The 62,903-nt window shown below is 33.6% G+C and overlaps 3 protein-coding genes across 3 annotated transcripts; all 3 read right to left on the reverse strand.

The window, feature by feature from the left end:
• Positions 1-9,757: 9,757 nt before the first annotated feature.
• On the reverse strand, positions 9,758-14,864 carry LOC128551848 (uncharacterized). Its single transcript, XM_053532770.1, has 4 exons — positions 14,335-14,864; positions 12,777-12,883; positions 10,967-11,516; positions 9,758-9,867 (listed from the first exon to the last, which is right to left on the reverse strand). The coding sequence occupies exons 1-4, from the start codon at positions 14,417-14,419 to the stop codon at positions 9,758-9,760; spliced, it is 852 nt and encodes a 283-aa protein (XP_053388745.1). The 5' UTR covers positions 14,420-14,864.
• Positions 14,865-15,022: 158 nt separating this feature from the next.
• On the reverse strand, positions 15,023-21,957 carry LOC128551849 (uncharacterized). The gene is made up of 3 exons (XM_053532771.1): positions 21,850-21,957; positions 15,711-15,962; positions 15,023-15,292 (listed from the first exon to the last, which is right to left on the reverse strand). Exons 2-3 carry the CDS (start codon positions 15,945-15,947, stop codon positions 15,092-15,094), a joined length of 438 nt encoding a protein of 145 aa, XP_053388746.1. The 5' UTR covers positions 15,948-15,962; positions 21,850-21,957; the 3' UTR covers positions 15,023-15,091.
• Positions 21,958-23,777: 1,820 nt separating this feature from the next.
• Positions 23,778-43,074, reverse strand: LOC128551850 (uncharacterized). The gene is made up of 4 exons (XM_053532772.1): positions 42,837-43,074; positions 33,001-33,135; positions 24,262-24,386; positions 23,778-24,044 (listed from the first exon to the last, which is right to left on the reverse strand). The coding sequence occupies exons 1-4, from the start codon at positions 43,072-43,074 to the stop codon at positions 23,778-23,780; spliced, it is 765 nt and encodes a 254-aa protein (XP_053388747.1).
• Between the last annotated feature and the right edge of the window lie 19,829 nt (positions 43,075-62,903).

Consider the following 62,903-nt stretch of genomic DNA (forward strand, 5'->3'; position numbering starts at 1 on the left):
ATTCTTATATAAGTGTAATTTTTTTATACGAGTGCGCCCGGGGCTAGGGGGCGTGAGAGGTGTTGCAACCAAATTTTTTTACCTCTCATGAACAGACCCCAATCAAACCGGGGTCTGGGTTTAAACCCTTTTTGGTTGCATTCCCTTTTTTTCCCAAAAAATTTTTTTTTACAATTTTTTTTAACAACTATTGGGAAAACAACAACCAAGGGTGGGTGTGTATTAAAAAATACGCAAAGCGCTTTTGGGGTATACTACAATTTGCTACATAAGGGTACAAACACACCTTTTTTGGGAAAAAACAAGGAAAAACTATTTCTGAAAAATAAAAATTAAAAAAAACCAAATTCTCCAAATTTTCATTTTTCGTAAAAATTTTTTTTCATAAAATCTTTTTAATTTCCCCCATGAATGGGGATATATTTTCATCAAAACGCTTAATTATCCTGTTCCCGTTTTCATAGCCGCGTGGGAAACCGCTAACTGATGTTATCATATTTAACATTTTGTTTCCCAAAATCTCGTCGGAGGTTTTTCACGCTGCCCAAATTTTTTTTATATAGGTTTTTTTTTACTTTCTTCACTATCGACCTTTTATTGTTTTTATTTAGTTTAATTTTTGGGGAAAAACAGTAAATTTTCTTGAGCGCCGAAAGGGTTTTTTTTTTTCCACATTTTTCATGTTTAACATCAGGTATGCACTCTTTTGGGGTTCATTGGTCTGTAACAAATGCCCCCTATTGGGGGACTATTTTGTGTTACCCTCAGGGGTTTTAACAGAGTAAGGGCCCTGTTGGGGTTTTTTCCAAATATACTTTAAAAAGGGCTCCCCAATTTTTTTTTTTGCTTCTTTAATTCGTGCCGAAAAATCCTAATTTTTAAAAAAGTGGTAAAAAACTTTGGGTGTCATACCCTAATTTCAACCCTTTCCTCTTTTTTCATGTTTTTTGACAATTTTTCCCCGAATTTACCTTGTGTTTGGGTTTGCCGGGGGAAATATTTTTTGGGGTTAACTGAGCAACGGGCCCCACTTACCAATTTGGGCGTTTGGGAAAAATGATTTTTACTGGGGGAAAAACCTATTTTTAAGTTTTTTTAAACCCCATATTTTTTTGTATTTTCCCCATCATTGGGGGCGGGGGCCCGAGCTTTTGGCCTTCGTGGGGAAAAGGGGCTTGAAAAATTTTTACGTACGCTTTTTCCGGGAAAACCATTCCCGGGGGCGGGGGTAAGGACCCTTTTGGGCTGGTGTGTAAAATCCTAGGGGTTTTTTTCAAAGTTTTCAAAAATCTGGAAAAGCTTTGAGGGCCCCTTATCAGATACTAAATTTTCCGGTATGGGAAAAACCTTTGCAATTTTGGGCCCTTAAAACCCCATTTTAAATCTAAAACCTTTTTCAGTTTAGGCAAACACTTTGGGCCTCCAAATTTTAAAAGTGAATAAGGGGCAGCGAAATAACAAAACGTCCCTTTTCCATTGAATTTAAAAAAGGTCGTGCCAACTACCTCCATGGTATTCCCCGGGGAAAAATTGGGGTTTTTGGAAAAGAACCCGGTTTTTTTCTGGTTTTGGGGTCTCTGTGTTGCAAAACCCCCTACGGGCAAATTTTAGAAAGAGATGTTTAATTTCAGGGTGATTCTAAGCAAAAAAAACTTTTTCACTTGCCTAAATTTGTTTTCTCTAACCCATATACTTGAAGAAGGGGGGGTTTTTACCCCCAAGCTCCCCTAGGGATTTGGGAAAACAATTTTGTGACCCTTTTATGATTACCCCCCCCTAAAGACTGTAAGGGTCATCCCTATAAATTTTCCCGGGAAATCAAGCAGGTTTTGACTTGCAGTAATTTCCACAGGGGCAACCTTTTAATTTAAAGACTTGCTTTTAGAGACAAAAATTTTTCGGCCCCCGTCAGTAATTTACCTTGGAAATTTTTTGCAAAATTTTCCCGGGCTTTTTTCGGTAACTTCTTTTGGGCCATATTTAAACCCGGAAATATTTCAGTTTTTGTCAGGGGTGATCGGGATCCTTGACCGGGAAACCGGGGCAAAAATATTGGTAAAAGGGAAACGGGGTTCCCCGCCCATAAGTGGGCATCATTTCATACTGTGGGGAAAGCTTAAGAGCAGGCCCCCGGGAACCCAACAGGGGCGCAAATAAGGGTTTCTTCTTTTTGCTATCAATGGAAGTAGTCTGCAAATTCTTTGACTTTTGTTCCAAAGACCCCCTGACGGAAATTTCTTCAAGGCCAAAAAACCAGGCCCAACACCCCTAACTCAATCATAGGGATAGTTCATTTTTGGTTGGGGGAAACTTTTACTGGCATAACCTATAGGTCACATTCTTTAAAAGGGTTGGGCCCCCCAATCCCCCGCCCTTTCTTGCCCTCGGTTTTTCAAAATCTAAGGGTTTGGCCGGGGCATAGAAAGCAAGGGAAAAGGGGCTTGCATTATAATTTTATTTATTGACATAAAACTTTCCCGTGTGATTCAACCCCCGAGGGTTTTCCCACATCTTTCGCCAATAATTCTCGTAAGGGCCCAAAATGACCTCAAAAAGACTAGATCATATTTGCGAGGGGGAAATGCCCCATGCCAAGTACCGTTTCGAGTTTTACCTATTTTTCCCGGGGAAAAGGGATTTCTCGAATTGCAGACCCCTTTTCAAATCTAGCTAAGACCTTTTTTTAGTTTTCACAGAAAGAAAAAAACTAATCTGGGAATGCCCACCTCCCCGCTTGTTTTGGATTTAAAGGGGTTACCTTGTTCTAAATGACCTTTGGACACTGCTCTAAAATTCCCCATCATGCCTTTCCTTTTTTTGCCCCAAAAACGGGAAAAATCATCTACATGGAGCAGACCCCCGGGGGAAACCCCCAAAAAAATTTTGTCTATTTTCTTTTTGGGAAAAAGATCCATGAAAAGGCAAAATCCCCCTTGGAATTTTCAGATATCTTTCCTTTCCCCAAAAATGGTATTTAAAGTAGTCAAAAGGCCCCCGTAACCTGTCCCGGGTGGGGGTCCAGTGTTTTGTCGGTTATAAGGACGTTTAAGGGTTTTTGATCAAACACCCCGGGTCAAGGGACTATTTGAAGGTTTACCTACTTTTTCTGTACTGTCACCAGAATTGACCCACTCAGTTTGGGCCAAATTTCTTTTGTAATGGGCCCCCCCCCCCCCCCCCCCCCCCCCCCCCCCCCCCCCAATTTTCCCCCACTTTTCTTCTCCTTTTTGTATTTATTTTCGTAATGCAAAAGGAAACCTACGTTGGGGGAGGGAAACCCCAGGTTTTTGCATCATGTTTTGATAAATTAAAAAAATTTCCCTGGAATTGGGGCCAATGCCCTTAAAACCCCGGGGGAAAATTTTTATTCCCGGGACGTTGGGTTTTTTTAAACGGGAAGATACAATTTTGGGAAATAACGGAATTGTGCGAGGTTTTTAAATAGGCTAAAAATTTTTTGGGCGTATGGAAACCAAACAAGGGGGGTGAATGGGGTCCCACTACATGAAAATTTTCCCTAAATTGGTCTTGGGGCAGAAGGGTTTATGGGGACATTCAGGGTAATGGAAAACCCAGGCCCCCTCTAAAGGGGTTTCCCTTTAAACCTGTGGACTTCGCTACAGAGGAAAAAGAGTGCGGGTTTTACACCTAATTTTTTTCAATGCAAAATGAGGTAAAAATTCACCCGGGCGCCAGTTCTATCTTGAAAAAATATTTTTTTCCCAAGAAGTCCCGTTTTAATAAACCACAAATGCCCGAAAATTTCCAAGTTGTTTCCCCAGCACTTTAAATTTTTAATGTAAATATTTCCCCAGATGAATTTATCAGCCCTCACTTCATTGAACCCTTTACTCCCCGCACACCCTTGCGCAGTAAAATTTCCCTTTTTTACGGTTTTGGCATTTGGGACTCCCCTTTGCCTTACACTGTTTTTTCCCCTTGGGTTGACCACCCGTTTTGGCACGATTTTTGGATGACATCGGGGTTGTTTCCCTTAATTTCCCCCGACCCCCCTTTTTCCTTTATACTCGTTTATTCGATTTCCCCTTTTTTTTGTGGAGTAGTTTTTTGGGACAAAGGTTTTTTTTGAAGACGATTTTGCCCGTTATTCATTTTCTCTTGTTTTCATATTTACCCGTTTGACTTTTGTCCCAAAATCTTTTGCCCAAGGGTTTCTTCCCCACCCACTGTCAAAAATTTTTTTCTAATTTTGGCGACTTTACACCCAAAACGATTCGATCTTAATCAAATTTTCCCTGTACGCCCCAACCCTAAGAACAGTCTTTGCCCAAGGGTTTTTCTTAAATCGTGTGTTTAATTTTTTCCCGGGTTTTTTCACCTTGCACTTCATTATTAAACTTTTAACCCGCAAATTCTGGGTTTTAAATTTTGGTTTTAAGTGGGTTTTTCAAATCGTCCCACGGGTTTTGCTTTTACTGATTTTTTTTGGGTCACTGTCCCAAAATTAAAGTTTTAAAATTTCTCTTTTTTTTTTGTCCCCAAACCATAGGAGCAAGTATGTTTTGTACTGGTTCATCTTTCCCCTTTTTAAAGGACCCTGGAATTTTCAATTCCGCTTGGGCCTCTAAAGTTTTTAACGTTTTCCCAAAAAATTTGGACTGGCCCCCGGCCATTGGGGGCCCAAAAAACCGGGTTTAAACCATTAAATTTTTTTCCGATTCAAATAATGCACAAGGGTTTTTAAAAATCCCCGACAAAGCGGATGTATTTTTAAAAACGTTTAATTTTTTGACACCATGTCTTATTGTTAAAAAATGACCAACACCCAAATTCCCCTTTCTATAAAAATATATTTATTAATGAGTGGCCTTAACAACTACTGAAGCAACACCCAAGCGGGGTGTTTTAAAAAATACGCTGCGCTGTGAGTAACTAATTATCACAAAAATGAACAGGAAATTTTAAAAGATGGTTTTTCATTTTTTCCATTTATTGTTGCTGGGCTCTTCGGGCCCCCGTGGCCCCCTTTTTTCCCTGAGTTTAATTCCCCTTCATTCTGTCAAAAATCTTTGTGGTTTTTTCATTTTTTCTTTCAATCTTACACCCAAAAACCAAACAAAATCCCCCATTTTTAAATTTTAGCAAACTTGGGGGTTGGGCCCAATTTTTTAAAAAGAGATATAAAAAACACTAAAATTTTGAAAAGTGGAAAATCAACAGGTAGCCCAACACGACGACAGGGAAAAAAAAAATATTGCAGGCAGGCTCCGGGTTCGGGTTTGGGCCTTTTTTAAAGGGCGGTAGGGAAATGCATGCACCGTCTACGCCCTCTGTCGCCCGGGTTTTAGCGGAAATCGACATTACAATTGCACATGTACAAAACTTAATTTAGAAAAAACCCCCAGATGTATTCTTACCCCACTTTTACGTTGTTCCCCAAGTCTCTCGAAACAAAATTAATGTAGATTTAAAAAATAAGGGAAATTTTTGTTGCATTTATTTGTAATAATCTGCCATTTTTTACGGACCCTTTTTGATCCCTTTTTCCCTTTAAAAAAAAACAATACTAAGTTTGCATTCGTAAAGAGGGTGTTTACGTAAAAATACTCCCCTTTGCTCTTTTTTCTTGCATCAAATGAAAAAAGGGGTTAAATCTTTGTTCGGATTTCACATAAATTTTTTTGACGTCAACAAAGAAAAATATAGAAAATTTTACCCAAAAGTTCCCCCAAGTAGGGGTGACAACATATTTTGAAGGGCAAAGTAGAAGGGGGCACCATATTTAATTACAAGTAACATCCGTTTAATTCCGTCGTGAGATTTATCCACAACGACCTGAAATGTACCGAAAAACCACCTGGGGGCAAACCCTCATTAGAGCCCCCACAGTAGTTTCCCGAATAATGCGCCCAAAACTAAAAGGGTATCATGGCCCTTGAAATTATAAAAAAAGTTTTTTCACTGATTTTGGGTTTGTCGTATTTTAAAAGCATTTTTACGATAACTGTTTTTTAGAATTGTGTAACCCCTTTAAGCCATGTTATAAACCGGAAAATCCCCTGGGGAGCTCAATGTTGAAAATGTAAAGGCCCAAAACCTGCACAAATTTTCCATTTTGATAGGAATCAAATGGCAGCTTTGGACGTGATAAAATCTTTATTTTTTTCTTTTTCCGAAAATTTTAAAAAAAAATTTTCATTTTAAAAATTTTTTATTTTTTTAGGGGGAAAGCATTCCGCGGCCGCCCAAAGCAGGTGAGCTTGCTTGCCCAAAAAAAATTTTTGTTAGGTTTGTCTAAGTAAAAAGGGAAAATTTTTACAAATTAATCTACACTCCCCCTTTTTATTATTTTTTATTAACTTCGTTGGTGATCATTTGGTTTAAAATTTCAAATTTAAAACTCAACCCTAGCTTAAAGATGGGGTTTTGGGCAGCATATTAACAGTAGGTTTAAGTCCTAGGGAAGGTTGCTATTTAAAATTAAAGGGTTTTTAAAAAAAATAGAAACCCTCAAATTTTATAAGGGAACCCATAAGTCAGCTACTGAAATCAGGGAATTTCACCTTTATTTTGCATCATTTTAAAAAAACACCAACTGTATCATTTTCAAAAAGTTTAGGCATAGGAAAAAGAGATCCCATATATTTCACCTTTACTAATCTTAACCCTCAAAAAAGGGCCCCCTCGTAAGCAAAAACCTCTCATAAAACAAAATTTTCCCCAAGCTGAAATTTACTATTTAAATTTAAAATCCCAAACATCAAAACCCCTACATAACAGTTGATATTTTCCCTCTCCAAAAAAGGGGTTTTCTTTAAAGAGCTTACACGGGAGTTTTAAAAAATAATAACCCCCGTACATTTTTGATTTTGATCGTGTCCATTTTTTGACATATACCCAAATACTTTACCCAGGTCTGGGCGAAAATAGGTCTTTTGGGTACAGCTTTTAACCAAAATCGGTCCAAATTTTTTTGTAGAGATTATTAGGACAGGCCAAATCGAGATCTGTCGGGATGAATTTAAGTGCAAGACACTGTGCTATGTTTTGACCCTTTTACAAATGGTATGAAAATTTCAATTGTCACAAACAACATATTATTCCTAGCGTACATTATTCTTAGGAAAAGTACTATTAGTAATTTTTGAAAATTTTGGCAAAATTACAAATAACGGGTTCATTATATTTCAAACCCTAAGATATGTTTTTCTCTTTGGAATTTTAAAGACAGGTATAACAAGGAAACATGATTCCATATATATAAAGTGCATATATATACAATGATTGTCATTCTTTCATACATGTATTACATTATTGTCTGTCATTATCAGCATGCATCGTTCAAAGTACTAATAAACTTGTTAAAAATAGGTTGTTTGATGTCGATATCCTTAGTGTTCTCAAGGCACCTGCTTGCAACAGGTAAATCAAAATATAGTGTTCTGGTCATATCTTTGATCTTCAAAATAAGTTGTATATATACAGTAGGCTAATAGGTTGTTTGATGTTGATATTCTTATTGTTCTCAAGGCACCTGCCTGCAACAAGTAAATCAAAATATAGTGTTCTAGTCATATCTTCGATCTTAAAAATAAGTTGTTTATACAGTTTTTTTTTCATATAAATCCATTAGGCTAAGAAGCCCATGAGGCATACAAGTACAAAATTTTATGGTGAACAGTAACAGCAAACACAAATATTGACTATGAATACATAGACACAAGAAAATTTAAATATCATAATTATATAGTTTTTTTTCCCAAGGATATGGTTCTATAAAGTTGAAAGCAATCTCTAGCTTTCATTGTCATTTTCATACATGTACGTATAACTATACATTTTACAACACATCAAATATCAAATAACATTCCAGTTGTGAAACGAAACAGAAAGGTGACTGGCTGGAATAGAACTGCATGTATTTACATCATGCAAGAATATATAGAAATACGATATGAGCAAAAATAAACAGTCAAAAAGTGCAAATTATCAGAATCATTATTTATATATACAGTAGGCTATCATACATATAACTTACAACAGTTAAACGACCTCAGTATACATATATATGTTCGGATGCACAACTTAAAGTATTACACTGGGTGATACATAATTTATGATGTACTACCAATGAGATCAAGAAGTACACATACCTAACAAAAAACCGTTTAAATGAACTGTTATAAAATAATCTTGCTATTCAAAAAACGTACCAGTTTTTCCGAAAATTACTTTTATACATTTACGTTTTAAAATTTGTAATCCCGGATAAAACTGCTTGTAAAAAGGACAAACTGTTATCTTCCTCAGATTTTCAGCATGTATGTATTCAGTTTCAAAGTACCTTTGTTAGCTTACTTGTTTATGGCACACTTATTATAAAACCAAAATTTATATATAGATTAATATAACATCTGAAATATGATTTTAAATGCTATTTTTTTTTTCAGACGGAAATGTATCTCCCAAGTGAAAACCATCAAAATATGAGGATAAAGAATGCAAGAGATCGCGCTTGTCTCTAATATTCTGAGTTTTTTTTAAAGTCTCCTTGTGCTTGGACCCAGCGTTTTTTTATAACTTCTGGTCCATGGGGATCATAGAGTCCATTATCCATATCTGTGTTTATAGTTATAGAGTTCCGCTTAATTAAGCCGATGCTAGGGGCCAAGACGAGGGTTGCACTTTCCATTACCTCTCATGACTCAATCAAAACGAATCTCCTATTATTATTAGGCTTGGTTGCACTTAATGTATGCAAAGGATCTTCATCTAGATTTTATTTTCTAACATGATTTTTAGCACATTGGCACACCAACATAAAGTAGCTTTATTTTTAAAGTCGCAAACATACAATGTAGGTCATACGAAGAAGACTCTAGATACCCAACCTTACATAATGTATCAGAACTACCGACCTTCCGGAAAAAAATCTATATGACTTCCTGGCTGATGACCCGCGTAGGGTTTGAACCCACGGCGGTAAATGGGAAATTATTGAAAGATATTAACATTAACTATCGTGTAATAAAGGCGTTGTGATGTGATTTAATGAGTTAAGGTTAGTCTGGTGAGCTTTCAATCATACCCACATAAGTTATTTGAAGACTATTCAGGGCAGACATCAGATATTCCTCCAAGCATTCTATCAAGTACAAGCTGATATCTTTCTGACACTACCAACATTAAATAAACCAGACAGAAATTCCTATCAAAAACAGTGCCCTTGATCAACGCAGCTAACGCAACGTCATTCACCACATGCTTAAAATAAGCAACTTGGTACAGAATTTCGTAAATTTGTAAAATACAGTATAAATGTAACCATTTTGTTTAAACGCGCTTTTACGATTTTGAAATCATGAATTCCCCGCTGAAAAAGGGATCAATTGATCTTATTTTTCCAAACTGAAGGCATGCAAAGATCTTAATGTCTGCTGCTCCGAGTAGATGGACTCTGCAAACACGCTTTAGATGCGTATATTTTACTCATTGAGCCATGTTTGCATTTTACTCTAGGAAAGTTATTTTTTTAAAAAAGATATGCTTTTAAAATTCCTAATATTAACAGTTTTGTCAATGAGTTAGGCCAATACTGATTCAAACGCCCATCAATGTAACTTATTCTGCAGCGCTTCATTGCTTTATTGAAGGGGACCCACTGGGTTCTTTATTTTTGGAATCGCCATTTCCAAAAACAAAAACAAATTGGTAATTTGCATGACAACATTCTTGTTTTATCTTTTTAGATTTGATGCTTTTTCTCAATATTCTCATTCTTGCAGTCAGTCCAAGCTCAGAAACCCCAAAAGCTGCCATCCGTCTCCAATACTTGTGCAATGGTACTAAGCTCCTTTTCGTTAAGCTCACGAGCACTGTCCAAGTGCATATCAGATGATACGTCAACTTGTATAAATAAAGGAAAGATAATTATTGTATCAATGATATTTAAACAAAACATTTATACATGTATTTTATCTCAAAATAACAGAACGAAATGCGTAATTATAGTGACTGTTGTTAAGTGATCATATTACAAAATAAACATACGAAAGATTTATAACTGACAATATTTGGTAAATAAGGTTCGTGAGAAACGTGATCATGTTTTGTAATCATCAGTGAACATGCAAATATATTTAAACAAGAAGTCCATGTCGGCTTTTCACCCCAAGTTCTTTACTGACTTTACTGGCCTTTTACAGAGCAACGACGGTTTGTCTTTCAACTGGCTTTACTGACTTGGTAGATATTTTAAAGAGGCAAACTCGACGGTACGTCGTATCACTTGACTTTACTGATTTAAGTAGTCCTTTGGATATATTTTTCTCCTATATAGTAGCATGAATCAAAATTTCTCTGCTTTATGCATGCGTATCAATTGTATAATTTGGCTCAATATGCAATAGTTTGCAAAACAAATCACTGTCTGGTGAATAATTGTTGAAGCTATTATGGGATCTGGGTAAGTTGTTAAGTGTACTAGTATTTATGTTTATATATTAAGATTATTACATTCAAGCCAGGGAGCATTGTGTCTGTTTTGTAGGTGATGCTACTTGACAATTATCTATTCATCAGCTGTATAAAATCCTGACAAATATTGTTGAGATATCACGTACTAGACAAGAAGATGAAAACACCACAGAAACTAGTAATGAATCTCCAGCCATTGAGGATAAGGACTGGAGAATTGAAGAATGTGTTTGTCTTTAAATCCTTAAAAACATTGTATAGATCCAGAACTGAGGACAATGCCAAAATCCAAAACAAACAAGAATAATGCATTGTGCACTGACAGTGTAGCTTTGTTTTACTAATAATTTACAATTGTAAATTGTGTTTAGGAAAATATATCACTATTTTCGTATAATATGAAAATAGTCATAATCTTAATAAAGGATATTTATTTTGAAAGAGATATGCGATTTAAAATGTAAAACATTACTTGACAATCTATACTAGACATAACAATTACGAAGGTTTACAAAACAAAAACACTTACAGGACCAGTATTTCGTAAGCTCTTCTGTCCGCAATACGTGTTGCGATGCTCTACATTTACATACAACCTCTTTCTTGTCAAAAATCTCATCTATTCCAAATGCATTCTCACTGGAGCGAGCTTCGGCATACTTACATCTCAGAAGTGGTTTTATATCACTTGAACATCTATATCTATCCTGGAGAAACTCCGTAACAAAGGCATTTACTTCTGAACATAAATCAGTGCTTGGCTCATCTTCTATGCTTAGTTTTGTTATCCATATCTGTATAACATTGTCAAAGAAATGCACATATAATGAATGATTATTTTCAAGGTCAAATACACCGAACCCACAGAATATCAGGCGCTTTCCGTTTATTTTTGACAGAGTCCATTTACTGATGCAGGCCGCCAGAAATTTGTTAAAAACAGCTGTAGGTAAGAATCCAGATGTCGTCGTAAAACACAATTTACTGGTTGATTTCTGATTTTCACAATCAAGGCATGACAGTTGATCCGCTGTTGGGCACGTTTTAAGAACGCATGGAGCAAAGTAGTAATCTGTCACCTAAAATATAACTTTTTCATATTACAACGTTTCTGTTTTAAGTTCTTCTTACGTCGAGAGTCTTACAACCTACTTATATGATACAAGTTAGCTATTAAATTGAAGATTCTTTGTCCTATTCAGTGTAACTTATTTAATGTGTTTATGAAAAGGAAATGATAAAAACGTTACAAACAATAAACGGCTTGATATAAGGGATTAAAAGTTATTTATATTCTGACGAGGGGCTTTCAATAAATAATGCAACTTCCGTAATATATTTAAAACATATTAAATAGAATATTAGCACTTGGAGATCAAATCCAAAAACAAAAACAAAAAATAAAAGAATTTCAGTTAAAGTGATTATGTAACAGTTGCCTTGCAGATGGTGTCTAAGTCCCATACATCCAAGATCTTGATAAATGCTTTCCCACAAGTAACTTAAATAATTAAATGATTATTAAAATACTGGCAATAAGCACAAAAATAAACCAAAGAAATTGCAATATCTTTAATGTGTTCGACACAGGTGACTTTCAGTGCACTGACCGCTTTGTTTGATAAGTATTTGTGCAAAGGAAAACATGGTAACAAGATTATGGCAAACACAGGGTGTTTGTAAAACTGCAATATCTTAATATCATTCTGCAACAATGAAATATACTTATGCAAGAATAGATTATTCAGAGATGTTACTAAGTAAATTAAATCAAATGTTTATGATTAACTAAAAAGTAATTGTTTTACAAAAACATGGCAACATATTATATATGCAACGGAAAGACATTAATCTTGTTCATTAATGATGATGTTTTATATACGAAGGGCTACAGTTATTCTAAAGCAATTCTTAAATAATACTATTTTAGCAATAACGTCATATATACTTTTAAAAAATATGTTATCTCAAAGTGGCAATAAATGATTTATCAGACTCTTAAGGGATTCCCATGGATTTCTTTAAATGTCACACAGCAATGCGACAAAGCAAGCTTGACAAAATTAATACTTATTAAGAAAGTGTTCCTGCAACGATATTAATGAATATGCATTAATCATAGTTGTATCTATCTAAGACCGTAAAGAATATATAGCAATTTTTCCATTATATATTGATGATCCTCGTAATTAAGAGCAAATTATAGTTATCGATTTTAAATTAAGCTATTTTAATTAATGTTTGTTAAACTGATTAAGAAATCAAATAAATGCATAATATTCTATATGACTGCAAGAGTTGACAGTGGACAATTGAATGAACTGCAGTTCAGTACTTACAGACTCTTCATGGGGTTTTGCAATTAATCCTAGCCTCTCCAGGTAGTTCAGTAACAAGTCTTTGTGCTCATAAAATATTGAATTATCCTCTTTATCCCAAACTGCATCTGAAATGGTATTCTAATAGAAGATGCTCTATAGAAATGTCGAAATTCTATATACTAACAATACCTATTTAGTTATTTATTGCTATAACTAGACCGACTATTTAAATGCGAGTAAATAAATTTTAGTTGAAGAGACCTCGTACAACTAGTAAAACAAGAGGGTCATGATAACCCAGGATCGCTCATCTGAGTAATATTAGCTACATGTTACAAATGTCAAACTGAGAATCTTAAGAAAGTAGGTCAATAGGTCACATTCATGGTCACTGTCATCCCATTTCAAGACTGTAACTTAAAAAACCCCACAGTATGTTAGTAGGTCAGTAGGTCAAGGTCACAGTCAAGTAACCCCTAATTATCATGGCTCATCAGGTTATTATAATGAAACTATATAAGAAATATGATCATATAATTTTTGAAGATTTTTGTTCCTATATAACTCATATGAAAATTAAGTGACCTTGGGGCGGGGCTTCAAATGGATCCTGGATCTTAGGAAAGGACCACTAGACAATGCCATATGTAAAATATCTAAGCTCTATGCCTCTCGGTTTCAGAGAAGAACATCGTTTTCTTATATAACTCTATGTAAATTAAAGGGGCCATGGGATGGGACCAATATTGGTCCTAGGATCATAACTTGAACAATCTTGGTGAAAGTCCACTAGACAATGCCACATACCAAATATCTAAGATCTAGATCTTCAGGTTTAAGAGATGAAGATTTTTTAATTTATTTTTAGTCATATAAGGAAAATAAGCCCGCGGCGTGGTGGCAATTTTTTAACGAAAGAGAATGGCTTAAGTAAATTTGGTAGAAGGTCATCTAGAGATCATTTCTACAAAATATATTCGAAATCTGGCTTAGAGTTTCTGAGAAAAAGATTTTTTAAGAGTTTCGTTTCGATTGCCATGACAACCATCGTTCTAAATGTTTTTTAATTCTTTGGGCAATTTTGAAAGAGAGCCACTGAAGTATCATTTCTGTGAAGTTTGGTGTAAATCTGCCCAGTGATTTTGAAGAAAAAGATTCTAATTAAATTGACAATATAGCCATTAAGGGGGAAAAAGCCCCGCCCGCTGGCGGCTATGTATTTTTTACCTAAATACAACGACTGACGCAAATTTACTAAAGGGCAACCTAGAGATCTTTCTACAAAATATTTTAGAATCCGGCTTACAGTTACTAAGAAGAAGATTTTTAAGGATTTTCGATAATCATGGCCACCAGAATTCTGAACGGATGTTAATTCTTTTAGTAGTTTTCAAAGGGGTTCACCAAAGGATCATTCCTGTGACGTTTGGTGTAAATCCGCCCAGTAGTTTTGAAGAAGAAGACATTTTTAAAATTTGTTTACGGACTCGCGTCGCACAACGCACGACGGAGGACGGACATCAAGCGGTCACAAAAGTCAACTTGAGCCTTTGGCTTAGGTTAGCTGAATACAAACCAATTAGCCCGTGGGTTAGGATGGCTGACTGGCCAAATTCGATCCATTTCTTGAATATTTCCGGCTTTTTTCTACAGCAGAACATCCTGGCAGTAATGAAGCTTTTAAAAGCATCTATCAACCACTGAGGTTCAAGGACAATGGTGTCGTTTAGCTTTTCATCTCTGTAATAAGCAAGGTTATGGGTCAATAAAACATTATATTTTGAAAAGTGACTCCATATTGCCCCAGCAACTGTAACGGATGTTGATACATGTACATAAAGTTAAAATTTGTCAACAGATACTGCACAATAAAGCTGTTGTGATGCAAATACGAACTTTAAACATCAGAAAGTTCCGAAAACTACTGTTCAGCAACTAGCAGTAAGTATATGCAGTATGTGCAGATACATATAATAATGTATTTCTACATACATAGGAAATTCGTTACAACAGAATATCTAAGAAGTGTCTGATCACGAGTTATTCATGATTTCACTTTGTTTTGTTTTTTTTTTGTTTTGGGTTTAACGCCGTTTTTCAACAGTATTTCAGTCATGTAACGGGATTTCACTTTGTATATGAGACAATATCATTCATATTATACATCATTTTAAAGATATCCAAATATGGTACATGTATTAATATTTTTTTAACTTCAAATAATATTCGTGATTAGTTTTCAATGTTTCGTAAAGATTATTTTGACTAGGTTTTTTCTTTATTTTGGCATCAACAAAGTCAAAATTTCAATTTTAATTGATATTGTTGATAGATCATAAAATTTCAAAAATGTTCTTTCCATGTCCCAAATTGAAAATTTTTAACGGCAAAATACATGGACAGATATTTAACCTGTAGTACAGTATATTTCCAGTTTCATGATGAAATCTCAAAAACAGTTCTAGTTCCTCCTCTGTTTCTAATGGAACAGGTAAACGGTCGTTCAGATCGCGGAATTCAGATTTTCGAAGAACCTAAAATCAAAAGTATATTTCAAATAACAAACAAGGATATACAAAGGCAATAACTTTCATTTGAATGTGTGAAACATTGTTCAATTTTATTAGCAACTATGACAGAAACAGAGTTGTCCTACATGGAAGCAGAGTCATGATGGAAATACTAAGAAATGATATGTTTAATAAAAGATTAAAAATATGTAGTAGTTTTCTTATTTTTGACCTATCACTCGGTTCTCCCTATCTTAAGATGGCGTATTCAAAAGGAACTCCATAGTTTATTGCATAGCACAGCGGAAAACTGCAGCTGGGAGTATTATCTGTGGTAACGGTATAAACCATTGGAAATAAGTTTGTCTACAGGTAATAAAATAAAATATTAGATCCCGTTGTTTACAGCAGATATTAAATGAAGTAAACTTGAGTATAATACCTTTTCCCCGTTGTCTTTTAAATTGTCAATACTGTTCTCAAGAGTTACCCATTTTGCGGGAATAAATTCTCCCCAGTAACTTTGCCTTGAAGCTACTTTAAAAATATGTTGTCGCAGCTTTTCAATATTTCTATCAACAATAGAATTGTCTATGGCAAAATCTTTGTCCGTGAGATGACAGTTTGTGGCTTTATCTACAAGCGATTTCCTCAGTGTGTAGAAGAATTCATCTATCATATCTTCTTTCTTTTCCTGTAGTTATGTATTTAATTTCCTGTACATGTTTTAATAATTTTTAATCAAATAATTTCGCATCGTTTACAGATATTTTTCATACTTTTACTCAATATTAGGAATGCCAGAGCTATTATATAAAACGAACTGCTTGATGGGTGTTCATCAGATGTGTGCATTAGGCATTTTAGATTTTGCGAATTGCTAAATTCGTACATTTGACGTCATAGGACCACTGAATCTAAAATGATAACAAAAAAAACAACACTTCTTCAAAAAGTACTTTTCGGATCATACTTAAGTTTTCACACTGTTTTGCTTCCCTACATCTAGAACCAACACGGATAAAAAAAACTGTAAATGATGCATTTTTTAAAACTTTAAACAACGAAAGAACATGCCTCACTCCTAATCCGATCACGTTCCAAAGTTACAGGACAGTGTTAATAAAAACTAATTCCGCCAAATTAATCTCTTATACCCGTAACATTAACAGTATGCATGGTATGTAAAACATAATCAGAGGGCCATGATGACCCTATACATTTCAACTGAGTTTAGTTGCTTGCTTGAACAGTTAAAAGTTTCTACTACATAGAAACAGTCATATATATTGTATGTGTGTGTTCTGAGGTAATGGGTTGAGGGAGGAAGGTGGGGTGGGTAGGAATAGAGGTAGGGTAGACATTGGGAGAATGATGTAATATCACAATATCAATCATGAAGATTTTTCAGTTTTTACTACATAAATAAGGGGATAAAACGACCACACCTTGAAGTGGACATTATTTTTTTTTTATGATACAGAATTATTTGTACAATCTTCGTAAAAGGGCATCAAAGAAACATCTGTGTGAAATTATTTTCAAAGCTGGCCAGAAGATTTCTAATAGTTCCACCATATACATATAGGGCAAAGTGATCATACCCAATGGAGGCCATGATATATTTTTGACAAATCAAAATAATTTGAATATTTTTGTAGACAGTCACACAAGGACCAGTTGTGTGATTTTTTTAGGAATTTGAACAATCTTGCCAGAAGGTAACACATCGACTATTAGTATGAAATTATTTCAAAATCAGTTTTATACAAGAAGATTTTTTAAGTTTTCACTATATACATTAGTGAAAAGTGACCACGACCCCGTGCATTTAACAAATTGAAATAGTTTTAACAAACTTGTTAGAAGATCAGACAATGACCATTTGTGTAAAATTATTTTGGACCTGCGGTTAAGGAGGAGGTGTTTTGTTTACTATTTTAGCCCTGGCGGCCCCTATGCGCAACCAAGCGGAACCGTTTGAACAAATTTGGAAGAAAACCAAGCGTGGAACATCCAGACCAAGTTTCATTAATTTCCAACAAATTATTTGAGAGAAGATGTTTTTTAAAGGAAAGTGCGGATGGACGCCGGACGCCGGACAGTGAACCATCTTAATAGCTTACCCTGAGCACAGGTGGGCTAAAACTGCTATAATAAATTTTATACAAGCAAGTGTAAAGAAGGACATATTACCTCTACAGAAAGCAGAGCATGAAGAGAAACACAAATGGTCTACAAAATCATTGCAACTGTTTGTGATATGAACCATATTTAGCTCGTCTGATTAAAAAAAATATCTACGAGGTACTGTCGTCACTGATCGTCGGCGTCGGTAAACATTTTTTTAAGTACACCTTTTCTCAAAAACTGAAAAGCTACAGCGTTACAACTTTGCATACTTGATTATCATCCTAAAGGAAATATGTAGGCCAAGACCCATAACTCTAACTTGCATTCTGTCAGAATCATGACCCTTTTTAAAAAAAAAAAATGAGTTTTGTGGTTAAAAAGTTTGTTTATGTCCACAATGAAACTTTGCACACCTGTTTATCATAATTAGGTGACTATATATTCATTCACAGAATCATAACTCTAACCTGCATTTTGTCAGAATAAATTCTCTGTTTGTACTTAGGAAATCTTAACTAAACTCTTTTCTTACATATTTTCCAACACTAACAGTGCTAGTGCGACGCAATCAATAGCCGCCATAGTTCAAAGATAGGCATCCTACTGATTCGATATGTCTTTTTATGATTTTATAATAATATAACAACAAAGGCATCGCCGTGCGGAGCATGTAACGCCGACAGCAATGCCCCTTACAAATTTGAAAATTTTAGAATCATAGATCAAAGCATTCTGATTATTATTAAGTGAAAACTGAATTCAAAACAAATGTATGAATGACCATCAGCATAACATAACAGGTCCATCTGATCACCTCATTTGACAGTGACCATGATAACCTCAACATCAGTAGGGGTCCATGGTGAATTTCTTTTAATGATCCTTAACTTTTGTCCCTCTGACTGCAAAAAAATCAATTATAGCATCACTCACTACCCGTTAGCAATGAACCTCCCAAATTGTGTGTTGTAAGTGAAATCATTATTTAAAATAGTTTTCAGAAACACTTTCGTACTAACAGTCAATGAGACCTTGACCATGATTACAATGATATCAAGAGGATCATTTAGTGTCAAATAGCAGTCTGCAAGGTTTGAGGATCAAAATTGTTTACAAAATATTGAAATAACGTTTCTCGTACAGTCACTGTAACATTTGATACTCTTACTTCAAAATCAATAGTGTTAAATGTACTGTTCTTGGGCAATGTGCCTGATAAGTAAATTGATCGTAGGCCAAGGCGTTCTAAAGATGTTAATCTGAAACACTTTGTGTACTAATAAGAACTGTGGCCACGACATCTGAGTCACTAACTCCAGCATAGACGATAGACAATGTCCATAAAAAATGTGATAATCAAGTTTGAGGATCATAGGTTAAAGTATTCTTAAGGTACCGAACGCAAATAAAATTTCTAACAGAAACTGACAGCGAACAAAACACCTGTATCATCAAAAACAATGTCACACTTGTCCTAAGGCGTATTAAAGGATTTGTATTGATTAACTACATAACATTTGTCACAAAACTACCCTTAGGCTAACTAACTAACCTAACCTTAAATAAAAAGTTGGCAATATTTTGCTCATTGCCTCCAATACAAGTTTTCAGGCCAGTATCAATATATTGGTCATTTAATGCGATCGAATATAATAAATCTATAATAAATCTACTCAAACAAACCGAGCCTTAAACATTTTCATTTATGTCGTATTGGGCGACCTTGGGTTTTCCACTTCTGCAATTTTCTGATTGGTTTAGAAACTCGGTCAATGCCAAGATAAGTTGATCGCAGAAACAAGAGGACCATGAGGTCCTGAATCGCTCACCTGCCCCCACATGAACTGAGTATGACGTCGTTTTTTTCTATTATTTGACATAGTGACCTAGTTTTTGAGCTCATGTGACCTACTTCTGAACTTGACCTAGATATCATCAATTTAAAAATTCTGACGAATTTTCATGAAGATCCATTGAAACATATGGCCTCTAGAGAGGTCACAAGGTTTTTCTATTATTTGACCTAATGACCTAGTTTTTGAAGGCATGTGACCCAGTTTTGTATTTGACCTAGTTTTTGAGCTCATGTGACCTACTTCTAAACTTGACCTAGATATCATCAAGATAAAAATTCTGACCAATTTTCATGAAGATCCATTGAAAAATATGGCCTCTAGAGAGGTGAAAAGGTCTTTCTATGTTGAGACCTAGTGACCTAGTTTTTGATCGCAGTTGACCCGGTTTCAAACTTGACCTAGATATCATCAAGATGAACATTCAGACTAACTTTCATACAGATCCCATGAAAACTATGGCATCTAGAGTGGTCACAAGTTTTTCTATTATTTGACCTACTGACCTAATTTTTGACCGCATGTGACCCAGTTTCAAACTTGACTTAGATATTATCAAGATGAACATTCTGACCAATTTTCAAATTTTCATGCAGATCCCATGTAAATTATACGGCCTCTACAGAGGTCACAAGGTTTTTCTATTATTTGACTTATTGACCTAGTTTTTGATCGCACGTGACCTAGTTTCAAACTTGATCTACATATCATCAAGATGAACATTCTGACCAATTTGCATACAGATCCCATGAAAAATATGACCTCCAGAGAGGTCACAAGGTTTTTCTATTATTTGACCTAATGACCTAGTTTATGACCACACGTGGCCCAGTTTCAAACTTGACCTAGATATCATCAATGTAAACATTCTGACCAATTTTCATGAAGATCCCATGAAAAATATGGCCTCTAGGGAGGTCACAAGAATTTTCTATTTTTAGACCAACTGACCTAGTTTTATATCGCAGTTGACCCGATTTCGAACATGACCTAGATATCATCAAGATGAACATTCTGACCAATTTTCATGCAGATCCCATGAAAAATGTGAACTCTACAGATGTCACAATGTTTTTCTATTATTTGACCTACTGACCTAGTTTTGGATCGGACGTGACTCAGTTTCAAAGTTATCCTAAATATCATCAAGATGAACATTCTGACCAGTTTTCATGCAGATCCCATGAAAAATATGACCTCTAGAGAGGTCACAAGGATTTTCTATTATTTGACCTACTGACCTAGTTTTTGACACAGTTGACCCGGTTTCAAATATCACCTATATATTATCAAGATAAACATTCTGATCAATTTTCATGCAGATCCCATGAAAAATATGGCCTCTAGGGAGGTCACAAGAATTTTCTATTTTTAGACCTACTGACCTAGTTTTGGACCGCAGTTGACCTAATTTCCAACATGACCTAGATATCATCAAGATGAACATTCTGCCAAATTTTCATGCAGATCCCATGAAAAATGTGAACTCTACAGATTTCACAAAGTTTTTTCTATTATTTGACCTACTGACCTAGTTTTGGATCGGACGTGTCCCAGTTTCAAATTTATCCTAAATATCATCAAGATGAACATTCTGACCAATTTTCATGCAGATCCCATGAAAATATGACCTCTAGAGAGGTCATAAGGATTTTCTATTATTTGACCTACTGACCTAGTTTTTGATCACAGTTGACCCGGTTTCAAATATCACCTAGATATCATCAAGATGAACATTCTGACCAATTTTCATGCAGATCAAATGAGAAATACGGCCTCTACAGAGGTCACAAGGATTTTCTACTATTTGACCTACTGACCTAGTTTTTGACGGCACGTGACCCAGTTTCAAACTTGACCTAGATATCATCAAGATAAATATTCGAACTAACTTTCATGAAGATCTTTTGAAAAATATGGCCTCTAGAGAGGTCACAAGGTTTTTCTATTTTTAGACCTAGTGACCTAGTTTTTGATGGCACGTGACCCAGTTTCAAACTTGACCTAGATATCATCAAGGTAAATATTATGACCAACTTCCATAAAGATCCCATTAAAAATGTGACCTCTAGAGTTGTCACAAGCAAAAGTTTACGGACGCACGCACGCACGGAAGGACGACGGACGACGGACGCAGCGCGATCTCAAAAGCTCACCTTGTCACTTTGTGACAGGTGAGCTAAAACAGACGCTGTCTTGATTGTTTTCAAACTTTGTCAACACATTAGAAACAATAGTAATATTATTTTATCATGTTTACATCTGATAAATCATTTTGCACACTATAACATACAGTAACTGGATTATCACAAGATACGTGTACATTGTCTTTGACCTAAAACTTGGAAGGCCTGTCGATAAATTCACATTATACTGACCGTCGTATTTAGTAAATAGGCATTCAGTTTTTGACTCAAGTGACGTTTCACATTGCCTATCAGCCTCGAACAATATGACACTACTCGGCCAAGAAACAAAGCCAATATGAAATTAATTACCTAATTATTAAACATTGTAGTATAGTATAATCAAAATGAGTGTCATATAACTTACTATTTTCAGTGCAGTTTCATTTATGATGTACACAGTTCTCACCTGATTTAATTTGTCAGCAAATGTACCTACAAGCAGGACTGGTGGACCCTGATCATCTGGAGAACTACAATACTCGTGTATGGATTTTAACCAAAACTCAACGAATTCTGAAATCGATACATTTGGTATGTATTGAAATTGAATTGATTGACTAATTATAATGATTGGCCTTGAATCGATTGACTTATTATAATGATTGGCCTTGAATCGATTGACTTATTATAACGGTTTGCCCGAATGTTTTAAGTGTCTTTAATGATATATTTTCTATAATTATTCATTAACCGACTTGTCGATCGAGAATAATGTGCCTTTTAGAATAAATCGACTTATTATGGTATATGATGTGTCAGTGTGGCAAAATTTAGTGGTAAACATAATGACAAGTCCGAAGATCAACAGACCAAAAGTCTGACATAGAAGCTTAGTCCAAGTAGACCTTAAATACTGCCTCTCCTGTCAGACACAGTCGTAGAGAAAAACGTCCGAAAGTAAAAAGAATCGATTTGTTTCAAATAAGTTGCGGCGAAACCTCTTTTATCAAACTTTTTTATCATTTTACGAAGCTTATGAATAACAACCCAATAAACGCCATTTTGCGATTTACTTTTTCACAGGTCTTAATTAAAGGCACTCGCTACAGTTTTTCCGGACGGGTCGATATTAACCCCAACACCGTGCCAATTTGATTTTGTCGTAGCTCACAGCAGACTTGGTGCGGTCTTCTGCGCATGCCCGGAATTGATTATCTAATGTCGCGTACGGCAAAAATTCGCAAATTATTGCATGTTCGCATGCATTTAATGTACAAAATGTATAATATACTGACTAAAGGTAAGAGTAAGTATCACCATGGTTAGAAAAATATACATATTTAAGGTACTTTTAGTTCAAATTGCTTCAATCTGACATATACTGGAGTCTGTAATTTATACCAGCGCCCAAACTCTTCATTGAGTCACAGCTGTTTCTAATCCCGTACCGTACCCGTACCGTACATTCGTAAACTATAGATTTTGTTAAAAAGGGCGGAAACTTTCATCGTTCTATGCCATCAAAATGCTTCAGAAACACCTTAAAATCCGCTTATTAAGAAATCTTCCGTTGGATAATTTTATATATATATTTCTAAGTCATTTGCTCAAACACTGAATGAGTATTTCGTACTTACCTGCATTGTATAAATGCCCGCCACACCCCACCTCGTTGTAATACGGTGACCTATCAATTTTGTTTTTGTTTTAGATTAGGTAGACATAACCAAAGGTATGTGCAGAGTTTGATTAAATTCTATTACTTGAAACTCGATAAAATAGCAGAAGTACCAACTTAAAATTGACAAAAATATGCAAAAATAGCCATTGGGTCTGCTGAACAAGTATTCCTTTCTTTACAAAATCATGTTCTTTTGATTTCTCTGATCATGTTTCAAAAAGATATATTGTTTTCCGTTATAAAAATGCTTAGATAATCAAATTTATGCTAATTATTGCACTTATCTGAAATATATTTTAGGATTACAGAAAGTTTGAAAAATGTTTAAAATAGCACCATATCTAGGGGCAAATTAAATTGAAACAAAGCTGGTGACCTAGTATTTTTATTTCATTTTTCAGGTCATTATAACATGATCTTTTAATGCAAAACATTTCATCAAAATCTATTATTGAGAAAAAAATTACGAAACTGTAGCGAGTGTCCTTTAATCATGAAACCAGTTTAGTTTAATCGTATTTTATTGCATATAATTTTCATTTCTACATATATACATAACATACAGATAAAATCATATATTGAAATGAAAAGAACAGGAAATGGGTTGGACTTAAAGTTATGCTAATATTTTAAACAGTTCTCCCTACAAAGTAATCATGGAACCAAGTTCGATTTACGATAACTAGATGTAGTAACATAATTATTTTCTCAGTTTATAACTGAATGTGTTTCAAAAGCAATTCACCTGATATTTTCCAGTTTTTCGTCCCATCACAATCCGGGAAGCAGTCGTCATCTTGAACTATATCCTCCATGAGTTTGGACATATCAGTGACCAGCAAGTACACACAGCGTCTGGACAAAAACACCTGGTGTGTTGAATAGAACGCATACTGTCCTGCAAAGTCCCAAACCGAGAGATCTGCTGTGTTTGTGTCTCTTTCGTCTGTAGATAGCTGAGACTGTTCTTTTATCAAATCCTAAACAATATTTGAGAACTAGATATACAGATATAATTTTGTTATTAACAATCTGTTGCTAAAAGTATATATTTCGGTCCAACGAAATGTTACTGTTTAGAATATAGAAAAGAGTGCTAGATGAATAATATGATTAAGGAATGACAATCTTTGCTAATTATTTCTTAAGTATAAACATTGTATCACAATTTATAGTAAGGATCTTAGTATTATTTACCAAAAGCTGATTTCGAATATAATCTTCTGCCTGGTTCACAGTAGAACTAATAGGTATTTTAGAGACTTTTGGAGCGTCCCAACTGTCTGTCTCTAGAAGATTACGATTATGTATAGACTTCAGACCTGACAGAACAAGAACAAAAATATTCCTGTATAGTATTTTAATTTGTTAACTGTGAATCTGATTAATCCATGGTGTATGGTCTGAGTATAATTTCCGACCAGTAAGTATGCCTAGAATTTTCTCGGTCAACTTCTGGAGCGACCCAACTCTCTGTCTCTAGAATTTATACACATATTGATCAGTTTTATAAATTATGGTAGCTATTTGTGCAATTTCATTAATTTTGCCTTCCTGTTTCAGAGACACAACGACAAAAGTCATTTAGACACACCGCTAAACGTCGTAACAACGCCACGCCAAATGCAGCTCGCAAAATGTCGCTCAACAAAAGTACTTTTAGCACCCCTGCAAACTTCTTCCGAGCAAACGTCAATCCGCTTGTCTTCGCCCCGCAAACGTCGTTAAGGATGTTAGATACGTTTCAGGCCAATTTTTTCTACAATTAAGAATTGTTTCATACTTTGCATGTTTGAAGATCTTTAGGCCATTTTCTACACACACACTCAAGACAAAATTGAAATTTGAAAAACGTGGACAAATTGGGGGTTCATTTTAAAACACAAACTATCTTTATCAGTTGTAAAATAATTGTATTTCTAACAATTCAGTTTGAATATGCTATGAAGTCAGCATGAAATCTTAATGATTTCACATAATACTGTGACTCATTTTAACAAGGCAATAATTACCCCACCCACTTTTTTCCAATGACACCAGTACTTGTATCAGTCTAAAGATGACATAACTTTATTTCTATAATTAAGAATTTTGAAATACTTTTTGTATTTATTCTGTCTCAAAATTGCTTCAACCTAAGGGATAAAATTGGGGGTCACCGAACATATAAGAGAGATATTCTGTATTTCATCATGAAAGAACCAACATTTTAGAATATTGGGATTGGCTGGCAAATAAGCTTTAACAACAAATATTTTCTTGAAAAAAAAAACAAACAAAAAACGCCTAAACAATATAAAAAACATAATTTTAAATAACAAAATAGTTCCAAACCATTTACATCAACATTTCATCATAAAAAAACCCAGATGTAATATTACCCCACCCACTTTTTTAAAGTTAAGTATGAATTATATAGCATTGTTAACACTCCAACATGAATATTACTACAACAATCTTCACCAAAGTAAAAAACAATATGCATGGCTACATAATCTGGAATGTGTTGCATTGTTGGGATGATCCGACCAGTATATTTACAGTAATGTGCCCCTGATATAGTAAAAAATAGCAATGTTTACCCATTTTTTACAACTGTATCATTTTTATTTAAAGAAATCTTGAATAAACTTATAGACAATGTGTACGGCCATACGGTCTTGAAAGAGCTACATTTCAGGCATTTTCAGACTAGTAAGTCCAGAGTTATCTGTCCCTGTTATATAAAAAGTTGCAATATTTGACAATTTTAACGCTCTAGTTTGAACATTTTCAAAACAATTTTGATCAGATTAAATGGCAATGTATATGAGCACAAGGTCTTGGAATAACTCGATTTTGGGTATGACAAGACCAGCTTGTCCGGAATTATGTGCTCCTGATATATCACAAAAGCTGTCTGTTACCAATACACTTGAAGGGGTTTACGAGATACAGAGCGGACACAAAATTGAAGGTTCGAACTTTTGACTTTAAGTTGCGACCTTGACCTTGAACTGACATGGCTGACTCATGTATTCTGCATCGTCTTGATGAGGTGATCATTTGAACCAAGTTTCATGAAAATCCTTCAACATGTTCAAGGGGTTTAGGAGATACAGAGTGGACACAAAATGTTACGGAAGGACGGCAGATGGAAGGACGGAAGGATGGACAGAGTCCATTCCTATAACCCCCTCCACTTGTTTCGGGGGATTTATAAACACCACGACAATAACCAGGAAATGACCTTCAATTCAGCACCTATAAAATTTCATGTTGTGAAACAAGTCCCAGTACCGTACCGTATAATCATTTTCTAACAGATGGTAAATCACCTTAAATATTTCTAACGGGTAGTGAACCATTCCAAGTAATCTTAAATATTTCTAATTGTCACTCAAAAATATTCTGGTATGTAGGACTCTCAACGAAAATTATCTTATATCATATATGATAATAAATCACCTTAATGTTGTGTTGAGCTACCTTAAATGATTCTTCCGATACTACGATACTGAATTAAACCAACAGGCTACTTCTAATCAGGCCATAAAAATAAATAAAGTGTGCAGTAGACTAAATACCTATCAAAGCATCTTTCAAGTTCAGAACTGACTAGTACTGAAGTAAATAAATTTCTTTTTAATTCACTGCACAAGATATAATATTTGAAACTTTCTATTAATTGACTATTTGGGAAAAGTACCTTGGACCTTTCACCAATGAAATTTGCCAAAATTCTCTAATATAAAGCAAAGAAAACCCGTAATTTGTTCAGGATAATATTAAACAGTAATGTTCAAATCAAATAAAAGTACATGAATTTATATACTGGGTATACCATATTAATGTAAAAGTACACAATCAGGTTTTCTGAAAATCTATTAATAGAACAGTTTTACTTTATGCTAAAATTAGTTAACTACTGGACCAATGAAAAATCAATACTACCTTGTAATGAGGATGTGGAAAATTGCTGGAATCGCAAAATGTGTACTGTAACTAATAAATGGGGATCCAGAAACTGAATCAAAAAAAAAAAAAAAAAAAGAAAATAGGACGTCTAAAAATAAATACCACTGACTGAGAAGAGTATCGAAGTACTGGCTTGTTGAATATACCTTTTAATTGTTAAATATATTGTTTTTAAAAGAAATATTTATTTTGATGACAATTTCAAAAGATTTAAGAGATAAAATTTGGTTTCAAAAGAGATAGATATAAGATACATCCAAAGAACTACAAAATACATTATAGCTAATTGATACAACATGCAGAATCCTTCACCAATTAGTTTAATTTTGTTAAAATCATTTTTACCAATTTAATGTGACTTGTGAATTTTCTTTCTATCTTTTACAATAGCACATCATCTTGGCTGATTGTGATTCTTTTTTTTTTTATTTGTACTTTGTTGAAATCACTCAAAAAGCCTAACTGATTACTGAACTACTAAACAGTTGTAAAGAACATCCAATTTTGAAAAAAAATTGATTGATTTAAATACACATTAATTTTACATTCACTCAAAACCTGTATGATATAATGAACACAATTCTCTCAGATCACTAGCTGTTTCCTGAAGGAATCACTGTGTAAAATCAAAATAAGTGTAGACCAGTCTGTAAATACTGTCTCTTCTGTCAATGGTAAAGCTGTTTCCAAACGTTTCCATACACTAAAAGTTTTCATTTTACTAGTATCACGGGGGAGGAAGTGTTACACGAAGGATGGAGTTCTTCTGATAACCTGTCATGTTTTCTTCTGATAACTGTTACGGAGTTCCTGGAAAACGTTACAGAGTTCTTCTGATGTCTGAATGACGAGCCAAGGACTCGGTGGATAAAATGGTAATTATTTATCTTTAAATAGAGAGAATGGGATGTAAAACTAAAGTTTGATGGTCAAGGTTGCCTGATGTCTTGTGCTATTTCGTCAGAAAATACTGTTTAGTCTAATAATCAGCGCCACGTCTTTGAAATGAAGACATTTTGAGTAAAATATCGAAATCGTTTGCTTATTCTTTCATATTATTCTTCTTATTCACGTTCTTTATCCTCATCACATGCAATAGAATAATTTCAGTGCAAAGTTGCAAACATAAACCACTTTCTAACAATTTTATGTCCGATTTTTCAAATGTTACGGAATTCAGGTGATAACTCTGAAGATGTTACAGAGTTCTTATGATAACTTTTATTACTGCCAGGGTGTTTCTTGAGCTATGATAAGATACTTTTCAGCTAATTAAATTACATGTATTTACAAAGGGTGTTAATGATGTTCTAACGTAATATATTTATCCAAAACACAGTATTGTGGTTATATAATGTACGGTATGAGTCTTTTGTAAAGTTTTTTTTTGGTTGGGTTTAACGTCGCATCGACACATTTTAGGTCATATGGCGACTTTCCAGCTTTGATAGTTGTAAAGTTTAAAACTATGTGCAGTACAATGACATATATAGTAAAATATGAATAGTTAACAAATGCAGTAAATTGTTTTGTTTTTTTTCGTTCTATCAATGAATGTGTCAATGTTCGTGAACAACGGTTCATAGGTTTCCGTTTTGATTGATCACTGAATTGAAATCAAATCCGTTCATCTAATTGCTGCATTTGCAGGGGCTGTCTTTTTCTGAAGTGGTTTATCGGATTAATATGTATGACTGCTGTTGTCATCGCAAGCTATTCAATTGCTGTTTTAATTATGCATATTCATATTATGACCTTTACGTTGAGTTAATATGTGGAAGGTTGAAAAGGCGAATATGCTAGGTAAAGCTTTAGATAATTGACCTTTGTTTCAGGATGCGACAGTCTGATGTAAATACTGTCACAAAAGATTCCTGACGTCTGAAGCAGTTGCTCATGTTGTAAATATTCATACTGAAAGGAATGTCGCAATTACAACATTGAGGTCATGTGGCAAATTATCAACAACTGTTTATGCACAGTCTTGGTTGGTGTATTTACTCTTTTAAATTTTTGTACAGGACTTTCTGTAGTATCTTTCGTCAACACTTGTATCAAACCACTTTCTTCATGATAGGATATTTTTTATTCGTCCTGTCCAATGTCTTCCCCCAAGTAAATCAAACGTCCGTGTTTTAAATTTGCCACAGTCATACATATTGATCCAATAAACTGCTTCAGAAAAAGACAGCCTCTGCAAATGCAGCAAATAGACGTACCCTAAATTAAAGATAACGAATTTTATTTCAATTCAGTGATCAATCAAAACGGAAACCAATAAACTGTTGTTCACGAACATTGGCACATCCATTGATAGAACGAAAAAACAACAACAATTTACTGCATTTGTTATCTATTCGTATTTTACTATTATATTTGTCATTATACTGCACATAGTTTTAAACTTTACAAAATACTCCTACCGTACATTATGTCACCACAATACTGTGCCTTAGATAAATATATTACATTAGAACATCATAAACACCCCTTATAAATAATAAAATTAGCTGAAACGTATCTTAAAATAGCTCAAAAAACACCCTGGCAGTAATAAAAGTTATCATAAGAACTCTGTGACATCTTCAGTGTTATCACCTGAATTCAGTAACATTTGAACAAAACTGGCATAAAATTGTTAGAAAGTGGTTTATGTTTGCAACTTTGCACTAAAATTATTCTTTTGCATGTGGTGAGGATGAAGAACGTGAATAAGAACCACACATAACGACAACACATTTACAGTTGACACCTCATCATGAACTTTCATTGGGGCTGCATTGTTGTACTCGCTCTTACTTGGAACGTTACCAGTTATAAGAAGGAGAAATGTAGTCTGTTCTGCTCTTTATTATTTCCTTAGTATCTGTTCTACCAAGACATTTCTCAAACTGTATTCTACTCATATCTGGTTCTGAAAATAGACATTCATATCTGGTTCTGAAATTTTACAATCAATACAATTCGCATTGTTACAGAATACTTACTTGATTACTTATTAAATATTAAAATATTATGTATACTAGGTCTTTATTAATTTATTCATAAATCATCATGATAAAACAAATTTAAGCACAGTGGTCCATTACTCCAGAAAAGATAAAAGAACATTAAGGCCTCAACAGACGTTAAGTTCAAGTTGTACAACACTAATTATCTTAAAGATGTACCATTTTGAAAATTGTACATCTTTCACATTCAGACAATATTCCACTCCCATATAAATAACAGGGCTTTCCTAGTAAACATAGTGCATCAGGTACTGAAAAGAATGTAACTGTTCTTAATAAAAAATAATATCCCATGAATTTGATTATGACACAAATGAGCCACGTCATGAGAAAACAAACAAGTGGCTTTGCGACCAACATGGATCAAGACCAGCCTGTGCATCCATGCAGTCTGGTCAAGATCAATGATGTTTGCTTTCAAAGCCTTTTGCAGTTAGAGAAACTGTTTCATAGCGAACAGCATGGACAAGACTGCGCAGATGCTGGTCGGAAAAGCACTTGTTGGTTTTCTCATGACGCGGCTCAAATCATTTAACTTATCAGTGTCATCTTTTTTCCATGCATTGGAGGCCATTTTATATTCAGATTTGTGTTTATTTTTTGAGCAATCGTTTCTGGAATTTCATTCACTTGCCTCTTACCAACTAATTATTTGTTGCTTGTCAACTTGGGTGGTACGTAAGGCAAAACTTACGAAACAGAACATGTCCTAATCTGTATCAAGGAATAGGCATCGTATATACGATAACATTTGGCTGTACATCTTAACTTTAATTGGTGTTGTACAACAAAAGCCTACCGTCTGTTGAAGGCTTTAGATTGAACTAAAATAATTAATAAACAATTACAGTACAGTATCAAATGACAATACAATATATTTTACATGACTCACCATGACTTTTGGAAACTGTAAACCATACAGTAAATGAACAGGAAAAATGCCACACCACTCTGGACAACTTCCGCACTCATTCCAGTGCTGTGCTATATTTAGTTGATGTCGTATGTATTTTCATATATTTTTTTCTAGTATTTATTTTGAAAATGTTATGGAAATGTAGACAAGCTTACTGTCGCTGATTGGCTGCTTTTAAATTTCTTTTTCAGCCACAATTTGACCATCACAGCATAAAACAAACTGTATTTGTCGGATTAATTCTACTAAAGATGCAGCTGCTGATTACATTTATTGCAACGTTTAAGCTGCATTGATAAGTGGTCCAATTCAGTATGTCCTTCCTTCCTGCCATTCTGGTAACTGGACAAAGTCCTCATGGATTACTAGTGTAGGAATGTTCCGAATGCCAGACAAACTGTCATTCTTTACTAACCATATTTAGATCTATAGAAATACTTTGTACTTCACAGTCTGTTCCGGTACTCTCGACAGCTAACAGTTACTGCCTAAAACTGATGGCAAACGTAAAACAAATGACAGACGTAGTGAGACGAAGAATTCGTAAACTTTTCAGCCAAAACACTGCATCAAGACGACACTTCCGCATTGCGCCAAAACAAACGACCGCTTTACGAAACCGGTGAATGTCGTTAAAAGTCTCGCGATAAACTTAGATTTGAGCCTGAACGAATACCGTCCTTCTAGCTTTTCCATTAAGACGCCGATTATTGAAGATTCTCTTGGAATGCAAGCAAGAAATAAATAAAATTCAACACACTTAAACTTTTCGACTTTACGTAAAGCGAGATCATTCGCGCATGCGCACAAAATGTACCGAACTACCTTAAAACGCCGGGTCAAATGTCGCCCCTACACAACGGCAAACGTGATTATTGCAACCCGCTACGAGAGAACGAACAAGAGCTGTCGGAGGACAGCAACGCTCGACTATTTAACAGCCTTGTCGCTTGAATGAATAAGAAAGTCGAAAAAGGGGCATAATTTAGTAAAAAAGTAAAATAGGGTTATGGAACCTGCATAGTGCTTATCAGCTCATGACAGTGGACAAGTGTATGAAGTTTCAATCCATTCCCATTAGTGGGTACTGAGATACCAGCTTACATATAAGAATTTAACCCAAAAACTCCTAAGTTGAAAAAGGGGCATAATTTTGTAATATGCAAAGTTGAGTTATTGACCCTTTGCACTGCATGTCATATCATGACAGTGAACAAGTGTGTGAAGTTTCAATCCTTTCCCATTAGTGGATACTGAGATACCAGCTTACATACAAAAACTTAACCAAACATTTCTATGTTGAAAAAGGGGCATAATTTTGTAAAAAAGCAAAATAAAGTTATGGGACCTGCTTTGTGCATGTCAGATTATGACAGTGAACAAGTGTGTGAAGTTTCAATCCATTCCCATTAGTGAGTACTGAGATACCAGCTTACATAAGTCGAAAAAGGGGCATAATTTTGTGAAAAAGCAAAATAGAGGTATGGAACCTGTGCAGTGTAAGTCAGTTTATCACAGTAAATAAGTGTGTGAAGTTTCAATCCATTCCCACAAGTGGTTACTGAGATACCAGCTTACATACAAAACCTTAACCAAAAATTTCTAAGTCAAAAAAGGGGCATAATTTTGTAAAAAAGCAAAACAGAGTTATGGAACCTGTGCAATGTAAGTCAGTTTATCACAGAGAATAAGTGTGTGAAGTTTCAATCCATTCCCACAAGTGGTTGCTGAGATACCAGCTTACATACAAAAACTTAACCAAATCGGGACGCGGACGCGGACGCGGACGCCGACGCAGACGCGGACGCCGACGCATGGGCGAGTCCAATAGCTCTACTATTCTATGAATAGTCGAGCTAAAAAGCACAAATCAACCATTATAATATTATGCTCTTTCAGTAACTTGTGAATATTTTGAATTTCATTAAACATTTAAATGTACATAATGTTCTCATTTAGATACCGTCTTTTTATGGCGAGTGGATATTAGTGCCAAAAGTAAAGTATTTGTATTTCAAAACTGAACTTTTTCATAATTGTTGAATATTATACCTTGATACATGGTATTATCGCTACCCATACACTTTACTTCAGTTGAAATAGGTACATCTTCCTCTTCCGGGCTTTTTTTGTCGAGGGTTTTCTTTGTCAACAGTTTCACCAAGCGATTACGTATAGACTTCTGACCTGACAGCACAAAAACAGAACTATTCCTGTATGGTAATTTAATGTGTTCCATGTGGATCTGATTAACCCATGTTGTATGGTCTGTGTATATTTCGCGAACAGTAAGTATGCCTAGTAGTATAATATCAAGCACCACTCCTCTGGCGGCCGTAGTTGTTGCAATATAATGATGCCTTAAACAATTCACAGTTGTTTATAAACAATTGAAAAGTATATCGCACAGTATTATTGCGTGTTGAAATTTTATCAAACCAAAGAAGAAATGTAAAATAAGTTCATATACAACGTGTCCGATTCAGAACATTATTTCGTTGATGTCCAACGCGCTAGGTTTCATACCATTTCTTTGTAATTTTGATTCTCAGACCTGTATACTTTTTTAAACTGTAACCAATTATATATTTTTCATGAACGTTTAACTTAGTAAATTTAGTTCCAACTTGTTTCCTAACTGAAATATGTCATAATTATTAAAATCGTAATTACGTTTAAATACACTTCATCTTAAATCTGAATATGTGTTTGAAGCTGTCCTATAATATTTTAAGGCAAAATTTTTGATAATCTTATACTTCAATATTCAAATAGCATTACCCGCCCGGTCATATATTCAGTATTAAATAATTTAAAGATATATCCGATTTTATATGAATATAAGAACAAAATAATGCATTCAAAAGCGTAGTAAAACTTATGCAAGGTATGATATACAAGATAACAAAATGGATATATGGAAGATTCGAACCGTCAAAACTATCACTCATCCTCATTCCCTGTACAAACACGTTATAGCGCTAATTTCATACATTTTATTTCATTTACTTTTTTTATTTACATACTGCTTAAACATAAAACGCTATAATACTGTAATGTAACTAGTGTGCATAGTCGTGGACTGAAGTATGTGTCACGAAATATGGCTTCAAAAACTAGAAAAGTACAATGTCAGCAATATAAATGTGCTACCCCATTCAAACTAAGATACTGTTCTCCGGTGTAAGAGCCTCGTTTTAAAAGATTCCATCTTGGCATAATGCTCTAAGGCGTTGGCCTATGGTACTTTGTAATGGACAATGGTACAAACCTCAGTGGTGGCGACGATTTTTTATTATTGAAATAAGAAAGAGAACAATTTGATGAAGATGAAGATCACCAGAACTATAATTTGGATGAAAGCTGAACTACTGCCATTTTGGAATAAATTTATTGATCCTTCTTGGTAAAAAGTGTGTTGAATGCATTTTCATAGTCTTTTCTAGGTATACTATGAAGAAACTAGAATATTGCAGAACCGAGGTGTTTGCGCTGCACGAATTTTTGACCTGAAAGAAATTTTTGAGCGTTGGGAACAAAAAGAATTCACCTGGGGCAAGGTCAGGCGAAGAAGGGAGGGTAAGGGAGCACAACAACCGTTTCCTGCTTCAGAAAGTCTTGCACAACAGACGCCTTGTGCGATGACGCATTGTCATGTAGCAATCTGATATTGGCAAAACCAGTTGCGAGTCTTCGATTTTTAAAATATTTCTACAGTTTTCGAAGAACTTCGCATTTATGGATTTGCCTTTATGTACAGCAACCTGAATAGCAGAACCCTGAGTTGTGAAGAATATGACATAACATTACCTTCTTCACACTCAAGGTCCGCTTTGCAATGCATAGTCTTTTGTCAGACTTTGTTGCCCATATTTTCTTCTGAATCTTTCGTTTGGGGTAAAAGAGTGAACCCATGTCTCGTTACCAGTGACGACATTTGCGAAAGACCGTGCATTGTAATTTGGAAGCTGTTCAAGCAACAATTTTGCGCATTACACGCGTGCCTTTTTCTACTAATCTGTCAACAGATGGGGAATCCTTCTAGCACAGATCTTTCTCATTTTCAAATTACGTTTCAGAATTGTATGAGCTGCTCCTAATGAGATGCCAACCATACTAGCTATTTGCCTAGCGGCGTATCTTGCATCAGTAGCAACTATTTCTTTCACTCTAGCAACCAACTTGGCAGACGTTGTTGTTTTCGGCCGACGGCCATGTGGTGCATCTTCTGTTGAAACTAACCCAAATTTGAATTTCTTAAACCAACGAATAACTGTCGGAAAAGACATTTCATTATGCCCATTAACAGAACATTTATCAAAAATGTCTTTACACCCTGTGCCAAGAATACAACGATTCCTAATACTGGACGTACGCTGACCTTCTTCCAACATTTTTTGTATTAGTATATACGAGCAGGCAATATTTAGCGAGCGATAGACACAGCTAAAGAGAACGGATTTAATGGGTGTGGTATCAATGTAAAGCTAACATGTTTATCTACCCAATAATCTTAATTTCTCCGTGATTTTCGCATTATTGAGCGAGATAACGTTCTATATGCATTCATATTCACACCCTATAAACGACTGTAGCCCCCTCTTCTTCTTGATCAAAGCGAGTGATCAAAACAATAAACAGACACGCGAAAGGTAAGAATCGTCTTCAAATTCATTATTTTTCTTTACACTATATGTGTATTAAAGTTTAACGATAAGTCTAACATAAATATGTGTATATGGTGATATAATAGATGAAACTGACAGGTAATGTTTACAAAATGTTGACTGATCACACTCATTGCATGAAAATTTACTCAACCAAGTCACGAAACTGATGAATATCACGCCAAATTGATTTGTAATCCAATTATCCATGATGTTTTCTGTAATATGTATGCATACTCCATAAATATATGTAAATAAAATGTTTCGTATTTATTACGTTTTTAAATGAAATTTATTCTTATCTAATCTGTGTAAAAACATTAACTGTATGCCGACTTGCCAATTTTGATATTTGATCTGAACGCGTATTTGCGAGTGATACTGTATTCCATCTTGCGAGTACAGTAGGCGATTTATGTCCTTTAAAGGCTTAAATGAATTTTTTTAAAAATGCATACAAAATTGTCTCTTTTGATCAGTCGTCATGTTTATAATGTCATTTAATGTCGAACCCCTCGTGCGATGCTTGTACTAATCCATTTGGGATGGGGATTGAGTTTCTTTGACTCGCTATCCTACTTAATTAAATAATTAATTGAATGCTTCAGCGTCGTTTACATGCAAGTATTTACAGTGTTGGTTTTACACACATATATCACAAACTGACATACGGGCCTCAATGTATCTGTAGTGTAAATACAGGTATTGCATCATCTTTTTGTAAATTTTTAATTATTGAGGTAAATGCCAGATTTTACGCATAAAATACCTCTCATGTTTTTCTGTATTTCATAAGTTAAATTTCCATGTAAATTTTATTAAATTCGGTTCAGTAACAAGAAAGTTGGTATTTTATAAACTTCAGTAATTTATGTTTTTATCCCCAAAACCACTATAACGGGCCTTAAATTGTAAATTTCAATCAACGCCATAGTAGTCAGATTTCCCGGCTTTATCGTGATTTCCGTGAAAATGCAGAGTACACGCATAAGCCATGAGTCGTCCCATGACATTTAGTATTTGGCGGGACATTACCCTACAAACAGACTGGACTACATATGCCTAGTGCACACCACTTTCGACATTAAACGAATTTACGTCAAATTGATGTAATATTCATGCTAGCTTTTGTATTACGTTTATTTCGAATTGCATCGTATTAATTTGTGATTGTAAATAATAGCTGCAGTTTATCATTTCCTTATCTATAATTTTTATTATAAACTTTTCATATCTTTCCCATGCTTTAACTTTAGACTTGTTAGTAATTTTAGAAATAATGGAAGTAATAAGTGACGTATTTTAATCACGTGACGTATGAACTTAGTAGCACATATATTTTGTATAGGTAGCACGTATTATTTATGGGAGCCTACGAAAGTATGGTGTACCCAAAGGAGCAGTCTTATGTCCTTACTTATTTGTTTTGCTATGGTGCTTACCATATGTTTTATATTTTTAAAATTAGCTTCTTCCACCAGACGACTTTTACCTGGTGATGCTGTCACGACCCGGAAGTACAATACCCGTGGTTCATTTGTCTTCACTCGCCTGGATGTGATTTTCCCAGCGCAGAGCTTTTGTCCCATGGTTGTGCAGTAAATCGCAAAGACGATGACTTTTGTGATCCGCTGAAGTCAGGTCAGAGATGCAATCACCTACCACCATACGGAGCCAAAACGGAGTCAACGTATTCACGGTTTAAAGGTTAGTGTTAGAACTTTATCCTTCATAAAAAGTTACTGAGCTCAGATTTTTTCTTTCTTTTATTTATATATTAATATTTTTTTTCACTTTTCATTTATTCATTGTAAATAATTGTTTTCTGTAAATAAATCTGTAAATATTGTAATGGGTGTCGATTTATTCTGATAGTTACTGTCCCCGTTACGTCAATACTGTCACAACATATACTATCATAAAATACGAATTAGAAACTGAAAGTATAAACAGGGTCCCTACAATTTCATGCAAAACATTAACCGTCGATTCCCTACGGAAATCACGGTTACCTGACGATTTTTAAAATAAATATGAGATGAGACAGGAGGGGAATATAGGTTGACTCCCGTCTGTCTGTCCGTCTGCAACAAAATGATATTCTGATTTTTTTAAATAAAATCTATTTCACCCGCAAGTATCCTGCGAATAAACGTATAAATAGAAAAGGATGACGAAAACATTACCGGAAAAGTCGATTAAGTCCTTATTAGTAATTCAGAGTTTACTTCATGGTAAACCAGTCAACATGATTCAAAAGTAGTACAGATATTTTGTCACGAATGGCCTAATGGTTTAACTACCCGATTCCCCCTTCCTAAATAATAACATAAACATGTTATCGTTACAAATACCGTGCGTGAGTAGTACAGCCGTCGTGTTTACTACCTGTCAAGGTTTACTGCTATTTCTCAGATTAGAAATAATTTACATTTGATAGTGATAACGTCAGGAATCTGTCCTTGCGGATTTGACCTGGTGACCTAGTTTTTGAGCCTAGATGACCCATTATCAAACTCGTCCAAGATTCTATTGATGGTAACATTATGACCAAGTTTCATTAAGATTGGACCAAAGTGTGACCTCACAGTGTTAACAGTCAAATTGTTGACGAGGGACGAGGACGCCGGACGACGGACACAGGGTGATCACAAAAGCTCACCTTGAGCACTTCTTGCTCAGGTGAGGTAATAAACCTTCATTTGTTCCTCTAATGGCACTTCTGCTTGTAAAATGGGAACTTATTTCATTCGTAGAATGTATTTTCAGTAAAATAAGACAAGTGTCATGTTAAAGTTCATGTGTTTATGGCAAATACAAAGACAAAACTAAAATAATGCTGTTTACTATGCGACGCTGTCAAGAAAGCGATCCACAAAGGATTAGTGCATTCAGTCTGGCGCGGTTTCACTCCGAATCACCCCATTCACTGTTCATATTTTCACACCTTATTAATTGTAGTTGCGATTATATACTGGTTTCAATGGTTTGAAATTCTAGAAAGTATAGAATTGTATGCGACACATCGTCTAATTATGGTCTCATGATGGTGAACATTTGTGCCAAGTTATTTCAAAAGCCCTTAATGCATAAGGAAATACGGCACTGACACAAAAAGCAGTTCATGTTTCATGTTACAAGTGTTACTTTAAAAAGAAAAAAGAAAATATCAAGATGGACATTAAGTACATATTACCGACGTTTGTACGTAATCTTTGAGAGAGGTAGGTGTAATAGCATCGAATTAATTGCTCAACCAAATATATGACACATATATAAACAGACCGAACAGACAAACCGCATGTTGACTGCTATATTCGACCCTCCTTCAAACTTTGTTTGCGGGTTATAATTATGAAGAAGTACTACAGGAGCATAGAAAACGCCGATATTTTATAAAGAAGTCACTCACAAACAGGCATACAGTCTTTTTACGAAACTCTCAAGGACTGGTACAGTATTTAAGCAAGCATGCATACAATCAGGGAATAACACCGAATCTTCTTTCATTGACGGTTATAAACAAATTGGAGAATTTATCAATGATTTTATTTCATGATTTTACTAAACTAGTATTGTTTCTTTATCCATAAAACAGTGAAATTTACATGTAGGTCATTCTTTAAGCAAGAAAATCAGTACTTTTGACGCCGACAATGTACAATTCTGCACAAAATCAGTGATCAATTGAGTTTTATTTGCTATATTTCCACCTGTCATCAGTTAAACACATTATATACAGAAACAAATCATGTTCAGCTTCCAATAAAATGTAAATATACATACCTTCAAAGCAAATCAGTCACTTTAAAATATTATTTTTTAACTTTTAGCTGTCAGTTTATTGTTTTGATCACTCGCAAGAGGAAGAGGGGGCTACAGTCGTTTATATGGTGTGATATTTGAACAATCCTTGATAAATAAGCAAGAATAATGTTGATATGGTTCTATCATTTCAAAAGTGTTAAAACGGTTTACTCCCTTCTGCAATATGTTTTTAATTCTATGGTATGTTAAAAAATTCATATGTGAATAAGTTTGTACCACCTGTCACTTTCAAAGGTTTTACCTTTTATCTGTATTTAAGAGAGAAAAATCGCCTAAATGGTGTGAACGAATCGCTTTAATATGTTTTTCTTCCTATTTTGCTGAACATACTGTACGTTAGGTATAATCTACTATTATTAATTACTGGGTATGTTGGTGACCCTCCACAAAAATATGTTGGAGCAGTATGACAAATGGAAGCGAGCCGTTATTTCCGTGGAGGGTCACTAATAAACATCGATGTGGGTTTGAGCCTCACTCAGGGCTTGAATACTTCATGTGAGGAAGCCATCCAGCTGGCTTACGGAAGGTCGGTGGTTCTGGGGTCTTCCTTTACTACTAAAGCTGGAAAGTCGCCATATGACCTATCATGTGTCGGTGCGACGTTTAATCCGAAAAACAACTCTATAACTTAATTGTGTTAACAATTTTTTTCAATGTTTTGATATAATGAACCAGATTTCTGAAGTCAGATAATCTAATTTCAAAACTGAAAAAAAGGACAAACAGTATATTTTTCATTGAAGACGAAGAAGAAGATATTCTAGTCATTGAAGGAAAACAACAAGTGTAGCATTTACATTCTGGATAAGAATGTGAAGTCGTGCACGATAAATGTAGTCTGATAAAAGTAAATGTTGTAAATTAAGGTATTAGATCACTAATGGAGAACCTCCTCTTTGAAGAGTACTCAATTCCCACCATAAACCTACTTTTACTGCAATTCTTAGGGGGGGGGGGGGGGGGGGGGGGGGGGGGGGGGGTTAGGTTCAAGCCCTACTGGGACCAACTTTTTTTCCTTATTTTCTTTTTTCTAGTAAGTTTCTACTTCCTTCAAGACTTATTATTGATTTCTTGTACAAAAATGGAAAAAGATGAATCTTATAAGTGAGTTCTTGGTGTTCAAAGTGAATTTACTACTGAAACAGAAAGGGTAGAGATACACATCTTTAAAAATATTGAGTTACACGCGGTGAAAGTTCTCTATTTTGCTTCCACTCTTAGATTATATATTGTGGAAGAAATTTAGGTAGGTTTTATGTCTGTCCTAAGGTTATTTTTAAATAGAGTAAGCAAAATTCAAAACAGAAGCACAGCACTTGACTTTATTTTTTCAATGTTGAGGTATGAATTCTGTCTCATTAAATCCGTTTACTTGAGGCATCATAGAAAAAATGATACTGACATTTTTTCGGCGACGCCGTCTAAATTCGTTTTCGTTACCTATGCCACGTGACTTCAGTTTGCAAATCAAACTACTTGATAACGCATTATAGATAATTCATCAAAATGGAAGATTTATGCAACACTCTGCCTGATTGGACGAGAGTGTCAATTTCTTTCACTCTGTTGATTGTGCTACGCTGAGTGAAATGTAGACAAAGCGTTTATCCTAAACGACGCTGTTTACAGTTTTAAAGCTAACTTTGGCTCAGTATATTTAGCAAGAATATTGATATATCTCAAAATGATAAGTAAGTTTAATGAATATGATAAAAACCTGTTTAAATACCAACATATATCAAATTAAAGAAAGAGCTGAATACGGTCTGCGTATCACATAAATAAGGGTGTGATAAGAGTCTTTTATGTAGAGAAGTGCTTTTTAAAAGGTTTTCCTTGTTACAATTGTCGTCTGTATATGAAAGGTTTCTTGCTTTTGTGACTTATTCAGATTGCATATTAAAATGAGTACTTGTTTGCTTTGATATATTTGTTATAAATTATTTAACTGATTTATTATATATGAATATTTTTCTTTAGTATAGTATGCAAATATTGAGCTCAGTTGAAATCTGTTTTATTATATATATGCTATATAATGACTGAATCTCATTACACTGAAATGAAGGTACGCTGCATACAGTTTATCTATGTGATATGACTACGGTCAAACTTTGCTTATGAAACAGAAATATTGAAATAATTACAATTGTATGTTTTGCTTGACCTTCACTTTTTTATAGGTGTGACATCATTGTCTAAAGATTCATGAATAGCGAATATGCTATTTGTTAAAGCGGGATCAGTTGACCTATTTTAGAAATAAATAAAAATAATAAATAAAAAAATCCTTTAATTGATTTTTTCTCATGTATTCTAATTAAACTTGATTTGTAGCATCTTTATTAGGCCCGCAGCCAACTTTGTTCAGTTGGGACATTTGACCCCTTTTAGGGGCCTCTAGAGCTAAAACTAGAAATGCCTTTATACAGCGTCTCATGAACAGCTTGGTGGATCTTTGTCATACTTGGTCTGGAGCATCATTATAAGGTCCTCTTCCAAATTTATTTATATAGAAACTTGGGCCCTATTAGGGACCACTATAGCTAAAAGTAGATATGCCTTTCTTCGCATTATCCACTAAAATGTAATGGATTTTTATTAAAATCGATGTGTAACAATATCGTAAGGTCTCCTGATATTTTGTTACGAATGGGGAAAGGGACCAATTTAGCTAAAAATATAAACACGTTTAATGACCTCTTCTCATGAACCGCTTCATGTATCTTCATCAAACTACTGCTGTAATTATTCGTCTAAGGATAAACGAAACAAAATTGCAACCCTACGAAACCTTTGCGAAAAATTAAAAGAGAACCATTTAAATTGTTAAAGTGCGGTGTTTAGTTTTGCAATTTGAAAAATGTTAGATGAAAGATGAATGTTAGACATAAACTTCTTTCCTTCTTACAATTCACCGACCATCATTTTTAAAGATATTTCTTGTTATTTTGTGTTTTATAATTGTTTACCAACAGTTTGATGTTTCTTTTATTAAAATTAATGGTAAAATGAGTTTTCTGCAAACGTTTTGGATAGTGGCTATCACTTTGTAATTTGTCTCTACTTAAGCTTGAGGAGATACCGTAAGTTATACAAAATTTATAAAACAAAACGGCATGGTAAAAGTTGTTTAAAAATTGCAAAATAGTGCAAAACACGGTTATCTTTCAGAATATACCAAGCAAAGGCCATTTTGTAAACATTACTATTAGTGATCTAATACCTTAATTGTAAAATCTGTGAAATAGCAATACCTGTGTAAATGAACCTTAAAGCCGTGGCCTTTAAATGTGATCCAACACTGAAACATCTTCTATAAATTGTTTATGTTCGATATTCTCACTGAGACCTAAATCATCCTCAAACAATACCAAAAATGCTACTTACCTGTATCAAGCATTTTCCACTCGCCATTTTCGAGAGACACTTTGCATTTTCTAATATGAACGTCAATTCCGTTTGTGCTCTCTTGCTTGTTTATATTTATATCTTCTTTAAACAAACGTTTTGTCAGAGTTGTCTTTCCAACTCCATAATGCCCAACAACCATTACACGAATATTATGAACAGACTCATGTCCTGCTTGCAAAACTTCCTTATATAGTTCGATTGATCTTTTGTCCATTCTCAAGATTTCTTCTGGGATCAAATTGCCTGTAAAGAATTAAGAAGTGTGTGGATAGAACACAGATGACGCCACTGTGTGATGTCAAGACAAAAACTGTGTTGTTTTTCTTTCGACATCTCAAGATGTACGACAGTCCTGTGGTATTTGAGATCAGACAGAGTTAAAGTCTAACATTTCTATAAAACTAAACAAACGGGTATAATTGGAATTGTTGAAACACTTAAAAGCATAATGTATAACCCGCGCCTGTATTGACAGATCACTGCCTCAGTGGCAGACACCAATATTTGTATTTGAATAACATGTACGTAGATATTTGATTGTTAAATGTAAATACAAACATACAATGACACGTTCACCAATTCCAATTTTAGACTGAAAATAAAACAAATTATACATGATGTAGATATCCATCTACTTGTGAACAGATTGATAATACGTAAAGAAACTATAAGCAACATGTATATGTCAATTCTTATGATAACTTACCATTTCAATATTTATCATTGAAATTGATTTCACCATCCCTACATTCGCAGAATTAGCAAGAAAGAGAATACTTTACTTGTCAGGTTATTCTAAAGATCTAAATTAGTTACACTTACAGGGAATTAATTACCTGCTTCAAATAAACAAACTGGTAAAAGTGAGTGAGGAAGGTACAAAACAAATGAATTAATAAGGAGCTACAATGTATAATATTGCTAGCACTTATCGTCCATGCATCTACAAAGCAAACATCTTAAATGATCAGCGATATGCCAGTTGTTTGTTTAGAAATTCTTAAAGAGCAATAATTTAAATTGTAAAAGACTCAAATGTCAAAATGGTAAAGATAAACATAAGAATAACTGATAATAATTAATAATTAGAGGAATAAATCTTAAAGCAATTTGATCTCAAAAGTTTGTTCGGTTTTCGGAATAGAGAGGTTTTGGATTATACAGGGGTATTTTTACAATACAAAATTAATGAAAATACGGGATGAAAACATTCGTTCGGTTTAGAGAGATTTTCGAATTAGAGAGGTTTATATATTAAGTATTGTTGACTGAATATTCTTAGTAGTAAAATATCATAGTGATGTCCGATAACTTGAAAGTGTTTGTGCTGCTAACTCTCTACTGTTTGCTTGAACTTAAGTACGTTTAGATTAATCATGAACACATTCTACCAAAGGAATATAGAATGTAAACGTCATTTCTAGAGAGAGAACGTTACAGGCTTCAAAGCTAGGCCAGGTTAAAAAAAGGCTGCTAATTTTGTAGGGATCGTTTTTGAAAATGTAATGCCATATATAAGCGGCTACCATTTTACACACGGTGAATGAAAATTTTGTTTATTGTCGAGAATATACAAGAAAGTGCATGCTTTACCTAGCTTTATGTTATTTATGATAATTACACTGCGTCATTATTCAGACCCAGTTATTATTAACAAGTATTGATTTCGCCGTATGCGTAAAATAGCAAAGTAGCTTAAAGAATTGAAAATAAAAATTGATATGTTTAGATCTAAACTGTGTTTATCAGTGAAAAAGATCTCTGAAATTGAGACTAAGTGTCACAGAGTGAGAATAAAGCGCAGTTAGTTCAGGGCCCGAGTTAGAACCACCTTTAGAGGTTGAATGCTCAGCAGAATTGAATTTAGAAGTCCAGTCATGCTATAGTCAGCTTCTATACATATTATGAAAGTATAATGTTTTTTTCTTCTTCTTCTAACTTTTTAATTGAATTTAAATGAATACTAAGATCTATTACCTACTCTAAAGAAACCATATATTTGATTGACACATATTTACAAAATAATTTATCAACTAATACATTCTAAAATAATTGATTAAATGATAAATTCTAAAGTACAGTTTCGAATACTAGATGTAGCATAACGTTTTGTCCGAATATCTTTAGGGATTGTCTCTTCATCCGCCCTGCTGTAATATGTGTCTATTTCTGAACAAAAGCAATTAGGAAAAGATATAACCTGATTAATATTTACTCTTAATTCCTGTTGTCGTTGTTTGTAAATGAGTTATTAAACCAAATTTAGGAAGGATTAAATTTAATTTAAAATATAAATTTAGGAATTTTCTTAATACATATACTGCCATTGTTTGAACTTATTTGATATCACATGACAACCTATTTACGGACACAACCCGTATTCGGCCTGCCCTGGTAATGCTTTAGTTTTCCAGGAAAACTCGCCCCTTCCAGTTTCCCACGCACACGCTTTTACAAACGCCGTACAAATGTCATTTTACATGTTTTCACTTTTCCCAAAATATCACTTCCAAAATTTGCGGTTTTAGAAATATATCGAATGTTTTCATCTTGACAGCTCCGGTCATGTGACTGATAAGGTGTTTCTATAGGTCCCGCCCACCTGTCAAATTTTGCAAAAGTATACTTCACGTAAAAAATTTATTGACCTGTGTACCTTCGGAGATTTTCTTTACAAACTGGGTCATGAAAATTTTAACAGTGTAAGTAAAGGTTTCTTTGTTTGTTTCTTTTCAGAACCATGTGTCAACTAGGGGGTCACACAGATCTTATGATAATGATAACATGACAAATGCATACATAACATTGAAAAAAATCAACACTGTTTTCGATAAAACTTCACAAGTGTTTGGTGTACCAAAGTCAACATTACAAGACAGAATGCGTGGTAAAATTGACATTGAAGTGTTTAAGTCTGGTATACAGCCTCCTTTTACAAAAGAGCAGGAGGCACTTCTAACTGGTCACTTGAAGACTATAGCTGAAGTAGGCTATGGGTATAGTCGCCAAGAGACAATCAACCTTGATTCAGATTATGCTATTTGCTTCTAGTTAAGAGACAAAGACCATCAATAATAGGTGACTGAATTGACTGATAGGTGGCAATACAATTTTTTAACTAAATGCCAAGAACTGTTTAAAAACGTTGTTTGAAAGTTGCAAGAGTAAAGAGTGCCACGAGAGTAGCAACAGAAAAATACTTTAATGTGCTGCAAGATATTTTTGTGAAGTATGATTCTGTTGATAAGCCAAACATGATATATAACGTGGATGGAAAGGGTCTAATACCGAACTTAAGCCACCAAAGGTTGTATCAAGGAAGTTTTTAAAGACCCAAGTTGTCACCTCGGGAAAAAGCAAAACAGTGACCCTTTTTGGCTTTGTAAATGGCCAAAGGAAGAGTCAAGCACAGCCAATGTCAACATAAAAAAATAAAAGCGGGACACAAAATAGTCAATTTTAAAAGCCGTAACAGCTCTTCTGAGCTAATTTCGTGGCTTGGGGGAGCTGTTACACTTTCTTTTTACAGGCTCCCTCTGGATCAAGAACGAAAAAGTGTTATTTGGATGGTAAAATGACAAAACCCAAACAAAAACATTAGTGCACCCCACCCACCATGAAGTAAAAATTTGAAAAGGGCATACTGTACACGGACCATTGAACAAGAAATATACAGGAAGCAAACTGATCACAGTTACATATTCAAATATCAAATACTTATTTGAAAACAATTAAAATTACGTAAACGTATTAATTATAACATAAACTCAAACAAAATGGCACAGAGAGGGTCATCAAGGAGAGACTCAGTTGTTTGTTCATTAGAAGAGAAAAATAAACAAAAAGAGAGAGCTGAAAGTGATAGATCAAAACAGAAGTCAGAAAAGGGTAAAGAAAAAACATCAGATCACTAATAAAATTAGAAGTAAGTGACATAAAATATGAGATGAAAGACATCAAACATAAAGTCACAGAGCTTGAGCAAAATGTAAGTTTCCAGGCTGGAAAATATGAGGAACTTGAGGACAAACGAGATGACAAGATTAGAAAACTACATGACCAATTAGATGACATGAAAAGAAAACTTTTGCTATTAGAGAAACATGACAGGAAAAATAACCTGCTTTTCTATGGCTTTCCAGAAGAACAAAATGAAGACTTGAAGGCAACATTAAAAACTTTTTTTTTAAGGATAATCTTGAAATTAATAATGAAAGGGTAATCTTGAAATTAATAATGAAAGGGTCCAAAAGATTGACTTTACAAATTGCCACAGACTTCCTTATGATGGTGCTGGACCAAAACCAATAATTGTAAGATTTGTCTATTTTGAAAGTAGAGAACTGATTTACTCAAAAGCTTTGATGCCAGTTTTTAAAGATGAAAGAAAAAGAGTTCTAACAGACTCACTTACTGAACTAAAGAAAACTAGAGCAAAACTTGCAAAAGAGGCATACACAATTACAAGGTCTGAAGGGCTCAAAACAAGAATTTTAGAGAAAGGGCTGTCTGTTACCTTGGAAGTGAGAAGAACCAAGAAGGATAGCTGGGAGAGAAGAGAAATATATAATTAATAGACTCAAGAAATAAGGAAGTGTAAAGGTGATTTTTAATGAACATTCAGCTCTTTTGAAATAAAGTATGATATATATTTTTAACTGAATGAAACAACCTTTCTGTATTAGTGACGAATTTTTAACAAAAAATTTATCTAATTGTAACAAAGTTGTTATATTTACAGTTTTGTATAAAGTCTGAGTATTATATGAATCTGGTAGTCTAAAGGTAAAAAATGGAATAGACAATAGAATACATTATATTTCTTTATGAAAGTCATAATTATAGCAGTATGTTATATTAATGTAAAATATGCTTGAAGGTGATACATTTATCAGTACAAATTTTAAAGTAAACTGTACCTGACTGCAAAACATTTTTTTTTCATTAGCAGAAACAAATGTAAAGAATACATTATTTGTTTGTAGGCTATACTGTTATTTCCACTTGCAACAGGTCTGTTCTATTTAATATCAAAAACATATTTGTTTGTAAAATATCTTGTCTGTTTTATCTATATATTTTTTTGGCCAAATATTAAAACATTTTTGATAGCAAATCATCTATGATGAGAAGAGACAAAAATCACTACCGCCGCAATAGCTGAATGGTAGAGTGTCGGATTACAATGGGAAAGGTCAGAGGTTCGATTCTCGGCCAAGGCATATTTCATTTTATTGACTTTTATGTCATTTTTAAAATCGGCAGTTTTTTTTATTCTCTCTATATCAAGTATGTGTGTTAGTAAAATATACCTATTCTGACTATATACCACATTTTTATCATAAATAAAACGTTTAAACTATATAAGACAATTTGTTTACATACATGTAAAACATTTATAAGCAGAACAGGTAGAATGCACCCGTTTACCTGTGTACCACTTCTCCCAAACATGTTTGTTTGTAAAACATTTAACAATATAATTTGCAGAGATTGCTTTACTTACTTATATGTAAAACATTTATAAGTAGAACATATAGACTGCATTCTACTTACTTGTAAAACACTTTTCTGATAATTAATTTGTATTACAACATTTTTGTTTGTATAACATTTATTGGTAAAATCTATTGAGAACATTTTATTTACACATAATGTAAAACATTTATAAGCAGAACATGTAGAATGCATCCTGCTTGCATGTGTATTACCTTTCCCATACATGTTTGTTTGTAATTTTTTATCAATATAATCTGTAGAGGACGTTTTACCTACGTACATGTAATACATTTACAAGTAAAAAAAATGTAGATTGTACCCGACTTTCTTATATGCCGCATCCAGTTTTCTTAGATTTCACGTTACTTACTTACAAGTAAAACATTAATCAAGACAGAGGTTATACGCTACATTCTGTTTGAACGGAAGCTGTATGTTGTACTTATATTAAATAATGTTTACTTGTAAAATGCTTTACATATAGATGCTTAATGTAGAATACAACCTACTTACTTGTATTTTTTCATCAAAAACAGAATACTTAATGTACGCATTAATTATGTTTGAATTAATTGAGAATATTGTTGATGCAAATTTAAAAGTACATGATAATTTTTAACAATAATCAAAACATGCTTGTTTGCAAAAGAAATAGCGATCCAAATTCTAGAATGCACCTTACTTGCTTACATATTTCTTTTATTCAAGAGAATGTTAAATCTGTATTTAAACATGCTTGTTTATAAAGTCACATGATAGTATAAATAGTACAGTACATTGAACTTTCTGATATGACAGAGTGTTGTTTGTAAAAACATTTATAAGTGCACAATTTAGCGTACAGGTTATTTGCTGAATTATTTGTTTTGTACTTTCAAGACATATTTGTTAAAGCTGTTACATTACACAGATACAAAGGTAAAGTTATACTGCTTAAATACAACATTTTTCTGAAATACAAACAATATCTTTCATATGTCGGATTCAACATTTAATATACCAAAGAACTAAAAATATTTATTTTTATAGCTCTTTGGATATACTAATTAGAACGATACACGTAATTTGTCAGACTTTCAGATAAACTAGAGATCAGACATGTTGCTTTAATTTCGGTTTTTAAATATTCCATCAGGAAAATGGATGTACAATTTTTCGACACTCATTCCTTCTTTGTCATAAGTAAAATCGGAGATTTTGTTTGTTTGTTTTCACCCTAAATTTACTCAAATTTGAATGAGAAAAATAACTCACATTTCGTTATTCCTGCCGTCTAAAAATTCCAGTTTTATAACTTATATTGCATCAGTAAGTTTACCATTTTCAAGAATGCATTTAATCTGAACATATTGTAACACTGACACACTTTCCTAATTTTAGATTAGACCCAATTACCTAGTAATACTGTCACTCACAAGTACTATTGTTACAACAATTGACCTAATGAAATAAAAACTGACCAATGAAAACCCCGATGCTATAATCTAATTTGTTTATGAATGCCTTTACCTATCTAATCCGCTATACACCTTTCCGTTTCAATTGTAATTGATAATAGATAGGCGTGACATATTATGCCTCTGTTAACCTATGCGGATGTATATGTATATTTTCTTTTGTTACAGTTACTCAACATATTTGTTTGTATATAGTTGTAATATTTATGTCATTATTTGCACTTTGCATCGATACTGACAATATATAGAAATTGTACGGAAGTTCACAGAATTACCTAAACTATTAAGTTACTATATCTTTAACATTTGAAATTCAAGGGAGACAAAGTATATAAAAACATTTGTGTCCCGACTTTTAGCTTTGTAACTATACGACGTGCTATATAATGCACTGTCAACACAAGCTGTTCTCTTTCTACGTTCTTCTTTGTTTCTTTTCTTATAATTTTCACATCAGTTCATATTTTTTTCTTACTGTTATATTTGTATTTTACTCACATTATGGTAGCTTTATGTTACACGTCTTCATTTTTTCTTGTTTTCTTCGTTTTTCAATGAATGTCATATTTATGTACAGACAACTGTACATTTTATGTAATGTATAATCTGGTTTTGTAAAACAATTTTTAAGCGTTATTTACGACAATGGCTAACATAAAAATAATTTCGTACAATTGCAGAGGCTTACGCGATAGTAGAAAAAGAGCTGATATGTTTTGTTTTCTGAAAGAGAGGGAGGGGCTGATATATATTGTTTACAAGATCTGCACTTCACAGCTGATATGAATAAAACTTTGTATACAGAATGGAATGGAGAATGTTTCTTTAGCTTTTAGCCAGGGAGCCAAAAGTGCGAAAAGTGCCTAGAAACAGGATTTACCTGTCCGGTCATGCTATAGTCAGTTTCTATATATATTATGAAAGTGCAAAGTCTCGCGGATCAGAAAAATCGGGCCTGCAAAACAAAAGCTCTTGCGAAATTTGAGAATATTAAGGGGAGATAACTCTGCATATTTGCAGTTTTTTTAAGATTCAAAACGCTTTTTTGCAAACAAAACATGGCATCATGTTTCTAAAATCAGTTCAAATATATATATTTCAACATTGCTTTTACGCATAAGGCTTATGATTGAAAAATACACAAAAATGTACTCATTTTTATGTACATTTATTATAAGATTTGGCACCTAAAATACCAGAGATAAAATAAAAATATTTAACCTAAAATTTACAGTATGAAGAAGTAACCTTTAAAATGGTCTTATTTCTCAAAGTCATTTATAATACGCTGCGAAACAGTACTGTTAGAACAGAAAATCATCTAGATACTCTAGTTCAGGTTTGGCTAAGAAATACGCAAATCCGGGTATTTTATGTACCCCACCAACTTATATAATGCAAAAAATGTATAATAAAAATATTCGACGAACAACCAAGAAGATATATTCTTTTTATCACGTATATAATATAATCTATATTTTTGACCATATAAAGCTGGATGAGGGGTGTTTAAAGATTTAAACAGAACAAGGGGGTAGGAAAAGCTATGTATTTACAATCGATAATTAGAATAAACAACCCTTATTAAATAAGAGCAACACTAATGGAAGTCGAAAAAACCTTTACTTGCAAACTATTCATTTGGAAAGTAAATTTATTTAGATACACTATAATGCAATCTAGTTAAGGTTTGGCTAAAAAATACGCAAATCCTGGGTATTTTATGTACCCCACCCACTATATATAATGCAAAACAAAATATATAATAGAAATATTTGACAAAAAATCAATGAGAAATATTATTTTTATCACGTATACAATATAACATGTTTTTGACCATATAAAGCTGGATGAGGGGTATTTAAAAGATTTTAAGTAGAAAAAGGGGTACCCCATCCACTTTATATAATTGTATAATGCAAAAAATTCATAATAAAAATATTCGACCAAAATAAAGAGATAGACACTTTTATCACGCATACAATGAAATGCATATTCTTGACAATTTAAAGATGGATGAGGGGTATTTAAAAGATTTTAATAGAAAATAGGAATATGAAAATGATGTCTTTTACAACCGATGATTAGTTAACAACCTGTTATTTACCATTTGATAAATACGAGCAAGATTAATGAAAGGGATGAAACCTTTACCTGCAAACTATTCATCTGAAAAGAAATTCATTTTAATACTCTTTCGTGCAATCTAGTTTAGGGTTGGCGACAAAAAGTGCAAATCCGTGGTATTTTATGTACCCCACCCACTTTATATAATGCAAAAAAATGTATAATAAAAAAATTCGACCATCAATCAAGGAGAGATATTCTTTTTGTCACGTATACAATATAATCTATATTTTGACAACTTAAAGATGGATTCGGAGTATTTAAGAGATTTTAGAGTAAAAACAGTAGCCAATAATTAGAATTAACAACCTGTTCATTGTGGTGTGATAAAATGCAAGCAACTCTACCGAAAAGTACTGAAACCTTTACATTCAAACTTTAATTTTTTACTATCTCATTTGAATTATTAGTAACTTTCATTTGCAAGTTTGTCAAATCCAAAAAAAGAAAAAAAAACAGAAGTAATTTATTCACGAACCCACCTTGAATAAGACAAATGTTTATACCATAGGGGCAAAAATAGCGAAAATGCACGGAAAACGATATTGCTAGTCCGTTGTTCTCTTCTAATGATTATAGTTAAATGCTGATTTATTTGGAAAGTTCGTGACTGCAAAACTTATCCAACTGATAAATGAAAAGTCAAGGGCAGTTACTCTTCACTAATTTTAAAACATATCTTAGAATTATTATTAAGGTGATTTGCACTAAATATGAGCCACGCCATGAGAAAACCAACATAGTGCATTTGCGACCAGCATCGATCCAGACCAGACTGCGCATCCGCACAGTCTGGTCAGGACCCATGCTATTCGCTAACGGTTTCTCTGATTACAATAGGCTTTGAAAGCGAACAGCATGGGTCCTGACCAGACTGCGCGGATGCGCAGGCTTGTCTGGATCGATGTTGGTCGCAAATGCACTATGTTTGTTTTCTGGATCTATACTGGTCACAAATACACTACGTTTGTTTTCTCATGGTGCGGCGCATTTAACTTATCTAAAGTTATATAAAATATGATATAAAGAAGGGGTGTTTGTAAAAAACATATGCCCCCATGATGGTTTGTTGAAGGCAAAGGGGAGTGTAAGGTCTAATTTTATAACATTGACCTTATTAACATCAGGTGTCTTCTACAGACTACAAACATTACATGTTAAGGGGATCGACAGACAAAACGTTCCTTATTTACCGAGTGGTAATCATATTAGACTTGAACTAGGTAATTGTGATCTTTTTCCTTGATCAATTGTCGCAAAACAATATTGCTCATTTACTGACCGCAGAAAATAATTCTTTTAAATTCAATGACAGCTGATTTTTAACGTCATTAAGCGGAAACTAGACTTTATTCTGTAAAGGCACGAATGGAAAATGCTTACGATATTGTATCTGCGCCATATCTAATATAAAATACACTGTATCCTGCTGGTGTAATGCAATGCCTCAAAAGTGTCGCAGATTAAAACGCAGTCTGTTTGACACAGAATTAGATGAATTTGATTAATACTAGTGTATAAGTTGCGAAAAAGACATGCTGAACTGTTGCAGTCTAAAATCACATATTTAAAGTTAAAACAATATAACGTATTACCATTTACACTGCCAGTGCAAGTTATAGTACGAGATAAAATCATTTTTGTGGTGTAGCCGTAAAGTTTAAATTGATACAAGTATTTCTATATACAGATCGAAAAATAGTTACGCATGATATTATGAAGTATTGTGTTATGTACTACTTAAATTGCACGTACAAATGTAACTATTTGTCGTAAGTACTGCAGGAATCTGTAACTAAAATTGTGCTCCAGATGGACCGCATATAAATAAAAGTCTAATTACTATTATAGCCTTTAGTGCCAAACCAGTAAATGTTATCTAAAATGATATGACTCTGTATAAATACTTGGTTCATGGCACTTTCTTGTTCAATTCTGAAAAAATACAACAAATGTTTGATTCTAATGTCATGTATAAAAACACTAATTGAAGGGCTTGCCTATCAATAGTCAAAACTATTTGTTGTTTGTCATCCAGACATAGAGCAATATACTAGGTAATTTATAAGTAATGACAAACAAGCCATTCAATAAGTTTATAATTTAGATTATCTAAGATTTATACTAGCATTTTTTGAGAAAAAAAGGGTCATGTATATCGTTCACCTGTTACATTTGGCCTAGGGATCATCAAAATAAATAATTTGACCAAGTTTTATGAAGATAGGGTAATTAATACGACCTCAAGAATGTTAACAGACTTTTCGTTTGATTTTAGCGGGTGACCTAGTTTTAAATCACATATGACCCAGTTTCTAACTTGGCATAGGAATCATCAAGACAAACATTCTGACCAAATTTCATGAAGATAGCGTCATTAATGTTGCCTCTACGGTGCTAGCAAGGTTTTTCTTTTATTTGACCTGGTAACTTAGTTTTTGACCCCACATAATCCATTTTCAAACTTGGTCTAAATATGATCAAGTTTGCAAGTTTGTGTCAGATCAAAGCATAAATGAAACCTCTTTATGGCTAAAAGGTCAATCAAATCAGTTTTCGAACTGAACCGAGATCGTATCGTGACTTAAGTCGTAAGTGTGGTTAAAGTCAAACGTAAAATGTCATTTCTAGCGTGTTCATACTGTAACAATTAACAAATTTTGGGACTTTCGGGGTTCAAATAGGGGTCGTTATTCTGGAACCTATGATTTGATCTGATGAAGTCATCATGGAATGCAAGATTTATTGCTGTTAAAGATATTTCGCAAGTTTGTTTCAAATCAAACTATAAGTGAAGTGCCTGTGTGGCTACAAAAGCCAACATGGCAAATTTTGGCCTTTAAGGGGCCACACTCTAGAACACATTATGGAGATCGCCAGTTTTTGACAGGAACCGAGATATTATGCCAATAAATATATGTGCAAGTTTGATTAAAATCAATTGCAAAATGTGGTCTCTACCCTGTTCACAAGCCAAAACAGAAACTTTTGGCTCTTTAAGGAGGTAGGTTACCTTCATATTTGTATGTGCGCATGTCCAACCGGAAGCTAATGTGACGATTTACGACGGCGTTTACGACAAACTAAATGTGTTTGTATATTCATTCTTCTGAAAACAAATCATGAATTTGTCTTCGATCTGATGCTTTATGGTTTAATAATGCAGAAATAATGAATAAATTGCCGCAGAAAACGCTTAAAAACAATGTTGCCTTAAATGACGTCATTGACGTCATGACGTTACGTGTCAGTTACCGCGCAAATATTAATAGCTTTTATCTTGAAAGTACGTAATTCTGTACATTTTCTTTTTTGAACCATTATTACTGAAATATTTTTTATGAGTCTTTTGCTCTGATAATAATCAATATTTTGCTTCTTTTATGTAGTTATATTGAAATGTTATGCGGAATGTAAGAAAATGGATGATGGCAACCAATGTTATTTGGAATATAGTTGGGTGAAAGGTTACTTGTTACGGCCATTTTCAAATAAAAAGTCTAGCACTTTGATTTGTAATACCTATTTTTCAGGTTTCATTGATAATTTGTTACTTACATACTAAAACTAAGATCTAAACTTGTTCAAATTTCAGTAGAAAATTGTGGTTTCTTGAATTGAATTGATGTTACCATGGGAACGAAGTCCGTGACCTATGTATCTAAATGTAAAATTCAAAAGCGTTGACACTGGTCTATTTAAGAAACACAGCTTCGGCTTTTTATTTTCATTTCAACAATATCCATGAGAATAATAGCAGCACGCTGAACGATTTTTCCATGAAAAATGGCAGACGAGGGGTACTGCTGTACGTATTCTAAGCTGTGAAATTTGTTTGAATAAATGAAAATAACACGAAAATGTGACCTACGTTAGAAATAATATGTTTTAAAGCTACATCAACTAGAAAGATAATCTTATTCAATATTTTTTTAAAGAAATTACGACAAACAGCAAGATATAAGCTATTTTAAACATCTCTGTTGCCATGGTTACTTTAAAACTTAAGAAAAATAGGGTACCATGTAAAGTGCTTGGTATTTTTCTAATAATATTAACCAAATATTTCATGTTGGTCATTAACAGAATGGCACTGAAGCCGTCGAAAACCCCTATTTTTATACATAGTTGTTTAAAAATGAGAGAAAATGCGTTACCATGGAAACAAGAGCCCCGCGACATATACATTTTAAGCTTATATTAGAAAGATAACGTGCATACCACTAAAATTATCAATTAAGCAGACTTCTACGGATATCAATGAAACTAAAATACACTGAAAAGTGTTAAATATCCGTATTTTCCTTCTTCTTTCAATATGAAATACCTTTGGAGGGTCATGTTCTTCAAACCTGGATAAAAATTGAACTTGAAGGGACAGAGACAAACGAAATTGAGATTGTAGCAGTTAAAACTTCATATTACACGAAATACAAAAACATGCTGCGGTTCTACTAATTTGAATTTACCCTTGTAACAAGGTATCCTACCTCCTTAAGGGGCCCATTATGGGATTTGGTCAGTTTTTAAAGCGAGATTTTATACCAGTACAAGTTGCTATGTTGTTTCTCATCAGTGTTAGGATTCCTCCCTTGCTCCTACCCAACCTGTCACAACGGAAGCACTGGTAGCCTCTTAACATTGAAGGATTTATCCTCGCTAAGGTGAATCTCTTCGATGCAGCAGACCTGAATGTCCTTATCAAATAATATGTTCTCTAATTCATTTTCTTATTGAGGAGTCCTTTTGCATTCCAATGCATAACCTTGAAAGCTTGCATTGACTTCTTTTTTTTTTTTTTTGTTCCTGGTGGCCAGTAGATTTCCTCCCTCGTCTCCTAGCTCTTATACAAGTTGCGCGCAAGTTTGATTAAAATCAATAGTAAAATGTGGTTTCTATCGTGTTCACAAACGTATGGACGGACGAAGGCGATCACAAAAGCTTCCATTGTATCACTACGTGACAGGTGAGCTAAAACTCTGACAGAATCTATTTGAATTATATATGTTTGGGTGATATAATTACGAATTTTTTGTACGATTTGTAAAATTTCTTGAATAGTGATATAATGAATTATCATTACATTAATTAGTTTTAAAATCTTCTGAATAGTAAAGATTATTCAAAATGTCTCATTTTATAAACATTAAAGTTACACATTATGTCAAATTTCTACATTACATTCAACACATCAGAACTACATTCCATCAATCTGTTTATCATGAGAAAGGTAAAAACAGATGTGTACAACCCCGAAGCAAGCATTTATACTTTGTTAATTTGTAAAAACTGTATTGATCGATCACATTTTATACATAGTTTTAGATGGGTGGGGTAATGTTCATACCCCTACAATTTCACAATTTTGACAAAATTGCACAAAAGAGTATTTAAATTATTTACTTTTAAATGAACAGTTAGCAAGTAAAGATTTCGTCGCCTTTTATTATTGATGTTTGTATTTATTAAATGGTAAATAACGGGTTGTTTGTTCTAATTATCGGTTGTAAAATACATAGGTTTTCCTACCCCCTTTTTCTATTCAAAATCTTTTAAATACCCTTCATCCATCTTTAAATTGTCATAAATATAAATTATAGATAAGATAGATAGATAATTTATTTATTTCAGTCTCATCATCATGTACATCACTACATAAAACAAAAACATACATGTATATATTTACATACACATTACATAACATAGTACACAGATGCCACTCATTAATGAGTTATAAGAGACTAATCATAAATATCACAGATGCTATACGAATACAACACTTAGATAAAAAAAAATAAAATATATATATATATAAAACAAGAGCTGCCGAAGGACATCAACGCTCGACTATCCAACAGCCTTGTCAGCTGAATGAATACAAAAGTCGAAAAGGGGCATAATTTTGTACAACTGCAAAAACAGTGTTATAGAACCTGCACAGTGCTTATCAGCTCATGACAGTAGACAAGTGTGCGAAGTTTCAATCCACTCCTATTAGTAGGTACTAAGATACCAGCTTACATATAAAAATTTAACCAATTATATTGTATATGTGATAAAAAGAATATATCTCATTGATTTTTCGTCGAATATTTTTATTATACATTTTTTTTCATTATATAAAGTGGGTGGGGTACATAAAATACCCAGGATTTGCGTATTTCTTAGCCACGCCTGGAGTAGATTGCACGAAGGAGTATTTAATTAAATTACTTTCCAACTGAACAGTTTGTAAGTAAAGGTTTCATCGCCTTTAATTAGTGTTGCTCTTATTTAATAACGGGTTGTTTATTCTAATTATCGGTTGTAAAATTCATAGGTTTTCCTACCCCCTTTTTCTGTTTAAAATCTTTTAAATACCCCTCATCCAGCTTTATATGGTCAAGAATATAGATTATATTGTATACGTGATAAAAAGAATATATCTTCTTGGTTGTTGGTTGAATATTTTTATTATACATTTTTTGCATTATATAAAGTGGGTGGGGTACATAAAATACCCCGGATTTGCGTATTTCTTAGCCAAACCTGAACTAGAGTATCTAGATGATTTTCTGTTCTAACAGACTGTTTCGCAGCGGTATTAATAAATGACTTTGAGAAATAAGACCATTTTAAAGGCTACTTCTTTTTACTGTAAATTTTAGGTTAAATATTTTTATTTTATACTCTGGTATTTTAGGTGCCAAATCTTATAATAAAATGTACTTAAAATGAGTACATTTTGCGTATTTTTCAACCATAAGCCTTATGCGTAAAAGCAATGTTAAAAGATATATATTTGAACTGATTTTAGAAACATGGTGCCATGTTTTGTTAGTAAAAACGTAACAAGATTCGAATCTTAAAAAACTGCAAATATATAGAGTTATCTCCCCTTGATATTTTCAAATTTTGCAAGAGCTTTTGTTTGCAGGCCCGATTTTTCTGATCCGCGAGACTTTGTACTTTCATAATATGTATAGAAACTGACTATAGCATGACCGGACAGGTAAATCCATTTTTTCATGCCTTGGCTCCCCGGCTATTTGGCGGAGTAAATTCTAGAGGTGTGGGCATTCCGTTTAAGCGTAATTATGTTATACTCGACTTAAGTATTGATTCAAAACGTTTCACTTTGATAAACATATATGGACCAAATGTTGATAAACCATCTTTTTATGACCAAATTTTTCAGATTATTGATAATATCGGAAATGATACATATATATGGTATGGCGATTTTAATCTTGTTTTAAACTCTGGCCTTGATTATTACAATTATAGATCCTTAGATAATAATAAAAAAGCTAGAGAAGTTTTATTAAGTGCTGTAAACGACAGACATTTATATGATCCCTTTAGAGAATTGAATGGTGTCATACGTAAATTTTCATGGAGAAGAACAAATCCTGTGCAACAGGCGAGGCTAGATATTTTTTCTTGTTACAGACGATCTTCTCCCACATGTTAGAAATTGTACTATTGATATAAGCTATAGGTCTGATCACTCAGTAATTATTTTGACTTTAAATTTTGAGGAAGTTACAAACGGCAAAGGTCTTTGGAAGTTTAACAATTCACTGCTGTATGATATCAATTATGTTGAGTGTATTAAAAAAAAGATAGAGGAAGTTAAATCAGTACTGTTTACCAGTTTACAATTTATCTAATATTGGCGAAATAAGTAATGATTGTTTGCAATTTACAATACATGATCAGCTTTTTCTGGAAACTCTTTTATTGGAGATAAGGGAACAAACTATTTCATATTCAAGTTACAAAAGTAAAGGTCCCAAAACCAGGGAAAATTATTTAATTTCCAAAATAAAAGATCTTGAAGAAATTTTTTGTGTAAATAATAAAGAACTCCTGTCAGCTTTTCAAACAGAATTACAAACTTTAAGACAAGAAAAAATGCGAGGATATTTTATTCGTTCAAGAGCTAAATGGATAGATGACGGAGAGAAACCATCAAAATATTTTTGTAATTTAGAAAAAACCATTATACTACTAAAAATATACCATTTTTGGAAAAAGATGACAAAACTGTTTTATACAATCAAAAAAGAAATTCTGAAAGAAGCTGGAACCTTTTATGAAAAGTTATATGCTAAGAATGATAATACTATTTTGACAAATCTAGATGACTATCTAACCGGTGTAAATATACCTAAATTAAACGATGCACAAGCAAATAGTTTAGAAGGTTTACTTTCTTATACCGAGGTTTCTGAAACTTATAAAAAAAATATTAAAAATGATAAAAGTCCGGGGTCAGATGGGTTCACTTCAAATTTCTTTAAAGTTTTTTGGAAGCAAATTGGACATTTTGTCGTAAGAGCAATTAACTATGCATTTATGAAAGGTGAGCTGTCAACTACACAAAAACAAGGCATTTTTTATTTGTATACCTAAAGATAAACCTAAACAGTACTTAAAAATCTGGAGACATATAACTTTACTGAACACTGTATATAAGTTTCAGGATCTATAGCAAAACGGTTAAATTCGGTACTAGATATCCTTATCAATACAGATCAAACAGGATCTATTAAAGGAAGGTTTATAGGAGAAAATACACGTCTAATATATGATATAATGCATTTCACTGAAAATAATAATATCCCAAGTCTTTTAATGATGATTGATTTTGAGAATGCGTTTGATACCTTATCGTTTGATTTTATTAATAACACGTTTGATTTCTTTAAGTTTGGCCCTATGTTTAAAAAATGGATTTCATTGTTTTATACAGATACGCAAACTTCCGTGCAGTTAAATGGTTTTCTGTCTGATTTCTTTAGGATTGAACGTGGTTGTCGCCAAGGAGACCCAATAAGCCCCTACATCTTTATATTATGCCGAGAGATCTTAGCACATAAAATTCGATATAATAAAGACATAAAAGGTATTGTTATAGATGGCGTTGATACAATAAGTCAGTTTGCTGACGATACCTCTATACTCCTTGATGGCACAGATAAATCATTAAACTCTACTTTAAACATTTTGAATGAATTTGCAAAATAGTCAGGGTTAAAGGTAAATTTTGAAAAGACACATGTTGTTTGGATAGGATCTCTCAAGTATACTACAAGATCAATTAAAACAAAATGGAAATTGAATTGGAACACACAGACTTTTAAACTTCTTGGACTTACATTCCATATAGACTTAGAAAAAATGATTGAAATCAATTTCAAAGAGACAATTGACAAAATAAAGAGCAGCATCCTATACTGGAAGAAACGACAACTTACTCCAATAGGTAAAATAACAGTAATAAAATCCCTTCTTTTACCATTACTTACGCACCTTTTTACATCTTTACCAAATCCTTCAGCACAGATGTTGCAGCAAATTAATACCTTATTCTATGAATTTCTTTGGCAAGGTCCACCAAAAATAAAAAGTTCAATTTTAGTTAAAAGCTATGCCAAGGGTGGTCTTAAAATGGTTGATATTGTAGCTTATATGAAAAGTTTAAAACTAACTTGGTTACGCAGAATATTGACAGTACAATCAAATAAATGTTATAGTCTAACAAATAATATAGTAAATTTTGAAAACTTGTTTCATTTTGGAAAAGATTACGTTGACATATAAGTAAAACAAATTAAAACCCTTTCTGGAAAGATGTTCTGTGCTCGTACTCTCATTTTATTGCTGTTCTTCCAACTAACACAATGACTAAAATTCTAGAAACGCCTATGTTTTATAATCATTTGATACAAATCGATAAGAAACCTGTTTATATGAAATATCTTTATCAAAAAGGAATAAGGTTTGTAAAAGACATAATAAATACAGATGGCAGTATAATTGATAGAGTAGAATTGGAAAGAAAAATTGGTACAAATGTTAATTTTCTTGCATTTGCAGCAATTAGAATTTTTTTAAACAAACTTATTAAAACGGTAAAATCAAATAAAAGCGGTAAAAGTATTGAATGTGAATTTCCTATTATATCGCTGTATTTAAAACCGATCTTAAACTCTAAGAAAGGAACGAATCATATATACAGTATACTTGTTAGAAACAGAGACATTCCTACTTGTCATGATAAATGGATGAATGTTTTTGAAATTCATAATTCAGAATGGGAAGTATATCATGGCTGGGTTTTTGAAATTAGTAATGATACTTACTTACAATGGTTGCAAACAAGAATTGTTCATTGAATTTTAGGAACAAACGTTTTGTTGTATAAAATGAAGATATCTAAAACATAATTATGTTCTTTTTGCAAATCAGAAAAGGAAACGTTGCTTCATTTGTTCTGGGAGTGTACCCATATACAATTTTTACTTGGAGATGTAACGGATATAATTAAACGCTTTGATGTAACATTTTACGTAGATAATAAATCTTTTATTTTAGGATATACGAAAAAACAACAAGAAACCTTTAATATTTTGATTCTAGAAATAAAATGATATATATTTTTGTGTAAAAGAAAAGAAATAATTCCATCACTGCAAGGGTTAAGAAATAGCTTAAAGTTTGCCTCTTCAATTCATAGCGAAACAGATAAAGCTGGAAAAAATAAAGCTCACTGGCCTCTTATACAAAAGCTAATTTGTGAATAGTTGTAAATAAATATAATTATATACATGTGTAAGTACCATTATAATGAACTGCGTATCCGTACGTGAATATGACTTTTTGTCTTTTTTATATACTAGTAGTATATTTTTGTACTATGTGTTGAGGCTTCAAACCACAAACATAATTGCAGAATCATCTCCCCTGAACATTGTCATTGCGGAATCTGTTTTTCCTATGTTTCCTCTTTTATATCTTACATTGAACTCATTTGTATGTGTGTATTTGTAATTTTTAAGGTTAGCATGGGATGGTTCCCCGACCCATGTCTAACCATGTGACGGGGAGAATAAACGGGGTTACCCATTGGATTGGGGCCTCAAACGAAAAAAAGTTCCCCCATATTTAATATTTACTGGTATGAGGATGTTGG

Source organism: Mercenaria mercenaria, unplaced genomic scaffold, assembly GCF_021730395.1.
Source record: "Mercenaria mercenaria strain notata unplaced genomic scaffold, MADL_Memer_1 contig_1762, whole genome shotgun sequence".
NCBI classification, from domain to species: Eukaryota; Metazoa; Mollusca; class Bivalvia; order Venerida; family Veneridae; genus Mercenaria; species Mercenaria mercenaria.

Excerpts from the sequence above, each read along its gene's own strand:
- LOC128551848 (XM_053532770.1), bottom strand. The coding sequence starts at position 14,419 with ATGTTCTGCTGTAGAAAAAAGCCGGAAATATTCAAGAAATGGATCGAA. Across the intron at positions 12,884-14,334 it reads CCTAACCCACGGGCTAATTG|ATGCAGTTTGGGATAAAGAG; the intron begins GTTTGTATTCAG and ends ATACCATTTCAG. Across the intron at positions 9,868-10,966 it reads GCTTACGAAATACTGGTCCT|TTGACGTATCATCTGATATG; the intron begins GTAAGTGTTTTT and ends TATTTATACAAG.
- LOC128551849 (XM_053532771.1), bottom strand. The coding sequence starts at position 15,947 with ATGATAGATGAATTCTTCTACACACTGAGGAAATCGCTTGTAGATAAA. Across the intron at positions 15,293-15,710 it reads TAAAAGACAACGGGGAAAAG|GTTCTTCGAAAATCTGAATT; the intron begins GTATTATACTCA and ends TTTTGATTTTAG.
- LOC128551850 (XM_053532772.1), bottom strand. The coding sequence starts at position 43,074 with ATGGACAAAAGATCAATCGAACTATATAAGGAAGTTTTGCAAGCAGGA. Across the intron at positions 33,136-42,836 it reads GTGGAAAATGCTTGATACAG|GTCAGAAGTCTATACGTAAT; the intron begins GTAAGTAGCATT and ends TTGTGCTGTCAG. Across the intron at positions 24,045-24,261 it reads ATATTCGAAATCAGCTTTTG|GATTTGATAAAAGAACAGTC; the intron begins GTAAATAATACT and ends AATATTGTTTAG.